Source organism: Moschus berezovskii, chromosome 19, assembly GCF_049115385.1.
Source record: "Moschus berezovskii isolate FMDL1 chromosome 19, NW_MosBer_1.0, whole genome shotgun sequence".
Taxonomy (NCBI): Eukaryota; Metazoa; Chordata; class Mammalia; order Artiodactyla; family Moschidae; genus Moschus; species Moschus berezovskii.
In genome coordinates this window covers 60,019,349-60,080,296 of record NC_142478.1, presented here as the reverse complement: position 1 = coordinate 60,080,296, position 60,948 = coordinate 60,019,349, and the positions used below count along the sequence as shown (strand labels likewise).

Sequence of the window (60,948 nt, the reverse complement as noted above, 5' to 3'; positions counted from 1 at the left end):
GAGGAGCTGGGCTCCATTTCTTCCGGATGATCACGCAGACTGTAAATGTCTAGGTTTCCCGACCTATAAACGGAATGGTTCATGCCATTCACCTGTTTAATTTAGAGACCACCTCCACCTACGTAGTAGAGCCCTGGGAACCCTTTGCCTCCCAAGTCCCTAAAAAAGCATCTCTGGTTTTGGCTCCAGGCGCCGCCTGGTGGCTGTTTCCGTAAGTGCCTCTGAGCTTCAGGGTCCTAGCCGCGGTCGGGCCTGCCCAAGAATTTGCCTAACTCGAGAGCCTGTCTGTGCCCCTCCCCTCTACCCGTCGAGGATTTTAAAGACGGCGATGAAGGAGATGGCGTTAAGACGAAGAAGGCGACCGGCGGCCTCGCCACTCCTTCTAGGATGGCGGAGTCAGGCGGTCGTCAGGCAGCTCGCGACCCGGAAGTTGCCGCAGGCGCGAGGCCCCCGTTGCCGAGAGCGGGCGCGCGGGGCGGAGCTTGGCGAAGACGGGGAAGGGGTCGCCGGCGCTCCGGCTCCTGGAGTCGGCGGCTCCCTCAGGCGCGGCGACGCGGCCGTAGAGCCTGGAGGGCGGGTGGCCGTGGTTCCCGGGGGGCACGCTCAGCTTCGGGCGGAGGCGACATGAGTGCTGCGGGGCTTTTGGCGCCTGCCCCGGCCCCGGCGGGAGCGCCGCCGGCCCCGGAGTACTACCCGGAGGAGGACGAAGAACTGGAGAGCGCCGAGGACGACGAGCGCAGCTGCCGGGGCCGCGAGTCGGACGAAGGTCCGTCTTCCCGCCGGCTGGGCAGCCCCGGGCGGGGGTGGGACGGCTGCGGGAAGGGGCGGGGCTGCCTGGGGCCGGGGCGGGGCGACTCCTGGGGCTTGGGGGTCGGCTGGAGGGGCCGCTCGGAGGAGCGCGGCGCCCGGAAGTTCCCCCGACCTGTGCTGGGGAAGGGGCAACCCCTGAGGACTTGGTTGCCGACAGTTAGCGGGGAGAAGGGCCTTAAGGAGCTGTTGTCAGAGCTCGTAGGTCCCTTTAAGGTTCTGCTCGTCTCCTCCCAGCTGTCTCCGTTTGAACTTCAGCTCTTCATGGGTTGGAATGAGAAAGCCGCCATTCATTGGGTCTACTGAGCACTCCTCGCTTTTTAGTTCCTGAGAGGATCTGAGCAAAAACCCAGTTTAGCTTCCTAGTTACCAAGGTGTCCCCCGGCGCCCCACCCCACCGCCCACCGGCACCCCGGAAAAAGCTTAAGTCACCCCTCCTTTGGGCAGTGCCGGACAGGTTGGTTAAAAGAAGGAGACCTGGGATGGTCCAGATCGAATTAGATCTAAATTTGGCTCAGTGAACTCAGCTTAATGATATTAGGCAATTTACTTAAGCTTCAGTTTCTCTAACAGCAGTGGGGCTGGCAGTAGTACCTGCTTCCTAGCCTAGGTGCCAGGATTAAATGAGCTTCAGGCCTAAAGCAGATCTTCCCAAGTGGCTCAGTTGTAAAGAATCCGCCAGCCAATACAGGAGACACGGGTTCGATCCCTGCGTGGGGTTGATCCCTTGGAGAAGGAAATGGCAACCTGCTCCATTTTGCTTGCCTGGGAAATACCATGGACAGAGGAGCCTGGTGGGCTACAGTCCGTGGGGTCGCAAAAAGAGCCAGCAAGGACTTAGCAACTGAGCACACACACTGGCTTAACGCATGTGAACTGGTGCTTGATAAAAATACTCAGTGTTCACCATTGGAGAAACACGCTCAGGGAGCAGGAGGTAGGGATTTGCTTAATGATGCTCAGTTGTTATTTTTTGAGTTCCACAGTCTTTATATTGTCATTACTGAAGTTTGGCAAGTGTGAGGAACACTTTTTGAGGAACTGAGGAAGGAGCTGGCCGCAGGAGGAGAAAGGTGAAGAAGTTTTGAAAGGACAAGAGAGAAGAAAGAAGAGAGATAAAGAGAAACATTTGGGTGGACTGGTCTGGCTCAAAATAGCGCGGTGGGGCAAAAAGCTCGATCAGCTGTCTGGAATCAGGAGCATGTTTTATTAATCATCTCACTGTGAGTGGCAGACAGGTGACCACTCAGGGTAGGCTCCTTCATTGAAGGAGAGAGGAAAGGTAGGATGGAGGATTGGATATGCAGCAGGCTTTAAAAAGGCAGCTGTGCGTGCAGATACAAAGTTGAAGGAACTTGCTACAATTCTGGTTGAACTACCTTTGAAGGCATGGCTTAACCAGAGAATTTGAAGGTGAATCACTTGTATTGCTTTTAATGCCCACAAGGGGGAGCAGTGAAGCAAAAATTGATTTTCGTTTCCCCCTCAAGTAGCACTGTTGAAATTAGGTAGACACTACAGCCATTTACTTATTCTAAAAACAGTGTTTAAAGTATTCTGAAACAGTTTCTGTTTAATATTCTTGTCCCCTTCATTCTCCCTTTGAAAATATTTCTGTAGTTAGAGTTCGTTTAGTTGGTTTGGATTCTCCTTTGTATATGTCCTTGCTCAGTTGTGTCTGATTCTTTACAGCCCCATGGACTGTAGTCCACCAGGCTCCTCTGTCCATGGGATTTTCCAGGTAACAATATTGGAGTGGATTCTCCAGGGGATCTTCCTGATCTAGGGATTGAACCTCCGTCTCTTGAGTCTTCTGCATTGGCAGACAAATTCTTTACCACTGCACCACCTGGAATATATGATGTAAAATGTCATAGGGATTCAAATTGGGCGTATACCAAAAGAGGATGCATGTATTAGGTTGTTTGGAGGAGGAGCAAAGCTTGCTGCCTATAGTTTTCCAGTCTTAACACCCACATCTCCTTTTCCTGAACTGCCAGTGTTGTTTCTGCCAAAGTAACAGCCTTGACTGACCAACTGTGTCTGATGCACCCTGTTCTCTGGCTGCTCTTCAGATAAAGGCAGGCTCTTTGGATAAGTCTGGCTGTATACAAGTTGGAAATGGCGCTTTCTTGTTTCATTGATGGCTTTACGCAGGTCTGCATTGAGTAGAAATTCATTTTTCAGAAGTCTGTCAAGTGTCACTGTATCAAGTGATACCAACTCTGTGAATTATGATTTTAACAAACCCTTATTCCTTAATTTTGCTCAGACACTGAGGATGCTAGTGAAACTGACCTGGCAAAGCATGATGAAGAAGACTATGTAGAAATGAAGGAACAGTGAGTATGATTTTTTACATATCTTCTTTGGAATACAGAAGTGACAAGGGCATCTTTAATGGTGGCCTGGTGTGTATGGTTTTCACATAGTGCTTCCAAAGACCATGCATGTGGGTGCAATTTCCCGCCTTTAAATTTGTTACATTTAGCCAGTCTTCCTGTGGTAAGAATCTTTTGAGGCTTAGGCTGGAAAGAGCCTGGAGGAAACTGTCCCAGAGGAAGCAGACCGTGGAGGAGGCGGGGGACCCATTGGTCCCGCCCGCTCTCTAAGTGAAAGCCGTTGCTTGGAGGGGAGATGATGTTTCAGCCCCTTGGCTCTCAGGTGGCTGTGACCACACCGAGCACGGACCACGGCAGGGTTGCGTGTGGACGCCAGGAGAGCTCGGGGAGACCAGGCTTGGAGAGCAAGGCTGTGCCCCTGACTCCTGCTCCAGTGACCCTTCCACTCACCCTGCATCCACACCCAAGCCTCAGCAGAGCCACACCTCAGAGCAACTAAAAGCACTCCCTCTTATCAAACACTCAAGGGAGCATAACACAGATCTGATAAGTATTTGTGGAATGTATTTTGAGAATCTTGCCTTGGCTTTTCAAATTCTTTGAAGTGAAGTGAAAGTTGCTCAGTGTTCTCTCTTTGACTTCTTGTGACTGCATAGACTAAACAGTCCATGGAATTCTCAAGGCCAGAATGCTGGAGTGGGTAACCTTTCCCTTCTCCAGGGGATCTTCCCAACCCATGGATCGAACCCAGGTCTCCTGCATTGCAGACAGATTCTTTACCAGCTGAGCCACCAGGGAAGCCCAAGAATACTGGAGCGTATAGGCTATCCCTTCTCCAGGGGATCTTCCTGACCCAGGAATCGAACTGGAATCTCCTGCATTGCATGCAGATTCTTTACCAACTGAGCCATCAGGGAAGCCCTCAAATCCTTTACCTTTACACTAGATGATCCACATTCTTTTCCTTATGGAATGTTTTTGTATGCAAATATTTTGTGACCATCCTCTGCTTCCTGTTACCCTTTTCAAGCTTTGGAATGTAAAGGAGAAACTCAGCTAAATCTGTCCAGGGCCGAATGGAGGATTGCTTTAATAATTGATGTGATTTTTCTCAAACTTTAGCCGTGAAACTGTTCGGCTGGCTTTTTCTTTCACTTGCCCTCTCTCCAAGCTTCTTACTGACTTACCTGGACCTATTTGAGATGTATTTTTCCATACCTGTTTTCTTCCCTAATCTGAATTTTCTTAATGTTTACTTCTTGAATCTATTAATATTCTCTTTTAAAGACAGTCTAAGGATTCAAAGGGATTGTCTGTCACACTCTGTGGTGGACAGTTCAAAACACTGGATTCCAAATACTGGCTTTTTGTCTGCAGTTTACCTGTCTCCTCCCTCTTCTGTACTTGGCATGTTTAAGTGAACATACCTCAGAATATTTGATGATGGAGAAAGTAATTTTAATTAAAATTGAATGGCCTCTGTGATTCAAGGTGAGCACTGAAAGTACATCAGACTTCTCCCTAAAAGAATCTGGACTTGCGTGTAATTCTCAGATTCTTATTCTTCCTCAGCCTATAGACAGATGGATTGTATTTGCATCTCTTACTTGAGCAATCGTAAGGCTGTCCTTCCTGTTACCTGTTGGACGGTGTTGTTTTGGGTTGCAAGTCTTTTTCGTCCTCGTGGAATTGTGTTTTTCAGGTAGAAGCAAATGTATGGCTGAAATGTAACTTATGTGTGGCATTCACAGTTCGAGCAGATTTACCAGGGGGCACAGTTGCCTATGATCCATTCAGTGCAAGGGGGAAAGTAACACGCCGAGCTCTTTTGCTTCACGTGTGCTGTGTTCTTACCCTTCTAGGGCTGAAAATAAATCCTGCATTTTTGCTTTTGTCACTGAATTGCTGTTATTTCTTGGATCATAAAAGAGTAGTGTTTTTAAAAATGGCATGAAGGTTTATTAACTTAGTGCTTACACAGCTGTGCTATCTAATCAGAAAAATGTGGTTGAAGGCATAATCTTACTCCTTTCAGTTTATAATCTAATTTCAGAGTTGATATAAGAGCCATGTTTAATGCTTTCTATGTTTTTGTTTGTATGTTATCCTTCTGAATCTTGAAGGAAATGGCATTACGCTTTCAATTTTTCTTTATATTCTTGCCTAACACATTATTATTGTCATTTATTTATTAAAATTTGTGTGTCTTCATATTTGTGGATTTTAGACTGATTCTCTAAAGATGAGAGAACACAGGAGTACCTGCCTTTCAAGAACATAGAAGCCTTATCTCTTTCTGATCACTTTAGCTGTGGGCATATTTTAAAGCACCAGCAGGCTTTCATTTTCTCTCTCACTGAAGGACATTAATGACATTCCCATAAAAACCCAGGCAGTTTCTGTGTGCAGATTATTGTGGACTTGGGTATTGGATGTTTTTGTCTCTGAGTGTGGTTTTTATTTTTTTTTAAACAGGATGTATCAGGATAAACTGGCTTCTCTCAAGAGACAGTTGCAACAACTGCAGGAAGGTTGGTGTGGGATTTAATCCTTTTCTAAACATCCTTCCTAATATTCCGTTCCATCGCTTAGTCGTGTCCAACTCTATGTGACCCCGTGGACTGTAGCTTACCAGGCTTCTCCGTCCATGGGATTCTCCAGGCAAGAATACTGGAGTGGGTTACCGTTTCCTTCTCCAGGGGATCTTCCCGACCCAGGGATCGAACCTGGGTCTCCCGCATTGGAGGCAGACGCTTTAACCTCTGAGTCACCAGGGAAGCCCCAAAACATCCTTCGTAATATTACACACCTTTGAAATCTGTGTATTTCACTTCTCAGCAGGTGTGATTTAAAATTTGGTCTGGTTGATCTTAGCTGTCATTAAAGTGGCCATTTTCAGACTGTTTTGAAATCTCACTGAAGGCCTTCTGCAGAGCAAGAACTGAAACCACCTTGCCAAAAGCTGGCTGATTTTAGGAGAGATGCTTATACCAAGAATAAATATAATTGTACTGTTCTTTCTAAACTAGATGCTAATGAGTTGTGGGTCATCCCGTGTTTGCTCTCTTTGTTTCATAAATGACAGGTGGGTTATGCCTTCTTGAAGGCTGTTTGCTGCTGGAGGCAGTTCAGCACTGGGCGAAAAGCACAGGCTCTCAAGTCCTGTCATGAGTTTGAATCCCACCTTCACTACTTTCTAGAAATTTGACCTTGGGCACATCACTGTCTCCTCTTTAATTTATCTTCTGTTCTGTGAAATGAAGAAAATGGAGGCAATTGAGATTATGTGTGAGGGGCAAACAGCACGTCCGGGCGCCCTGTGATAGCTCAGGGCTGGTGGTTGCCAACCTTGATTTCCCCTGCAGAGTGAAACATACTCCTGTGACTTGCAATCACATATCTCTGTTTTAGTTTTCCTTCCAGTGGAAAAGGAGGTATTGCCAAAGAAAGAAATACAGCCCCCTCTAGCAGGTCTGTAAGGTGTGTTGGCAGGGTTGAGGGAGGAATTTTGAAAAAGGTGCCATTAACGTATCCCACTGAAGCAGTCATCAGAAAGCAACTTCCCACATGAATTGGGACCCTCATCATTAGCTGCTTCAGGGAAGAGCAACTTGATCAGGCTCTGTGCTGGAGTGTCACTAGCCATGTGTGGCTGCCTACATTTAACTAGATAAAATTAATAATTCAGCTCTTTGCTGGCACTAGCTCCATGTTCAACTGCCGCATGTGGCTAGTGGTTCAACATAGCCTGTTTCCCCCATTGCACAACAAGTTCTGCTGGACGGCCTTGACCTATAACTTACTGTGGGGGAAGGAGCTTCTTCAGCAGAGGGAGGCCCATGGGCCAAAGCTGCAGCATCGAATGATGAGGGTCCCTGGTGGGTGGCTGGTCCTTTCTTCAACTTCTCACTTGCTCGAGAATCTTAAAACCACAGTTGGGGTGATTTCTGCTGTGCGCCTTGGCCAGGAACCGAGATGGTTCTGCTTGTGGGTGTCTATTCACAGTGTGTGTTTTCCTCTAATGTTGTTTAAAACATTCACTGTCAGTGCCAGAAAATAATTTTAGGAATCAAAGTGTAGAGCAGTTTTATCTTCACGGTAACTATTTTGTGAATCTCCATCAGGTACGTTACAAGAATATCAGAAGAGGATGAAGAAATTAGATCAGCAGTACAAAGAGAGGATACGAAATGCAGGTGAGGCTCTCTTAACTGGAAGTAAACCCAGTTAATCTAGATTTTCAGCAGTTGGGACGTACTGTGTCCAGAAGAGCCATTCTCCAAAATGTGTCTCAAACATCCCATCGTGGGGCGAGTTTTGGGAGACTCCAAAGCCGCACTTACGTAGAACTGTCTTACGCTGAACTGTTCTTTGCCAGCGAGTGGCCTGTAGTCGAGGTGGTTTTCGGAGGTGCCTTGTGGTCAAGCTCCCTCCGTGATGCCCCCTGAGTAGTCGTGCATGGTTTTTCATACATCTGTGTAGTTGGCTTAGCAGATGACAGAGGAGCTGATGTGGAAAAGGGTTGTTGGCCGCTTCACTCCATTTTTAAGTTTTCCTCTGGTCTTTTCTTCCAAGAAGACAGGGTGCCCTCATGTCATTCCCCTCAAGTATGGTATCAGAAGCATTTAAAGGGAAAGATCGTGCACCTTTGTTTTGGTCTGTTGTGCATAGGAACTGTATTCCTTCAACACGCGTATTGAGCCTGTGCTCCACCACTGCTCTTTGAGGACTTACAGCCGTGAAATGCCTCGTCCTTGACTTTAGGAGACTCACCATCTCTTTCATAGAAGATCTTCAAAAACATATCCAGGTTAAGGAACAGCGTGACGCAGAGTCACACAAAAAGTAAGATGTGATCAATGTTGAAATAGTGTGTAAACACAGATCCCTGTGCTTAGACTGTAAATGGTGAATCTTGAAGCTCCTTGGCCAGCCTTTTCCGGGCCAGTACGGTGCTTGTTCCTGCAGAGGTGAAACTCGTGCTTGGTTTCAAAAGGAGGTCTGGACCCCGCTCCTCGAGTTGCTGTTCTCTCACTGTCTGAGCCATTGACTTTCCAGCTTTCTATGGATGGAGGCCTTCTTTCCTTCAGTCAGCAGGTGTCCATGTCCACCAAGGCACAGCAAAGGAGCTGCAGGGTGTGGGGGATGCAGGGAAAGCGGGGAATAGAGCCTCCGTGGTGACCTAGCTCCCCTCCCACTCCACTGCCACCCCTTCATTCTAAATTCCTGAGGCATCTCAGAGCATTTTTCCTCGAGCCTTCTTCCTGGAGTCCCCTTTTAGTGGGGAAAGGAAGTGGCATGGCAGAGGCCGAGGTCCGAGGTTGAGGGCTTCCTCCTAGCTCTTAAGGGCCTAAACCTCTAAGCAGATGTTTGCCTTGGAGCCTCCGTTTCCCCATCTGGAGAGAGGAATACTAACATCTCATGGAATTGATTTGAGATGCAAGGAGGGAAAGGAAATTGATGTGAGCCACTTCTCTTAAGTGAGGACTCTAGGCTGAGTGTTGATTTGTTTCTCTTTTTCTTTAGGTTACTAGTTTAAAGTTTTTACTTTGTTTGTATTTGTATTTCTCTCTCTTTTTTTTGGCTGCACTGGGTCTTTTTGCTCTGCCCGGGCTTGCTGCAGTCGCTGTGAGTCGGAGCGGCTCTTCAGTGTGGCGGTCGGGCCTCTCACTGCGGTGGCTTCTCTCGCTGTGGAGCACAGGCTCTAAGGTGCACGGGCTTCAGTAGTTGCAGCACTCAGGCTCGCTAGTTGTGGCGTACGGGCTTAGTTGCTCCATGGCATGTGGCGTCTTCCTGTACCAGGGACTGAGCCCATGTCCCCTGCCTTGGCAGGCATGTTATTACTCACTGCCACCAAGGAAGTTCTACTTAATTCTCCTCGCAATCTTCTGTCTTCTTTCATAAGCACCCTCCCACCTCACACCCATCCCCAGGTAAAAATGTAGAAGGGCTCCTGAATCAGTCGCATCTTGAGCTTTAAAAAGCACATTTCCTGCCGCGCTAATCCACCTGTTCTTGTTGTGTCTGGCTGCTTTGAAACGTCCACCACCAGCTCTGAGTGCTAATTGTCACTTGTTGGTGCAGGTGTGATGTCTCAGAATGGCGCAGACCTCACACGTCTGTCCCGTTCACTCGGCGCGAGTGCAGCAGTCATAGGAGTGAGTATGTGGGGCCGGGTGCACTCGGGCGCGTGTGCGCCGTGCTTCCCAGTGCCACTGGGATGGCAGCTTCTGAGGGTTAGAATATTGCAAGTGGCTTGTCTGTTTCCTCAGCTAATTTTCTCAGTCAGCAATTACTGGTTGACGTTGGAGTCTTCATCTCAAGTTTCTGAAACTGTCAGTTTTGTGTGACTGTGCACATGTGCTCCTCTCTGGGTGGATGGATCGCTGGGACTGATTGGGGTTGCTCAGGAGACCCTGTCAAATGGGATCAGCATCCCCTGGAGTTGTTACTCCCCCAACTATCTTTGTGGACCATTTGCAGCAGCTCTGCTGTCACCCAGAAAAGATGAGAAGCCATGGACCTATTTTGTTCCAGGTGCTGGATTTGCAGAGGCCTTGTAGTCTAGGGGTAGGGGAGCTGCTGGGTTAACAGGCACTACTCTCCTGGCACACAGTGGGTGCTAAATAGCTGGTGATCCTGTGAGTGCATGCTCTGAAGTGTCAGAGAGGGGCTTGGTGGGTGACGGGGCCTCAGAAAAGGCCTTGCTGAGGAGGCTGCAGTAGATCTAAAACTTGGAGTTGTGGTCAGAGCCTGGAGGGTGATGTGGGTGGTGGCCTGTGACCAGAGCCCCAGGAGGGCTGGGGGCTTCTACCCTCTGTCTGCTTGGGGAATGTCCTTCCTCACCACAGAGAGCCCTGTGCCTGAAGCTTTGAAAACATTCACATTGCCTCTGCTTCTGCAGTAACTGAGTTGTTTCTTCTGTCCTTTAGGACTGTTGAGGGTGTGTGCTCAGTGAAAGAAGGGCTAACTTTACTTTTATTTTGCCAGGATAGCTTGGTTCCTGCTGCCCCCTTTCGCCCTTGGGCAGAGCCGCCAGAGCGGATTCTGTTCGGGGCCAGATTTTAACGAGGCCTGCCTCTTCACGGAGCCACACTTCACTGATGGAGATGTTTGCTCTGTAACCATGCTCTCAGAGAGCAGTTACTGCTTCTAAATGAATCCTAACGCCACTGTCTAGAAAGGTGGCACAGCTTCGAGAATCTAATTGCGTGTTTTCTCTCTTTCAGAACTCTTCCTCCAGCTGGAAGTAAGTACCATGGGTCTTCTGGGCTTGCAGGATCTTTGTCAGGGCGGGATCTTACTCACCCAACCCGGTGGCCTTTCCTTCTTCACCACATAGACATAGGGAATCCCCGCTGGAAGCTTCTATTAGGGTTCTGTTTGACTAAAGGACATTTGGTCTCAGCTCAGAAATTCTGTTTGTTGGCCGGGCAGCCTGTGCTTATCCCAGGGGCTTGGCGGATGGATACTCACCCCTCACTGCTTTCTTGTTGACTCTCATCTCACATTACAGCTGTTTGGAGGTACATGGTAAAGAACTCACTTGCCGATGCAGGAGACATATAAGATGCTGATTTGATCCCTGGGTCAGGAAGCTCCCCTGGAGAAGGGCATGACAACCCAATCCAGTATTCTTGCCTGGAGAATCCCATGGACAGAAGCCTGGTGGGCTATGGTCCATGGGGTCATAAAGAGTCGGACATGGATGAAGCAAATTAGCACACATGCACGCCCTCAATTATAATGGCCTAATAGTTGTTTATATTGGTCCTAAAGCAACCAGGTCTCTGAATCAGCTCGGTTTCATCCCTTTGAAACTCTGGATGGGAGGGAAAGAGTGATTAAGATCTTTGACTCAGCACATGTCTGCGTGCTGGTTCTGTGTGAGGTGCAGAGCTCCAGGCAGTGATGAGGGTCAAATCTTGGGTGATGTGCTTGCTCCTAGGGGGCCAGTGTGTGTGGCATAGTGGAGGGTGGGGGACGGTCATGGTTTCTCAGAGCTTCATTATTGGAGACTGAAGTCAGCACAGGCGCACACAGTCATGGCCCAGAGGGTCACACGATCCACAGCCATACCCACCAGGAGTCCCCTTGTTCTTCACTTCAGGCAGTGATGAGATTTGGAAAATGGATGCTTGCATAGTATAATTTCAGTGTTTGAGTGTCTCTCGGGGCTCAGGACCTAATAAGTGATCTTGTCCTCTTGTTGGTCTTTATCTTACTGTTAGATCTTACCTTACTGTAAGCATCAAAAAGTAGGGTAGCTCAGGCTGTCTTGACTTGATATCTTATAACTCGTCTCGAATATAGGTATTTCATCCAGAATATACTGTTTGCTTTGAAGTTGTGTCTTCAAAAGGGTTTATTTACTGTTTTTGAGAAACTTATGTTTTGTTTCCACATACAAGCCACAAAGTATAAGATGTAGAAGAGAGGAAATACCTGATTACAAGTGAGGGATTCGCATAAAAACCAGAAGTTGTGTGGTTCAGTTTCATGCATGCGTTGGAAAGCTTGCTCCCAGACACCCTGTTACTGCACGTTGGTGTGTGACGGCTGCTGTCTCTCTTATTTCTAGAAAAGGTATTTTCTTTGTGCTTGTGCACAGAACAAGGCTTTGTGTTCAGACCCTGGCTCCCAGGGTTATATAGCCACAATCTGTGTTTCTCTTTTGCTCAGACTGAACAAGTGGAAAGAAATTACATCAAAGAAAAGAAGGCGGCAGTGAAAGAATTTGAAGACAAGAAGGTTGAGTTGAAGGAGAACTTAATTGCTGAGCTAGAGGAGAAGAAGAAAATGATTGAAAATGAAAAGCTAACGATGGAACTGACTGGAGGTACGAAAGCACCATGGAACAGGGTCCAGGGAGATTTGAGGGGGTCTTTGAGGTGGGGAGGCACTCCAGTGCTGACTCCTGTCAGTTCCTTGTCATCAGAACAGAGTGAGCTGAAAGGGGGGTGGAGGGGCGGTCTTTGACATAGCAGGTCAGAGTTATAGCTCTGTCTTGCATTGGCTGTGTGACTTTAGGCAAGCCACTTAACCTGTCTGAGCCTCTTTTCCCGTCTATAAAATGAAGCTGATCATACCTTATCCCACAGAACTGATTAGAAATATGAGTGCCTAGTACAGGGCCCTGTATATAACAGGTGTTGGGTAAGTTAAATGGTAGACCTTTAACAGTGACTGCAGCATCAGGCTTCTGCTTTATTTAACAAAATTCCTGGGTCAGCTGTCATTCTAGTCTTGTTTATCTTCACGAGTTACTCGGTCAAGTTCCTCTGTGCTGGTGGGAATCCCTCTGGGTTTTTTTTGGGGGGTGGGGTGGGTCTACCTTCGTTATGGAAAAGGGATCGTCTTAACTTTGACCTGACTGTGAGAACAGAGGCTTTGGCTATATCATCTGTGCTGTTAGATCCCTTCGCCCCAGGTGTTACTGTGAACATTTCAGCAGGGGTAGCTAAACTGAACTGTTCTCCTGTGAAGCTAGTAAAGTTACGTTAGACTTGGAGCCAATTGCTCCCTGGCCTTCTAGTATTCAGTTGTCTGCATATGGGAACTCAGCAGGTTTGAGGGAGAAGCAATATGGGCTGCTTCTTCTGTTGCCGTATGTAGACCAGTGACTCTGAGAAGGATACAGGATGGGAATTGGCTTGAACTAGCTGTTTTGGAACTTGGCGTAATTTCCATCAGCAAATACTGAAGGCACATCAGTGGTGAGTTTGTCACTTGTATATGTAAATGGCATGCCTTCTGCACACCCCCAGATTTACTCTTACAATCATGTTCAGAAGGTCCTGGGGCTCTGGCATGTTTCATTTTTGTCGGGTGCTCTAGAAAGACCTTGTTTTTATGTAAGTCCTCGGGGCTGACTTTGAAGCTAAAAGTAACAGTTTAGAGCTTTATTTCCCCTTTGGTATTTCTAGTGCTGTTAGCCAACACGGCCCTCCCCCTGACATAGACTTCTAGCGCCAGTCCCCACGACACACCAATGATATTGTGGTTGTGTCTAAAGTAGGGGTCTTGCTCTTGAAAACTCTCTCTTTGGATACCTTCCTAATTGAAAGACTTGGCAAAAGGAATGAATTCCTTGAAGACCACTGACTGCAACTCAGAAATATGTCTTGGTGAGAATGGATGCTCTATAAAACAGCATCTTCAGAACAGCACTGTCTTGTTCTCGTTGAGGCGCTTTTTTGATTGAACTGAGAGCACAGTGGTGCCTTGTCCGGTCCCAGTCTGCGTGGCTGTGTTCTGACCTGCACACCCTCTTCTCCGACGTGGCTCTGGCGGCATTGACGCCTCATCGATCCCTGCTAGAGCCACCAGATGCTCGGAGCCTTCATTAGGCGGGTGGGAAACATTATCAGTTTACAGCCGCTCCCTTTCCATCTGTGGGGAAGGCTGTCAGCCCCTCACCTGTGATTTGGCATCCTGAATATTGACAGGCAGTAGTCATTGTTGAGCCAGGCTGTTTTACAGCCGGAATTTTAACAGGGACAGGAGGCATCCTCGGTGACTTAAGAGGCCGAGCCTGCCAGGGTAGAAAAGACAAATATGTGCAGGGAAATCATTTGTGACGCAGTAAAATAGACTACAGGAGTGCTTAAAGCCTGCCATGGGCATTAAAGGTACTGATGTCCTTCCTCAAGCCGTTTGGTACCCTTGGCATGGAAAGCGCTGCCAAGGTAATGATGGAGTGTCTGAAGAGAAGGCACTGGAGCTAGAAGGGTAATGAGCGTTTCCACAGATGGTGCTGCCATGGTGTTGGCTTAAAGGCCCGGCTGCCTTCCTCTTGCTGAGTGACTGATTTCACCTTTGTGGATTGATGCCCAGCATCAGTGCTGCCTGGCTCTGTCCAGAAAAGACGCTTCTTAACATTTCCTTTTCTGGTTCAACATGAAGATCTCTTGAAAAACAAAATGGAGTGTGGGTCTGATGAGAAACTCGAACCAAATAACCTGTTGGAAAACGGGTGTTCCCGCTGAAGTGCTCTATCTGGGCAGGACTGCAGCCTTTGCAGCCCTCCATGGGAAATGGTGGGACACTCTCTAGGCTCTGTGAACCACTGGTGGAGACCTCGGGACAGCTGGCTGTTCAGGCAGGAAAGCGTACTGTTGTAAAGAAACTGGGATGTGAGCAGTGATTCCCTCACCTTGAGTGTGGGTGTGAGTCACCTGTGGTCTCGATAAAATGCAGATTCTGATTCGGGTTCTGGGGTGGAGCCAGTGATCTGCATTTCTGACCACCTCTTCAGGGTCTGTGATGCTGTTGGTCAGACCACACTTGGAGGAGAGAGATTATAGATAGAATCACCCAAGTGTGAGTTTTCTCTGCGGTTAAGACCAAAGTTATAAGTAACCGCGATAATTAATGAGACCTTCATGAGCTTGAAAACGTGTGGGGGCTTTATCTTTCTTCGTTTGTGTGTCCCCTTCCTCCCTTAGGCCAGCCGTCTTTTCTCCTGCCTGCTGACAGCCCACTAACCACCACTTCATCTTCTTTTTTAAGTGCGTGCCTCACCAGGGGCGTCTTCCAGCCAAGCTGCAGGCCCCTGTGGAAGCTATTCATGACCTCAGTAAAGCCTGTGCGGTTCCTTAGAGGATACTGGATTCCTGGCGAGAGCCCTGAGTAATGATAACATCCAGTAGGAGCTCTGAGTACTTACCTCGAGCTCGGTGTTCCATGAATATATGAGAGCTGCCGCTGAAGGCTGACAGGAGTGGACAAACCCCAGCCCTGCCTTGGACTTGCTTCTGTGGTGGGGTTTTGTTGTTTGGCAGGGAGTTGATAGAACCCACTGTGGAGGTCTGATGTGGAGATGGTGCGATGTGCCCCTGGGGGGCTGGCACACAGAGCAGGCACTGAGGGCCAGTGAAGCTGGAACCTCATTCAGCCCCTGCAACTCCTTCGACTTGACTTAGCAGGGCAGGCGCATGGGAACGGAGCCCTTTGCTCCAAGCGTCCCAGTGAGGTGATGCTTCGACTCCAGGCGTGTTCTGTTAACCACCACATGATACTGACTCCGGAAACCCTCCGAACTCCCGTGGCACTGAGTGCTTCACAGAATGAGCTGCCCAGAAGGTCTGTGTCCTCAAGGAGCCTGTGTTCTCATAGTTAGAAGACCGACATGGTTTCCGTGCCTTCCTCAGTGTGAGGTGGCTCTGATGGAGGAGTGTCCTAAACAAGTGAGGGTAAAGATGGGCTGGTTTCTCTTGGCAGGGAAACTTTGCAAGACACGTGTGGTTGTGGTGATGCAGGAGGGGGTTCACCCAACACAGACCAGATGCCAGTGAGCAGAAGAGGCTCCAAACAAGCAGCATGGGAGAGAGGATGGAAGAGCATGGGATTTGGGGTGGGGTGGGCTTGTCCCCCAGACGTTCTTTTCTGATGCTGCCATTGTGGAATCCAAGCATTGTGGGGGCTTGATCGGTTCACCTTTGAAATATGACCTCTGCATTGTGGGCTGCTGGCCTGATGGAGATCAGTCCCTTCATTCCTACCCAGTTTGACTACAGAAGACCTGACCTTGATTTTCATGCCCCACCGCCTGTCTCTTACAGGCACCCATTTATAGTCACCATGCAGCCTTGGTTTGTGACGTTGCCGGTAGAAAGGGGTGCCTGGGGTTTGCCCTGGGCCTTCAGTCCAGCCCCTGATTTGGGGGTAACTGCCCGTCTGCCACAGTGTTGACCCTGCTGTGGCTCTTCTGTCGGAGACGATGCTGTTTCCTGATCGAGTGTCTTCTCCAGGGTGGCTACACTTTGAGGTCTGAGTTTCAGTCCCTGAAGTTTGTCTTTTGTCAGAGCCCTTGGGACCCCTGGTTAAACCCAGGAGACTGATGTAAACCCAGCCTGTCGATTCTGGTGAGAAATAGAATTTCTAGATCAGCTCAGACCCAGATGGTCAGCACCTCTCATCTTTCTGTGAAAAATCGTCTGTGGAAGCCAACCCTGCAAACCTTGCTGGGACTGGAGCAAAACGAGTTAAGTAAACAGTCTTACTGTGTCATTTGGGACTGTAATGCTTACATACGTTGCCCTTCCCCTTGAGTTACATCCTCCACCTGGACCCTGGGCCAGGATTACTTCCTGCTCACTCACTCTCCTAGACAGTGGTGGGGACATGGTAATTAATTTTAGAGATTTCCTCGGAGCACCTTCCTTATGCTGAAGTAGTCTTTGAGGTAAATTGATTAGGCTAATACCATGACTAGGCCAGTGAAATGGATTGATTTTCACCATTGCAGAGGAGAATTCAATTATGTTTTCTTATCTGTGAATGATTGGGTGCAGTTATTTTTTTCTGAGTTTTTGGTCTTTGAATGAACCAGCTTATTCCCAGATCTTCTCAGCTTTCCCGCTCCCTGCTTGTTTCCATCATGTATCTCCTACCCCTGATGGGCAGGGCACACTTGGCTGGGGTCTTGGTGCCTTATCTCTGATATTTTTTCATCTTCCAAATTAGGTCTAAATGTTGGAAAGCCTCACAGTTGACAGCAGTTGCCTTCAAGTTTGTAACTTCTATTGCAGCTGTTTGTGCCATGACTTTTCAGAAAGATCTTTGTATGGTTTTTTTCCTGGCTGAGAGCTCGATGATAAAAACTGGCATTGACTAAACTCTAGTTACGCCAGGCACCATGTTGAGGGCTTTATACCTGTCATCATAAAATCTTCACAGCACCCTGTGAGGGAAGTGTTACTGGTATTTACGTTTTATAGATGAGGAAACTTGAGATGCAAGAGTATTTACTCAGCCTGACTGACAACGTCACACACTGCCACGGGGATTCCCACCCACCCAACCAGTGAGAAACTGGGGAGGGTGGCATTTCAGCACAGGGTAAGAGATGTCTTTTAGGGAGATGGCCCCTCACTCTCCCCCATTATATCCTCTTGGGCCTTGTGCATTGCCGTGGTGGACAGGCCACCTCGAATTCTGTCAGGCTATTCTTTCAGCAGTCCATGTAGGTGACAGTCACAAATGAACTGGCCCTCAACATCAGGCTTGACTTCATCTAGTTATTCTATGGGAAATCGTGTGCAGCCAGCCCTTGCTGTGTGCCAGAAGTGTGCTCGGCCCTGGGGTGGAGTTGGTGTGTCTACTGGGGGAGCAACCAGGAGCTTGGTGGAAGGGCTCCTACAGATGCTCTGGTTGCTGGGACAAAGGCAGGACTTCTCAGAAGCCGTAACAGCAGAGGGAGTGTTGAGCTGGCTCTTGGAGGTTGTCATGTGTAGGAGTTTCCTGGCAGAAAAGAGGAGGCTGGGCAAGGGACAGCACACAGAGGCTGAAGGCATAAACGGTAAGGTGCCTGTGGGTGACCGAAGAGTTGAAAAGCTCCCAGAGACTCTGTGCAGGGAGGAGAAGGGACGGAGACCAGAAGGGAGAAGCGAAGTGAAGTTGCTCAGTCATGTCCGACTCTTTATGACCCCATGGCCTGTAGCCTCCCAGGCCCCTCAGTCCATGGAATTTTTCAGGTAAGAGTACTGGAGTAGATTGCCATTTCCTTCTCCAGGGGATCTTCCCGACCCAGGGATCAAATCCAGGTCTCTTGCATTGCAGGCAGACACTTTACTGTCTGAGCCACCAGGGAAGCTGGTATGGCCTTTATTCTGTAGCCAAAGCAAGGCATTGATATGTTTCCTGAGAAAAGTGACGTGATGAATGATCTGATTTGTGTCTGAGGAAGAGCCTTTGACAGAGGCGAGGGTATGATGAGAGGATGGAGTTGAGAGGTAGTGAAAAGGCAGCATGCATGAGTGCTAAGTTGCTTTAGTTGTGTCCGACTCGTTGCGACCCCACGGACTTTAGCCTGCCAGGTGGCTCTGTCCATGGGATTCTCCAGGCAAGAATAGTGGAGTGGGTTGCCACACCCTCCTCCAGGGGATCTTCCCAACCTAGGGATTGAACCCGCATCTCTTATGTCTCCTGCATTCACAGGTGGATTCTTTACCACTAGTGCCCCCTGGGAAGCCCAGTGAAAGGGCAGAACTGCCATTATATGATGGATCTGATGTGTGGGTGAAGAAAGTCACAGATGATAGTTGGCTCTGACTGGGGAGGGTGGGTGGTGGAGGAGATGGTCTCAGAGGTGAATCACAGGAAAGAAGTGGTTTCCTCGGAACCTGGAGAAGAACGTGTGGCGGTGTAGGGTGCTGTGCGACAGGGTGGGTGGAGCTGGAGTGAGAACTGACAAGACCTCAGAGCTCACCTGCATCTAAGGAGCAGGCCAGCAAAACGGAGCCCAACAATGGAAACCAGGAGCGAAGGAGGGACCTCGGGGAGAGGTTGTATGTAGGGGAGGTGGCCACGGTGACACCCAGTCGGGAGAAATCAAGGAGGAGGAAACGAGACCTTTACCAGGAGCCTCCAGGGTATCAGTCTGGGTAGTTGAGTAGTTTAAAAAGGTTGTAAAATAATAAGAGTTCAGGCTTGTAAATCTCATGTAAAACTGTTGAGACTGAGGCCAGAGGCCTCTGAAGAGCCTATTACACCACTGGGCTTTGGTTCACTCACTGTTGGTGGGAAGGGCGGGAATTCGCTGAGACAACCCAGAAGTTCCTTCCAATCCTAAGTGCCTGCTGCTCTGTGGCCTCTTGATTTGAGAAAGGAGGAAGAGGGAAAATGGCTAGTTTCCAGGGAGTCGGAGCGAAGCCGCAACAGCTGCAGTGGGAAGCTGCAGGGGGGCTGCCGTTTCTGAGGGGGATGTGCGCTTGGGTCAGCTTTCAGAGTCTCCTGAGGAAGTCATTCGGCGTCTGACTCAGGTCATGCGTGGACGGGACATCCCCCATAAAACAACTCTGATAGGGTGGCTCTGGGGCTGATAGTCCTACTGTAGGTTCTTGCTGACTTCAGGTGGCAGTTGGATAGCTTGACCCTTTACATTCTTGCCACAGACTCCATGGAAGTGAAACCCATCATGACCAGAAAGTTGCGGAGGCGACCGAATGATCCTGTCCCCATCCCAGACAAGAGGAGGAAACCTGCTCCTGATATCCACTCGCAGCAAGCCTTCATCACGCCCTTTCCTTTAGACCACTGAATCCTTTGCTTTTCCTTTTGATAGACTGAACATGTCCATTGTGCTACAGGAATTGTCATATTAGGTTGGAAAGCACATATATTAGACCATGAGATAGAAGGTGTTGGAGTCCTCAGTCGTTTATGCTTTGAGTGGGAGGGAGTTGCAGAGAGCGGTCATTTGGAAAGGGACTCTGAGCTCCTTTTACACTCACTTGGAGGTTCAGGACAGCTGAAAATTTCACGTGCCCTTGATTTTTCCACTAAGCAAATGAGGACTGTAACTGCCTCTTGTACTTCCGTTCCGTTCCGTCACTCAGTCGTGTCCGACTCTTTGCGACCCTGTGGACTGTGGCCTACCAGGCTTCTCCATCCATGGGATTCTCCAGGCAAGAATACTGGAGTGGGTTACCGTTTCCTTCTCCAGGGGATCTTCCCGACCCAGGGATCGAACCCAGGTCTCCCACATTGGAGGCAGATGCTTTAACCTCTGAGCCACAGCTATATCCCCCAAACAGTGGATTGCAAACTGCTGTTCAGTTGAAACAAAAAAGAGTTTAGTTAGACGTCAAGAAACCCTTCTCATCATAAGAATGGAAAGGGGACATGTCGGGAGGCGGGGGTGTTTATCTTCTCGAGGAGATAATAAAAAGCCATTTGTACAGAATGGTTTTCTTATTTATCTGCTAGGAGGACAGGGCATGACTTCCGGTCCCTTCATCTTCCCAACCGAGAATTGAAGCTGCTAGGCAAGATTATATATGTGTGTGGAAGTCTCAGATCTTAGGGACAAAAGCACTTCACAAGTGGCAGATGAAGTTTTTTCCTGTGTCCTGGGCTGTCACTGTTACTGTAGTTACCTGTGGAGTCTCATTTCACCTTCTTGACCATCAACATTTGTAACATGGGGAACGTGGATTCTTTTAAATACCTGACTCCACCATGTTGAGTAGGAGGATCAGAAAGTTCCGAGAGGCAAACTGTAGGAACATGGTAGAACTTCCTCTCACTTGGTAGATTCTCAAATGCTGGCACCATCTTGTTGAATTCTGTTTGCTTGGAAACTGTCCTTTTTAGACACATTCCTTTAACTCTCAACACCCCAGCTCAACTATTTGTTAACAGATGAGCAGATCATGGAGGATCTGAGAACGTTAAATAAGGTACATTGTGATTTTTTTTTTTTTATTTATTTGAAAGCTCGAGCTTTATTTTGTTCACATGTTGCTTGTGAAATCACTGTGATACCTTTGACACCTTAAGTTGCATCTGAAATGATTTTCTCTAAGATTTTTTTGTTGTTCTTCCTACAGCTGAAGTCACCCAAGAGACCAGGTAAGTGCACGATGTTGCAGGCATTTGTGCAGCCTTTTTATTGTATTATTGGAAAATCATGTGAAAGCCTGACAAGGAGTTGTCATGGTTTTCAAAAATAAAACATTCATCATTTACCTAAGAGCAGTCATCGTGAAAACCAAAGGGGACCTTTAAGCTCATCCTACCCTGATTTTTATGTTTCACCCTGCTATGTTAAAGGTGCCTTTGTCTTTTCCTTAGGATTTATTGTAAAAAAGACATATGATCCTTTCCTTTCCTTTGTAGGCATTAGGCATAAGATGTCAGCACAGATCCGTTTCTGAAAATGAAATCAGGATGTTTCAGTGTTAGTCGCTTGGTAGAGTTCAGCACGAGGTGTGCTTATCCAGTGGCTTTTCACAGGCTGGTTCTCCTAAGGGCCTTTCGGGGTACCCCAGTCCCAACTTACAGAAGAGACAGGCCCAGTGTTCAGGGTGCTTCATTCAGAGCACACTTAAGGGTCTTTGCTAGGCTGCAAAATAGAACTCTGGACTGGCAAGGCATTTTTGTTGTTGTTTTTAAACATGCTGATTACTTACGCATCCCTCCATGAGGCAAGTCTTGTGAAAGGAAACAAGATTCTTCCCACTCTAAATAATTCCCTCCTGAAAGCCACCATGGTCTGGAGAGAGGTCCTGAGTGTCTGAAGGCCTGGTGGGGTGGATTTTTGAGTAAGTGTGTGAATTTAGATGATTTGAACCCATTTTAGTTATCAGCGCTATTAGCTTGACTCGATACATACCCCCAATAACCTGCTCTATCTCTTAATAAATATTTCTAGGCATGGTTTAATTTTTATAAATTTAAACAGATTTTTCTAGTTCTTGCCCATTGGAGCTTCTGATCGTCAGTGGTGTTTTAGTCCTACCCTCAGTCACCTTGGGCACATCCTTAGCCTGCCTGAGCTCAGGTTTCAGTTTCTCTTCCGTGGGGAGGTTAATCTTTGCCTTGCCTGCTCACAGAGTTGCTTTGAAGATGTGATGTACAAGAATTTTGTTGAATTTCCACTTATTACAACGATAAGAACTTGAGGATCGTGACTGTTACCCCCTTTTAAATAGCATTTCACTTAAAGCATGTTAGTGGATGGACTTGCATGCTTGTGACACACTTAGTCATGGGAATATCTCTTTGGTTCCTCCAGCATCCCCGTCCTCTCCCGAACACTTGCCCACCACCCCTGCAGAGTCTCCAGCCCAGAGATTTGAAGCTCGGATAGAAGATGGCAAACTGTACTATGATAAAAGATGGTAAGTTCTGTGTGAACATAAGTTACTCATTAGTATCTCGAAAGAACCATTTGGAAAGAACCATGGCTGTCTCTAGTTATTATTTCAGAGCATGGCTGCTGCTTAACTAAAGGTTGAGGGACATTAAGAAGTGTGTCAGAAGTCTTGGATTGATGCTGCTTGTTAGATCTCTGAAGGCAGTGTTCTCCAAAACATGTTCTTCTGATCATGCTGCTGCCACCATACTAGAACCTGCAGGCTTACATCTTTTGTGGTGCCCCTGTAGACGGGTGAGGGTTTATGTCCCCTTCTGCCTCCCCTTAACTGTGCCCTCTGCATGCTGAAATTAATAGGGGTTCTGTGGTCAGGTGAGTGTGGGCAGTGGCTGGGTTACCTAAGATCAGTGGGTTTTGTCATTGTAGCACTCAGGCTCTTCTGATATGCTAGTGTACACTGTGAATTTCTGAGATGTTACTCAGTACTGTTTATCTGACCAAGGTACCCTTTTACACAGGCTGTCCTGGTGGCTCAGTGGTAAAGAATCTGCCTGCCAGTGCAGGAGATGGGGTTCAATCCCTGGGTTGGGAAGATACCCTGGAGCAGGAAATGGTGACCCACTCTAGTATTCTTGCCTGGGAAATCCTATGGACAGAGGAGCCTGGTGGGGTCGCAAAGAGTAGGACATGAGTGAGTGACTGAGCATGCGTGCACCCTTTTACACACCACATCCTGCAGCACAAGTGTTCCAGGGAAGGTTCCTGGGAGAGGTGTGGCATTACTAGTAAAACATTACTAATTTAGATTGAAGACGGTTTGAAATCTTCAGGCCACCACTCTGGTTATTGGGAAGGAAATAGCAAAACAATATGAAAAAACCTTATTCATGCATTTGCTCTTTTTGTAAAGGTTTCCTCCTGTCTGCTCTGTAACTGGGCATCTGCTAGGTGTCAAGTTACCTGGACCCTGCCACCTTTTCTTTAGATTCCCAATTCCTCCTTTTAGTCATTGCTCACGTGTCGGCATGCTGTTGCTCAGGTTAAGTCATGGTGGACACGTTTCTGTGCTGCCTTTCTACTTGTTTGTATGGAGAATGTTTCTCTGGGTTATTGTAGGGTCTCTGTAATTGCCATTTATAATGGTTAGATAATGTTTTGAGTTTCAGGATTTAAACCAAAATTCTAAAATTAGTTATGATTATTGTGAATGTTTTGAGGTTTCTTAAAAAAAAAAGCCCCAATGTTAAATGTCTGAAGTTGGTAAAAATGCTCAGAGACCTAGTGGTGCCTGAAGTAAATCAGTTCCACCCGTGAGGTTACAGTGAGTTAATAACCCAGTAGAGGATGAAGGCTGGATCTGTCTGTTAGCCTGATCTTGGTGACTTCTGCCCTGTCATTTGATTCTTCGGTGTCCTTCTAAAAGGCCAGTTGTGTTGTTTTCTAGGGTTGCTTGTCAGAACATAGCACCACTAGATGGCAGGCCCCGACAACTCAACACATGAAGGGGCAAAATAAGATGAAAAATGTTTCTAATAATGAAAACCAAATAACCTTTAAAGATAAAGCCCACACATAAGAACCGTCTTCAAAGATGATGAAATTTATCACTAACATCTTTACTAATCTTTGAGTCCTAAAGCCCTGTGATATTTCAGCTGATGTTCATTTTGTCATTGCATCACTTTATGTCTTCCTTCTCCTAAGGCTTAGTCCTCAGATTTACGAGATATGAAAAGGCAGTAAAATAAAATTCTTTGTTTTTCTAAAGAAAGGATCCACATTGACGGTGTTTCACAGTGTAGACCGTGGTCAGGTGGGATGTGTCCAACCACCTAACCTTTTGGAAGGAATCACTGTCTTTCTCCCAGTGGCAGCAGAGATCTTTCAAGTGTCTGGGAGCATCTGATAATTTCAGTGACTTTCAGGTTGCTTACTCTGTTGTTAAGTATGATGACTGTTGCTTTCTGCATTATTTGTGTTCCTCTTCTGTGGCCTTGCCCGTCAGAATTCATGTCACATCTGCTGAGAGAGGGGCCCTCCCTTTCCGCTGGATCTGGAAAGTGTGTTTGCCGGAATCCTGGCTGGTACACTCCCAGTGCAGGACTGGCCTCTCACGTCTCTCCAGGCTCCTGGTGTTTGGCTCTGTGTCCTTGTCCATTTGGAGGCTCTCATTCTTCCTTCTTTCTCAGTAGTCCTGGCCTGTGGCTGAGAGGTCAGCTGAACTGCTTTCTGCTCTTGCCGGTGGCGTGAAGTATTTTGGTGAAACAGTATTTCTGGCAAAACACATTTCATTGAGTTTTAAATGACTTCAGCACAATGAGTGTGATTTGGGCTGCCTATCTTGGCCTGAACGCTTATTTATCAGGCTACGTTTCACTTGGGAAGATGAGCATCTGCCCTTGCCTCTGGGTACACTGCTTTTAAGATATTTTATGTCCTGCTGGAGGTTTTCCTCACGTTTTGATTTGTACTAATGACCCTCCTTAGAAAGCACTGTGAAAGTAGCTGAGATTTTAAGGTGGCTCATTGATGGTGCCTGTGCCGGTGGACTGTATTTTCTCTCCTTACTTTAAATCTGGGGCTGCTAAAGTGAATCCAGTGAAATCACCCACTTGCACGGGTGGATTTAACCCTCCGGCCTAGTTGTTATTAATAACTCAGAGCAGTGACTCCTTTTTTATTTTTAATTGGAGGATAATTGCTTTACAGTGTTGTGTTGATTTCCGCTGTACAGCACCTTGTATCAGCTATAAGTGGATGTATATCCCCTCCCTCTTGAGCCTCCCACCCACCCCCACCTTCCCAGCCGTGACTCTTTACAGCTGGAATTGGGACTCCTTGCAGTCCTGTGGTTATAACATGGCATTCGTTTTTTGGGGGAAATAAAACATTATCAGGATTCCCAGGAGGACACAAAATTAAATTAATTCTACCCCTTCTCTGCCCCACTTTTTGACCCACCTTCTAAAGAAATTGGTTTCCTCAATAATAGCAGTGGTGGTTCTAGTTCATTGGGTTTAGCAATAGAGGCAAAACTTTAAGGACTTAATTGTAGGGATTCCCCCAGGTCAGAATTTCCATTAGTAATAAAGTCAATTTGACATTTGGGGCTTGTTCTCTGAGGCTATTTAAAATATTTTTTCAGCAAAGATGAGTTGTAGCTTATCAAACAAGTTAATTGGTTTAAAAAAAAAAAGGATACATTTTTACTAATTTAACTCAATTTTTTTTGCTTTTTTTTTTTTTAAACATTCTTTGAACATATTTTGAATTTTCCACTATTTTTTTAATTAATATTTAGAATTAGCAAGTAAATTTGTATGGTAAGGTTGCCATATGCTTTCTGGTTTCATCTTGAAAACTTACCCCTGCCATCACTCACTATGTATGAGCACTTTAATTTCTGAGGACTTGTTTTTTTCCCAGAGAATTTGGATAATTAGTAGATTTGATATCCAGGGATAATGGTTCCCCAGGACCACTTGGTGATGCGAGAGAACCCCCTGGAGGTCCCAGAGCCTCTGCTGCAGAAGGACTTGGGAGTCAGCTTGTTTGGGAAACAGTGCTGGCCAGCTCTCCTGTGGAGCACGCAGCAGGCACAGGAGCGTGTGAGCAGCGGTGGGCATTCGAGCCACCACGATTCAGTGACCCCGGAGCAGGCAGGTTTGAGAGCTGGCCAGTTATGCAAGTCTTAGACCGCTTGCCAGGCTTCCCAGACCAGATTGCATCTACTCCTGATATCTACTTTAAAGCCAGGCTGGTGTGTTGGCATTTGGATGCTGAGTGTATCAGAAGGAAGATACTATGCATTCCAGGACAGCTGTTCTGTCTCCCAGAATTGTCTTTAACAGATATTAAGACATAATTTGTGACATTAAGTTTTCTTCTCACCATTTTTTGGTGACTTTGGTATTTTCCAGTATTGTGGCTTATAAGAAAGTACAGTATACCTTTTATTACAAGTAATGGGGCTTCCCTGGTGGTTCAGACAGTAAAGAGTCTGCCTGCAATGCAAGAGACTCAGGTTTGATACCCCCATCTGGAAGATCCCCTGGAGAAGGAAATGGCAGTCCACTCTAGTATTCTTGCTTGGAGAATTCCATGGACAGAGGAGCCTGGTGGGCTACAGTCCATGGGGTTGCAAAGAGTTGGATATGACTGAATGACTAATGCTTTCACACTTTTGTACCTATTTATTCTGAAAAGAAGAAAACCATGCAATGAAAGAAATATCATTCTTTTCTGAGGTTTTTATTTTATATTTTGGTGACATTTTAATATATATTTAATAGACATTTTAATATATAAGCTTACCTGGTTTTTTTCTGTGTGTATGATACACACGGAACACACATTATGTTGTATCATGCGCCCAGGGACATAATGGAGGTAGCTTTTTTCTTGACTTGGCAGTATATTGAGCACATTTCACACTAGTTATATACTTCTGTACCACACCCACCCATGACCTTTCTTTATTAAAGTATTTAGAAAGTAGTATCAGGGTGACTCGAGGCTAGTTGCATGTTATTTTGTGTTGTTTATCTCTTTAATAACTCATAATCCCCATAGAGTAGCTGTGAATAGTCTCCCCTTCTGTTTTTATTCTAACCATTACTCAAAACTTTACCATTTACACAGGATGGTTGGCTTAGATGTGAGAGGGAAACTCAAGTTTGAGTTTTGCCATGAACCAGTTCACCCTTTCCTCATGTGCTGTAATGTTAACATATTTAGCATTATGGAGGTCCCCTGACCCAGTTTACCAACTAATCCCTGGCCAAAAGCAACTTTAAAGCTGAGTCTCAACCAGTGTTGCTGTTCTAATTGAATCTATGATTCTATTTTTTTTCATAGTGTTCTCAGGAAATAAACTGACTTGGAAATTTGAGTTTTCAGCTCCTAAGTAGCACGTTAAAGAGTGCTTAGAACCTTGATTGAACCCATTTGGGCGTGAAGTGAAAGTGAAAGTCATTCAGTTGTGTCCAACTCTTGCAACCCCATGGACTATATGGTCCATGGAATTCTCTAGGCCAGAATACTGGAGTGGGTAGCTGTTCCCTTCTCCAAGGGATCGTCCCAACCCAGGGATCGAACCCAGGTCTCCCACATTGCAGGTAGATTCTTTACCAGCTGAGCCACAGAGAAACCCTTGTGGGCGTGAAGTGCATCCTTAACTGTGATTTCTTAGCAGTGGATTATTTCACTGTACCAGCAGAACAGAGTCTGTCTTCTTCCCCAACAGAAATCGTGGTAAGATGGCAATGTTTGCCAGGAGATGCATTTTGGTGGAAGCTACATGAGTTGGTGGATCTGTTAAGTCAACTCTGTGAAGCCAGAATGAATCAAAGGTTACGTTCTTGACTGTACTGGACTGGCCCAGGCCAGAGTTGCCAGCAGCACCTCTGCTGATGTTTCCAGCTCTGGTCACACAGCAGCTACTCCTTCCCCTTGTGACAGCTGTTACTGGCTCATTTGTGCTTTGGCCTTGGCCTTCTCCCTGAACTTGTAGAAGAAAGTGAAGATGGTCCTGCACTACAGGCCAAGAGGATAGATGCAGAGACTGAAAGGGGAAGAGTCTTGTCTTACCCTGGTCAGTTCTCCCAACTGACCAGGGCAAAGTTAGGTACCTTTTGGTCCAAGTCTAATGCTCAGAATTTCACCTAGTTAGACTTGGCAAGTATGAGTATTTAATAGTCACTGCCATTATATTCAAAGCTCCTGATAGGAGAGACCTTATGGCCTTGTTGGCTGTCTGCCTCCACCCTCTAGGGTGGCCAGTGATACAGTGAGTGGCTAATGAGCCTTTGTTGAATGAGCAATCAGAATAAGGGCTGAATTTGTCCTGTTGTCTTGTTGAAAAAGGCCGGCCAAATTTACTTATTTTCAATTTGTTATCTGAACAAATAGAAAATAATGGAACAGTATGTTCAAGCCTGTCTGTTCATTTTGCCCACCCTCCTGCCTCAGTGTTTTGGGGGTGGAGATAGACAGTGGGGACATAGGTTTTACTTGAAAAATTATAATTTACTTTCTGAACTGGGTCAGTTCAGTTCAGTCACTCAGTCGTGTCCGACTCTTTACGACCCCATGAACTGCAGCACACCAATCCTCCCTGTCCATTACCAACTCCCGGAGCCTACCCAAACTCATGTCCATTGAGTCGGTGATGCTGTCCAACAATCTCGTCCTGTCATCCCCTTCTCCTCCTGCCCTCAATCTTTCCCAGCATCAGGGTCTTTTCAAATGAGTCAACTCGTCGCATGAGGTGGCCAAAGTATTGGAGTTTCAGCTTCAATATCAGTCCTTCCAATGAACAACCAGGGCTGATCTCCTCTAGGATGGACTGGTTGGATCTCCTTGCAGTCCAAGGGACTCTCTAGAGTCTTCTCCAACACCACAGTTCAAAAGCATCAATTCTTCAGTGCTCAGCTTTCTTCACAGTCCAACTTTCACATCCATACCTGACCACTGGAAAAACCATAGCCTTAACTAGACAGACCTTTGTTGACAAAGTAATGTCTCTGCTTTTTAATATGCTGTCTAGGTTGGTCATAGCTTTCCTTCTGAGGAGTAAGCGTCTTTTAATTTCATGGCTGCAATCAGCATCTGCAGTGATTTTGGAGCCCAGAAAAATAAAGTCAGCCACTGTTTCCACTGTTTCCCCATCTATTTCTCGTGAAGTGATGGGACCGGATGCCATGATCTTAGTTTTCTGAATGTTGAGCTTTAAGCCAACTTTTTCACTCTCCTCTTTCACTTTCATCAAGAGGCTCTGCATATCTGAGGTTATTGATATTTCTCCCGGCAATCTTGATTCCAGCTTGTGCTTCCTCCAGCCCAGCATTTCTCATGATGTACTCTACATATAAGTTAAATAAGCAGGGTGACAATATACAGCCTTGACGTACTCCTTTTCCTATTTGGAACCAGTCCGTTGTTCCATGTCCAGTTCTAACTGTTGCTTCCTGACCTGCATACAGGTTTCTCAAGAGGCAGGTCAGGTGGTCTGGTATTCTCAACTCTTTCAGAATTTTCCGCAGTTTATTGTGATACACACAGCCAAAGGCTTTGGCATAGTCAATAAAGCAGAAATAGTTATTTTTCTGGAACTCGCTTGCTTTTTCGATGATCCAGCAGATGTTGGCAATTTGATCTCTGGTTCCTCTGCCTTTTCTAAATCCAGCTTGAACATCTGGAAATTCACGGTTCACGTATTGCTGAAGCCTGGCTTAGAGAATTTTGAGCACGACTTTACTCGCGTGTGAGATGAGTGCAGTTGTGTGGTAGTTTGAACATTCTTTGGCATTTCCTTTCTTTGGGATTGGAATGAAAACTGACCTTTTCCAGTCCTGTGGCCACTGCTGAGTTTTCCAAATTTGCTGCCGTATTGAGTGCAGCACTTTCACAGCAGCATCTTTTAGGATTTGAAATAGCTCAGCTGGAATTCCATCAGCTCCACTAGTGAACTGGGTCACATAGTCTTAAGTAAAAAACTAAATACAGAGTTGGTTTTCCAGCCCTTTCCTTGGCCCCCTTTTCCACTCTGCAGTGAGACCAAGAATGTAGATTTTAGACTTAGAAGAGTAGGAGGTTGTCTAATCCAAGGAAGGAAGCATTGAAATTAAACCTGAAATCCAGGCTGTTCCTCAAATATAAATTAAGACTCCTTTAATTATGTTTTTGTTGTGGTGGTATTTTTTTTCTTCCCTCCTTTTCTTCATTTCTTTATTGCGTTCTTAAATTTGTGCCAGTACTTACATACTTAAAATTTTTAAGAGGGTAAAGTGAAAGTGAAGTGAAAGTTGCTCAGTCATGTCTGACTCTTTGCAATCCCATGAACTATACAGTCCATGGAATTCTCCAGCTCAGAATACTGGAGTGAGTAGCCTTTCCCTTCTCCAGGGGATTTTCCCAACCCAGGGATCAAACCCAGGTCTCCCACATTGCAGGTAGATTCTTTATCAGCTGAGCCACAAGGGAAGCCCTTATGTTAAATATTCTTACCAAAAAAGAAAAAAAGCTACAAAACTATAGTTATAATAAAGAGGGTGGGAGGAGACTTTGGGAGGGGACAGATGTTTATGACTTGTGGTGATGATTTCATGGGTATGTACTTATCCTCAAACTCACTGATTTGTGTACATTAAATATGTACCACATTTCACATGTCAATCATATCTCAAAAAAGTGGTTAAAAAAATAAGCGTATGTCTTGTTTCTGGCAGGTACCATAAGAGCCAAGCCATCTATCTGGAGTCGAAGGACAACCAGAAACTGAGCTGTGTGATCAGCTCTGTCGGAGCCAACGAAGTAAGGACTGAGCTCCCTCACCCTTTAGGAATGCAAAATGGGACAAACCTGCACTGCAAGTACCACCAAGAAAGTACAGTGGAATCACTGTGTTGCATGTGGGTTAGATTCGACAGATAGCACTTTCAGGCAGAAATTGCACATATTGCTCTGGAGAATCTCTTCCTTTGCATGACTGCAGTATATGCCGGTTTGTACATTCCTTGTGCTTGTGAACTCCCTACAGAGTAGTTGAGTTGGGCACCACTGAGATAGACTGCAGGAAGGAACACAAGGCAAGTCAGCTTGCTGTCTGCACGTTCAAACCATGCCGCTTTTTAAGGAAACAGTCCACCGAGGGTGGGACTTGCCTGTGGAGCCAGCTCGTCTTTCTGTCATGGGTACACAGATTTGTTTCTCGCTCTGAGGATCTAGCAAGGCACCTGGCACACAGTGAGTGCTCAGTAAATGGGTGGTGGTCTCACCTGACCCACACGCCACTCCTCGCCTGCTATCTCTCTAATCCTGCATGTCCTGTTGTGCTTCTGAGCAAGGAGATGCTAGGCTCATGTCTTTAGGGACTAGTCTCCTCCAGTTACTCTTGTAGGATGGGGGCTGGTTGAAAGTCAGCTCAGAGGGTCGTACTCAAAGGACGATGGGACTGGCCTGTGAGTTCTGCTGGCCCTTCATTGGCAGGCTGTCAGCAGTGTGTAACTGGGTATTGTTAGTAGTCAAAAAACAGTTTAAAACTTTAATAGCTGGTTTGGCTTGATCTTTTATCAGTCCACAAATGTCTATAAAGAAATCGATTTTTACCAACTTATTCGTGCCAGTGCACAGTAAATTTAATGAAGCTGGATTATAAAATAACTTAAGCCTATTCTATTCTTCCAGCTTCCTGAATTGAAAATGCCCTCCAATGTGACTAGTTTGCAGAATGATTATTTACTTAGTAGTTATGGAGAGCCTACCAGATAAATGAATGTGATTTTTCTGTAGGCTTGGGATCTGTGTGTCATCCCAAGCCAAGTCAGAACAGGGCATCTCAGAAGCCTGCTGTTCCCTGGCAGTAGGCTTTGCAATTTCACAGCAGAGCACATGTGCCTGGCCCTATGGGCCACTGTACAAGGCACATGTGGCTTCCTGGTACCTGAACCTAACTTGAGAACCTGTGCTGTGACACCTCAGGACTTTTCAGGAAAATACAAATGCAAGTTAGGTTTGTTTTTTTTTTTTTTTTTTTAAGATTGTCACCCTTTGACAGAGTATCAGCGAGATCTGACAAGGGAACAGTGAGACTGAGACATGTCTCCTGGAGGGGAGAAGCCTCAGTGCATCGGAGCCTTGCAACTCTGGCAACGGGGAAACTTTTCTCAATTCTTGGAACTATTTCAGCTCATTCTTTTAGGTCAAATCCTAAGCAACACTGAAGCTACTCGGCCGCTGCATAACTTGACCGTGGGCAGATTTGGTGCGTGGGTCATGGGTCTGAGCATGTTGGTGACTGCCTGCTGGTTCAGGCCTCCTTGAGTCATTTTCAGTTTAAAATGGTTCTTCAAGGTCCTTCAGAAGCTTGGCTTCGTGTGAGGTCTTTATGTTTAAACCAGAGTGCTTGACTAAAGTCTTTTTGTTGTTAAGCAGCCACAGTAAGGAAGTTGAGATGAAACTGAAAATAGTCTGTGTGTGTCCCCCCACTCCCTGCTGGGTCAGACAGTAAAGAATCTGTCTGCAGTGCAGGAGACCTGGGTTCGATCCCTGGATCAGGAAGATCCCCTGGAGAAGGGAATGGCTACCCACCCCAGTATTATTGCCTGGAAAATTCCATGGAATGAGGAGCCTGGCCGGCTACAGTCTGTAGGCTTGCAAGGAGTCAGATGTGACTGAGCGACTTTTTTGAATAAGCTTTTCTAAAACCTGAAAAATGAATGGGGGAAAGAGGAGAGAGATCTGTGAACTTGCAGTTGCATATATGGTGAGATGCAGATCTTTAAAAGACTTACATTAAACTTTTGTCTCCATCTGATTGCATGTTAGGTACATGGTTGAGAGAACAGGTGAGAACAAGAGTCAGACGCTGTGGTTTAGTGAGGAAGAGCAAAGGGGCCTTGATGTCGTGTGCCAGGGTTTCCATTAGACAAGTAGACGCAGCCCTGCTCTTCTGTAACACGGGGATGATGCCAGTACTTACTTCTGAGGGTTTTTCTGAGAATGAAGGAGCTCAGCTTGGTCATCACAGTGCCTGGCCCCCAGGAATTCTTCCCTCAGGTGGGGTGGGCGATGGAGCCCTCCTTCTGCTCCCTGGCTGCAGGATGCTGTGCACTGAGTGCCCCTGGGAGCTCTGGCAGGCCCCCTGCTGGAAGAGTTTTCTCAGTTCTGTGGAAGAATATACCTGCCCTATCCAGTGCCAGATGTCTGATCACATCTGTGGGAGAATGATACGGTCAGGAGGGAAGGACTGTCTTAAGCTAAGTTTGCCTTCTCAGCATCCTAATTGGACTTTCACTCACTCACAGGCATTTTTTTGTTGTTAATTTTTCTATCCTTTCTTGTTATGACCGTTAGCCTTAATTGCCAGGAAACTAGAGTTCTGGAAGGCTGTACCATGAAAGTCCCTTGGGGCAAGGAAAATATTTTCCTGTTTGATTGGAAGTTTGTTTATCCATATGTGTGTCTTAATGTTGCTAATGCTATAATTAAACCAAACCAGAAAGAGTCCTTAAGATGGAGGCAGAAATGAAAAAGAAACTCATGATCACTGTACTTTCCTTTTTGGTACTCAAAGTTGTAAAAGAGATGTCTGGAAGAAATGAGTTCAAGGGCGGATGCCTGCTGTCTGCAGTGGAGGCCAGAGGTCAAGGAGGTGCCTATGAAGGCCTCTTGGGTTGACAGGAAGAGGTTGCCAGCTCTTTGCTGGCACCTAGTTCATGCAGACATCCCCGTGCTCTGAAACATGTGTCCCTCAGTACTGGCCTCTCATCTTGTTCCTTTTCCTTCTCCCCCACAGATCTGGGTGAGGAAGACAAGCGACAGCACCAAAATGAGGATTTACTTGGGCCAGCTTCAGCGTGGGCTCTTTGTGATCCGCCGGAGGTCAGCTGCTTGATGTTCTCCAGTATTCTTCCTTCGACCCCTTTTCTGGAATGGTTTTTGGTTTTGTTTTGTTTTCTTAATAGAAAATTTTTAACTTGGGAATGGCTCCTTGGCCTTGGCAGATGGAGAACACTGTGGTGGATTCTGCAAGGCACCCTCGTGGCGAACCCCGTCCCGCCTTGCATCTTTCTTTGCCTGCGCCGACTTCTGCCAGTCGTCCGTCACCCCAAGACTGTTGTACTCCCCGGAGCATTGGGAGTTTGCTTTACCGAATTTTTTTTTTTTTTTGCTTATGCTTTGTCTTTTTTATTTTTTTCTCTTTTAAAGCCTCCTCTGAGTTTGAAGAGACAACTCTCTCTATTATCTGTAGGTCTTCCTTCCATGGCGAGGAGCAGGAAGGGGTACCCTCTGTAATGCATTTTCACCTTTTGAATCAAATCAGTGGATCATGTAGGTCCCTTCCTTGTCAAGCACAGTTCGCTGCTTCCCCAGAAGCTTGGGGCAGAGGTCCTAGCAGAAGGAGAGTCATTCTCCGGACTCTAAGCCGCCTTGGAGAAACGAATGTCTTGTGTTACGTCTGGTGTGTGCCATCCCTTCCACCAGCTGAAAGACAGAAAACTTCGCGTGGGAGACAGCTTGCACTGCAGTAAACGGGGCTGGGGCAGGGAGAGTGTTTCACGTTCATAAAGTGCTGAAAATCCATATTTCAAATGTTGTTTAAGACAGGTGGTTTATTCACACAGAGTTATTCTAGCTCAGTCTGGAACACGAAGTGATCATTTCAGAAATTTTAGTGTGTAGTTAACTGCTGTCTCCTGCTCCCAAGTAGAAGAGGTGGTCCCTGCTGCCAGCTGATGATCTGGGTTGTCTGTGGTCTGTGGGGAGGTGAGACGGATGGTGGAGTCGTCAGTGATCTGTATACTCTAACTCGGATCACACTCTTGTTGCTGATGGCCAGTGTTTCACCTTGGCCATTCCAAACCCATGAAACCTTGTCAGCTCCCAGGAGCTCTGGCCCAGGTTGGAGACAAAGAAGGCCATGACCACCATTAATCTCACACTCTCCCTAAATGAATCCTGATGAAACAGTCTGCCCTGCTCACGTTCCTTCACTCTCCAAATTGGACAGATGACTTACTGGCTGACTGTTTGCTTTAATATTCTTGTTGCCATCTTAAGATGTTAAAGTATTTGGGTCAAGTGTTTGTATCTCTGAGCAATCAGCAGTCGTTATGTGTCCTAGGAAACCTTTGTAAGCAATTCCCTTGGTCTCAAGTGATTGTCTTCGTGTTATCTCTTGATACACATGTCCCAAAGTAGGTTGTGGAGCTGTGAGGACAAGTAGATTACCTTCTCCAGAGTCCTGGCTTCAACAGAGACCAAACCTTAGTGACCTAGAGTAAAGGCTTGTACAGGTACATTTGAGTTTTAATTTGTAATCCAGTTTTTCCTCTCATTTTCTTCTGGTGTTTGAGTCTCATTTAGAAAATGGGATAAATGATGTCATATCAGAAGTTGCCTGGGTGTTGTGAGTTTCTTTACTGCCTTCCAGTCTCCCACGGTGATGATTTTTACAATAGTGAACCAGATCTGCACTAAACAGGGCCTTCACCTTTTATTTTTTGTTGGCAGCCTTTGCTGTAAGGGCGGCCCTCTCTTGGCTGAATTTTCACCGTGGTGTGTGTCACCTCCCATAATATCAGGGAGCTCTTTGTTATCCCCTTGCACGCTGTGCTGGAAATTTATTTAGATGTATTTTGTGTGTGTTGCCATCAAAGATGGTTTAAAAAAAAATTTTTTTTTTTTAACGATTGTCTTGTCTTCCTACCACTGCTCTAGAGTTTCTTTGGGGGAGTGGTGGTGGTAAGAATTGTATTGATAACAACTTTTCAGCATTGAAGCAGCAGCAACTCAACTTGTTTTCTGGCCTTGCCTGGTGGTTCCTTTGTGCTTTCATGAAAAGATTAGTGATTTGAAGACCAGGCACTTTAGCCTTTTCTCTTCTGTAAATTGGAGGACGTTTGAGGCCACGCTTCAGCATGGACTCCGCCACACCACTGCCTTCTCCTCAGTATCCTCACAACCTTAACAGTCATGATGTAGTGAGAATGGGGGAAACCACGTGGTCTCCTTGAGACATGGCACAGTAAATTATATTCCTGATCCTGGTAGATTTTCTTTTTGTTGAGTCACTCCAGAGATGAAGAGTCAGCAGTTCTGCTCCTCAGATAGACCCCTGCAGTTGGTGACCAGGGAGGGAAGAGCCCCCTTGTTAGGAGATAGAGGTGCTTTTATGATGGGCAAAGTCAAACAAGACAAGGAAGAAACAGATTCTGATCTTCCTAGAATAAGAGGGGCCTGGCTTTAACCCAGGTGGTTATTCTTCCAAAAGGCCTTTATCTCATCAGGGCACCAGATAAATTCCCAGATTCAAACTATTTCCTGCAAGTGATACTTGGATAAAGTTTGGTCCAGACAATTCCAATCAATAACCTATACATATGTTAATCTGATCAAGAACCTGTATGTGTGTTATTCTGTTCAAGAAGCTGTATGTGTGTGATCCTGATCAAGAACCTGTACACGTGTTTTGTTCGAGGCATCGGCCTCAAGTGTTACTGCAGTGTTTGCTGCGGGTGTGTCCTAATATTTATTTTACCTCCACCTAGGAGTTGTGTGTCTCCCTCTCCTCCCTCTCTAAGCCAGTGTCCTCTTGAACAGTTTCCAGATTTCTGTAGCCATACCAAAGCCAGGATATTTTCCTTGATTTGGATACCAGTATTTATAGAAGTCTAACTACCTAACTTTTAAGTTTTTTTTTTTTTTTGAAGAAATTCTAACTGGGGCCAGTAGAAGATCCCAGAAGCTGATCTGCAAATCAAGCTACTTGTATTGGTGTGTGAGACCCTGTGTTTAGGATTGGGTGACTTTTCTAAGAGAAATACGGGGGGTGGGATGGAATGGGTTTGATTGCAATGTTTTGTTTTGTTTTTTTTTAACCTAACTTGACTGGGTGGGGGGTGGGGAGGGGGATCGTATTTTTTACAATATTTTTGTTTTTTATTTTCTATTAACATTTCCTTTTACCCTTGAATTTTTACTAAAATTCCTCCTAATAAAAAAATCTTGTTTCTAATCTGGGAATTTGAAACCTCGGTACTTAATGTTATACCATTTTTTCCAAAGAGTTTAATACCAGAACATGACAAAAAATAACTTACAGCCATTTCAAGCAGTTGGTGGGCTTTTTTTTTATACAATAACATCATTAACTGGTACATTAAATGTTCTGAGAGGTGAATGTAACAAGTAGAGGGTTTTATTTTTTTTCTTTAAATGACAATAAACTTTCAAAGAGAAAACCAGCACGAAATCTGTGTGACATCCATTGATTGCCTAAATGATTAAAATTTATTTTAGGTTTTCCCTTCAGTGGTCATGGGGGAAGGAAGTTGGAGAAGAGGGAGGGACCTCCTAGACATTAGCTTGCTGTGAAGAGTGAGGTATGCGTGATGTCCAAGATGAACTCCCAGGTCTGTAAAGAGCCAGCCTACGGTTGTCGACCCTTAAGTGTAGCCAGCTAAGCTGTTTTCTGGTCAGAAAGGATAGAAGAACCTGATTAAAAATGTAGTAAATACAGTTGACCTAAGGTCTGATGAGGATGCTGTTCATTGAGAACTCGAGAGCAGTACTTGCCAGTCTCACCAAAAAACATGGTGTTTCTACAGCTCCCCAGGGCGGTAAAGTGGTGAGGCTGCTTTCTGCCCCCGGGGGCCAACGGCATCTTGTGCTCACAGCCCAGTTGTGCTTGTAACACCCAATGGGAAGGGCTGCTCACACTTTGGATAATGGAGAAGGGCAGTCACAATCTGGATAATTTTTTATTGTTATCGTAACAACTCATTGGAAGCGAGTTATTTATTGTTACTCGTACAACTCATTGAAAACGACCCCGATGCTGGGAAAGATTGAAGGCTAAGGGAGAAGGGGGCAGCAGAGGAAGAGATGGTTAGATAGCATCACCGACTCAGTGGCCATGAATTGGAGCAAACCCCAAGTGATAGTAGAGCACAGAGAAACCTGACATGCTGCAGTCCATGGGGACGCAGAGTCAGACATGGCTTAGCAACTGAACCACCACAACTGTCATACAGAAAAGTGCACAAATCTTAATTGTACAAGTTGTTTTCTCAGTGTGAGCTCGAACATGTAACCAGCATCTTGACCAACAGACAGCGTCCATGAGCTCTGTAGACTTTCAGTTATCACTCCTTGCTCTGGTATCTGCTCACCCAACAAGTTTCCTCTGTTCTAATCACCTTAGCCTTCGAGCTTTTCAGGTCTATGGGTGGGTCCATAGTTGTAGAAGAGCCAAGTTTCTGGCGTAGACTAGGGGCTGTGGACCGGGGATGTGAGAGCTGGCAGCATAGGGTGTGGTTCAGACTCAGGTCAACCAGCCCACTTCTATTTTGTTACCAAGGCAAACGTGGCTTGCTGTGGATGTTAGTATCTGCCTTTTAGCTGAGTACTCTATGTATCGGGCACTAGACTAAACCCTCTGTAGGAGGTGTTTTCTCACTTAGTCGTGGCAGTAATCTGCTGAAGAGCACTGATACAAAATCAATCCAAGGCTGGCTTCTTTGAAACCCAGAGATCAGCACCATACCTGGTAAGTGCTCCGTGAACGGTAGCTGTCTAGCAGTGTTAGTGTAAAATGATAGGTAGAGTGAGGCAGACTGGTCAGTAAGCATGGCTCCAGCTCCCGGCGCTGTGCCCTTCACCTGCATCCTCTCGTTGAAGCCTTGTAACAGTCTTGGAGGAAGCACATCATTGTTATCACCAGTTTATGGAGGAGGAAGCAGGTTCCGTTAGTCACAGAAAATGGTTCAGTAACTTCTCCAAGGTCACATACTGAGGGGCTGAGTCCAGATCTTTTGGATTCTAAGCCAGCTTTCCTACCTACTCCCTTTTGCTGTCCTTTCCTGACCTCTTCTGTTAAAATCAGATTCGGCATTCTCACCTTTCTTCTTCAGTGCTTCCCTGGCTGTTTATCTGCTCTCACCTCTTGGACACACATCCAGAGCAAATTTTAGAGGTGAAAACACTTACTTGGTTGGACCCTTCCCCTTCCCAGATGACTGGCATTCTCCCTTGGTAGGAGAGCAGAGAGCTAAGCTGGCCAGGAGGTTGCCTGCCTTTGAAAAGGCATGAGTTTTGCGCCAGTTCTGCAAAAGAAGGAACCATTGAGAACACAAAGAGTCTTCCATTTGGATGGAGCTGACTTGATCTCATGAGCAGTGAGAGCAGGGCTTGCAGAGGGAAACACGGATCTGTTTTTCCAACCCACTTTCTTCCTGCCTTTCCTGTGTATAAAGTAAGGAGGAGGGTTAGGAGCCATTGACATGGTTCTGAAATGGCGGCAGAGAGCTAAACATCTGACATGGTGCTGTACTCTGCACATCACATCCTGTGGAGTCACCAGCTGGAAGAGCTACATGGTTCCGCGTCACTTGCTGCAAGCTCAGCACCCACCGGCAACCTGGGCAGAAGCAGGAACAGAACCAATTTCTGGTCTCTCACTAGTGTTCGAGACTCCTCAAGCTCCATCTTTGGGTAAGCACTTTCCCAGCAAGGCACATTGGGACTTCCTTGGCAGTCCAGTGGTTAAGACATTGCACTTCATTGCAGGGGGTATGGGTTTGATTCCTAGTCAGGGAACTAAGATTCTGTGAGCTGCACGGCTTGCCGTGCCCGCCCCCCCCAAGCACTAGATGGAATGAACTAGAAATATGACACCATCAGCTCACCCTGTTGGACATAATAGCATGGCCAGAAATACATTAGCTGTAGCAACTTTTTTAGTGCTAACTGAAATTGATGTTTTTGTGAATAGGTGTGATTATTAAGACAAAGAGATGTATGTTTAGGAGGCTCCGCAGGGGAGTGAGGTAGATAAGACAACATAGTTACCTATGTGCTTAATCCCTTTAACCCATTTTATCTAATCTGTGTCTGCTCAATTCCCCAAAAGACAGAGATCTATAAAATGGCAGAATTCACTTGACAGATTGGGGAGGACCAATAATCAAAATGGTAAAGCTTCTCTCCCCCGTTTCCCAGGAGCTGGAGACTCATCAGTCTGGGTTCTGGTTTTCTGTAGGCTGATGCTCAGATCTGTTGGCATCAGTGCTCCCTTTGTCAGTGGTGTAGATGGGCCAGGGGTAAAAGCAGGGGGTACTCCAGAGCCAGCCAGGAGAGAACAAGCAGGTGCTGGGCTGGGGGGGTGGGGGGCGTGCAGCCCTAGGAATCCAGGCAAGGCCCTGCCGACAGTCAAGAATCACTTGTTTCACCATCTAGTGTTTACAGAGATGCAGTGTGGCAGAGCAAAGCTTAGAAATCAGCCTTTGAATCCGGCTTTGCTGCTTAACTAGCCGTGTGACCTTGGGCAACGTAATCCCTCTGAACCTCAGTTCCCTCATCTGTTAAATAATAATATCCACCTTGGAGGGTGATTTTGAGGATTCTAATAATACTAACACATCTACTGCTTACTGTGTGCTAGGCATTTTACATATATTAACTAATTGAATCCTTACAATCCTATGAGGTCGGTAGTCTTCTAATCCTTATTATGTAGTTGAGGAAATGGAGAATCAGCTTAGGTAACTTGCCCAAGGTCACCCTGCTTGTATATAGTGAGTGAGCCAGGATGCCAAGGCCAGGTGGTCTCTCCTGAGTCCCTGCCCTTGTCCATGGTGCTGTACCACGGTGGTGTCCATAATACAGGGCTGAACAGGGAGTGCCCAGTCTAGAGTCTGTCCCTTCCATTGTCATCCTGCAGCCATCTGTCTGCTGTCTTTGTCAGTCTGAGAGCCAAATCCTAAGAGACCAGAGTGACTCCTGGGAAGATGATTGGTTGAGTGTCAATAGATGATGAAGATGAAGATGTTGGCTTAGGAAATCATGCTAAAAATCAGCTGCAAATGGGTTGTGAATACCCACTCTGTTGGATTGAGAAGGATTCTGTGGCCCAAGTTTGGGTGGAGTGGTAAAGAGGAGTCTAGTCATTTACTTTCACCTACCGTGGGCAGAGGGAGCCTGTTATTTGCCATCCCTGAGTTAGTCAGACCCCTTCCTTCATCTTGAAGGTGAAAACATCTGAGGCCCAGGGATGATAACAATTTGCCTGAGAGTCACATGGCTAGCTCTGGGCAGTGCATGGCTAGAACATGATTGGGCCAGTCATTTGAATACGTACTCGTGTCAGACTCTGTGCTGGGAAGCCCGGTGGAGAGTCCACTTTATGACCTGGCTAATTTGTTGCCTCAGTGGATTCATTTTTGCCTTTGTGTCTGCAGTAGAGGTGATGGGGGTCCTGGGTTTGTCATCCTGGGTTGGCCACTCATTGACCTTGGGGCATTTGCATAACATCTGTGTGCTTCAGTGTGAGGCACTCACCCCAGTGTGTCTGGGACTTTTCTGGGTTTTGCACTGAAAATCTTACATTCCAGGAACCCCCTCAGATCCTGGCAAACCAGGATGGCTGGTCATTCTTAAGTTTCCTCCTCTGTGAAACGGTGGTGAGAATTGCCCCTTTTCCATGGAGTTTTTTTGAGGATTAGCAGATTTATTTGGGGTAAAGCACTTAGAAATAGTAAGTGCTTGTTTAGGATGTAGTAAGACCACAATGAAATTAAAAGACGCTTACTCCTTGGAAGGAAAGTTATGACCAACCTTGATAGTATATTAAAAAGCAGAGACATTACTTTGCCAACAAAGGTCCGTCTAGTCAAGGCTATGGTTTTTCCCGTGGTCATGTATGGATGTGAGAGTTAGACTGTGAAGAAAGCTGATCGCCAAAGAATTGATGCTTTTGAACTGTGGTGTTGGAGAAGACTCTTGAGAGTCCCTTGTACCGCAAGGAGATCCAACCAGTCCATTCTAAGGGAAATCGATCCTGGGTGTTCATTGGAAGGACTGATGCTAACGCTGAAACTGCAATACTTTGGCCACCTCATGCGACGAGTTGACTCACTAGAAAAGACTCTGATGCTGGGAAAGGTTGGGGGCGGGAGGAGAAGGGGATGACCGAGAATGAGATGGCTGGATGGCATCACCGACTCTGTGGACATGAGTTTGAGTGAACTCCGGGAGTTGGTGATGGACAGGGAGGCCTGGCGTGCTGTGATTCATGGGGTCGCGGAGAGTCGGACACGACTGAGCGACTGAACTGAACTGAACTGAAGACCACAGTACCTGTTGGTTGTTTCTTGTTCTTATTATTATGGGAGCTGACGTGTCTCTGCCACAGAATGGTTTCTTGGAGAGCCTAACTCTCATCCCAGACAAGATCGGGAACCTACCCATGGTCATCTGGTCACCTGTACCAATTGCTTGGGATCTTTTTTCTTCTTGAAACAGCCCATAATCAGAGACTGTGATAGTCATTGCATTCGATTCACATGATATTTATGCCACATCTGTTGTACGTTATGTAGTAGATGAGGCTCTTTTTGAGGATTTAGAGATAAAAGCATGGTTCCATGGTTGTCAGTAATTCTGGCTCAGTGTAATAGGTGTAGAGGAAGTGGGACTGGAATGTGGGTGATTGAGAAAATAATAGCAGCTGACATTTATCGAGCAGATGGTTTAGCCTTTGTGTACATTATCATTTATTATTTATTGTAACCCTATGAGGTTGTGACTACAGATCTACATTTCACAGATTGGAAAGCTAAGGTTTCTAGAGGTGAAGAAACTTGCCTCAAGTTCAACCAAACTCAATTCCAAAGCAGGTCTTGCTGACCCAGAGTCTGTATTCTTATTAACCATGGGACGTTTTATAATTTCTCCTGAAAGAAAATAAAATTTGAGCTTGGCCTGAAAGCTCGGCCAGTTTCGAGCAGTGTCTGTAGCCGGGAATGGGAAATCACATGGAGGAAACAGCTGGAGTGAAAGCACGGAGGTGGGAGAGTCGGGGGCATGTTGAAAAAGTCAAAAAAGTGTGTGTTCAGCCATCAACCTGCATGAACGTGCTTTGAACTTCAAAGCCAGTTTGCTCCCAGCCCTGTGTCTTTTTGTCCTCCCATGCCTTCTGGGGCCACCTTCTGCCTTTCCCGCCTCTCTCCTTTACTCGCGCGCCCCGCCCACCGCGTCCCCCGCCCTCCTCCCCTTTTACATTGCCAGTGCAGCGGCTCGTGGCGGTCCTGCAGTGACGCTTTCCAATTTCACACTTACATGCTCCTGAAAGTATTCGTAAACTAACTCGCATGTAAAACCAATAAAGGGCAACAGCACACATCCCTGTTAGACAGTAATTCTGTTTGACTCCCTTTTCTTCTGCTTTGATCCCCTTTCTTCCCACAAGCATGGTGCACTGCCCTTACCAGAAGTAGGAGATTTCAGAACTCCAAGTGTAGGAGAACCCTGTAAGCATACGAGGACTAGGAAGGAATAAGGGCTCGTGTTAATTGAGCACTTACTCTGTGTCCAGGCGACCACTAAGAACTTTTCCATACATCGTCTTATCTAATGCACTCAACAGCATGAGAGATGTGTCTTAATGATTCCCTAAGTTTCCAGAAGGGGGCTTCCCTGGTGGCTTAGTGGTAAAGAATCTGCCTACAGTGCAGGAGACACAGGTTTGATCCCCTGGAGAAGGAAATGGCAATCCACTCCGGTATTCTTTTTTTTAAATTTATTTATTTTTGGTTGTGCTGGGTCTTCGTTGCTGCTGGGGCTTCCTCTAGTTGCGGTGAGCAGGGCTAACCTCCAGTTAGGGTGCAGAGGCTTCTCACTGCGGTGGCTTCTCGCTGTGGAGCACGGGTTCTAGGCATGCACAAGCTTCAGTGGTTGCTGCTCCCAGATCCTGTCCTTCAGAAACAAGGTAAGAGAATAAATGTTTGTTATAAGTTTTCTGTGTGGTTGAGGTGATTAAAAAAAAGTTTATGTATATATTTACTGACTGCACCAGGTCTTCATTATTGCATGGGTTTTTCTCTAGTTTTGCAGAGTTGGGGCTCCTCTCCAGTTGTGGGTCGTGGGCTGCTCATGGCAGTGGCTTATCTTGTTGCAGAGCGCAGGCTCAGTAGCTGTGTTGCACAGGTTTACTTGCCCCGTGGCATGTGGGATCTTTCCGAACCAGGGATCGAACCCATGTCTCCTGGATTGACAGGCAGATTCTCCACCACTGAGCCACCAGGGAAGCCCTGGGGTGACTTCTCTTATGCAGCGATAGATATATTATATAATGTATGGTTTCCTCCCCTCCATTTTTTCTATTCTTTCATTCAAGGATTCCTATTAGATAGTAGACTTCCTATAGCAGTCTTTAAATTTTCATTTATTTCCTATTTTTCTTTGTCTTTTTCCTTTGTGTTCTGGGTGATTTTCTTAATTTTATTTTCTAAACTTTCCATGGAGTTTAACTTTTGCTCTTTCATTAAAACAATTAAAAAAATTTTTTTTATTCTGTAAGTTTTCATTTTCTCTCTTTAAAAAAAAAAAATGTAGGCCCCAGTTCTGGAGTCCTTTAGTCCAGAGATCTTTAGTTTTACCTTCTCTAGAGGAGAAATCTCCAGTCTCTATCCAGGTTGAATCTTGGCAGTCTTGCTACAGGAAATAGGGAAGCAGATCTGGGGATCTGTTTTTCATCTACATTCAGCTTCTACAGTTTTTTTTTTTTTTTCTCTGCCTATTCTCTCCACTCTGATGGGTGTAAAACCTAAAACAACAACAAAAACAAAACACTTTATGTATACTTAGCCAACCCTTCATGCCTTACCTGTCCCCATCTCTCTCTGGGACCTTCTGTGACTCACTGAACCTCTTCCTCATCAACACCAATAAGAGGGTATTGGCTTTCTCACTGTCACAGTGGTTCTGAGGTCACAGCAAATGAATAACTGCAGTGGGAGCACTCACAAGTCGTTTCTGAATAATGAGTCCATCCATACTAAGCACACCTGCTGATTCATGCCTGAAGACACATCAGTGGCCTCGACCTACAGACTTTGACTTCGGAGCCGAGTGTCAAAATTTAAGAGGAGGAATTTACATACACACACCTTGGAGGTCCGAGTGTGTGTATGTAAAACAATGCCAGTGGGTTTATATGCATATATATATACATACACACATCTCAAAAATGAGCTTCCTTGCCAAACAAAACCCACCTTTGGACTGTGGGTGAAATGAGAAGCGTGAAAAATGTTTAGCCTAAAGTGCATTTAAATATTCATGACATCTTCAAAGCAAAGCTGTTGGGAAGACTAAGCCACCCAGAACACAGCTGGGATAATACAATGAGGCGTCTTGAAAAATCAGAGTCCTGTGCAGGGCTGAGAAGAATATTCAGAGGTGACCTAGCCGGGCCCCCTATTGCCTGCTGTAATAAAAACTATTTTGGATAAGTCATGTTCATTATTAGCAAGATAAGATTAATATTTAGAAAGTATAATACTATTTTGCCAGTTTGAAGAAAGTTATATTTTGGGTTATATAACTTATTTGGGATAGCAAATTCCATTTGTTGACTCCCTGTCCTTCCCCATGTGGTATGGTTTTAAATATGGCAGTTATGTGGCACACTCATCGGTATTCTCCTTTATACCCTTGACAGACATTACTAATCAATCATGGCCCTCATTCTCAGTCCTCATGTGGTGTCTCATGATCCTTTTCCATGCAGTGGCCACCAGCAGCAGTTTAGGGGTGGGGTGGAGTCGGGTGGCAGGCACACCCACCAGATGAAAGATAAAGCCTTTTCTGGTTGAGTCTTTTTATCACTAATCTCAGTTGAACATGCTTCTATTCACGTTACTTTATCCAGAACTGATCTAGGCATGGTCCATACTGAACATCATACTAGGGTAGAATTTTGGCTTTTTGCGGCCTAAAATCACTTTAGCAATTTTGTTTTTGATATCTCATCTCCCATGATTACCCTGGATTTTGATTTAAATTCCAGGGGTTTAAGTGTTTATGCAGTCACTTCTTGAACTGAATAGTATGCTTTATCCTATTACACATCTGTTTTTTCTTTTTGGCTGTGCCACACAGCATGTGGGATCATAGTTCCCAAGGAACTGTGCCCCGTGCAGGCAGGGGAACAGACCTGTGCCCCTTGCATTAGAAGTATGGAGTCCCAACCACTGAACCACTAGGGAAGTCCACATCATCATATTCTTATTCTGAACCAGGGGTCAGCAAACCACGACCCACAGAACAAATTCAGCCTGTGACCTGCTTTGGTGGTTGTCTTATTGGAACACAGCCACACCCATAAATTTGCACATTGTCCATGATTGCTTTCACACTAAAAGGGCAGAGCTGAGTAGTTATGAAAAAGACTGTCTGGCCCACAAAGTCAAAAATACTTGGCAGAAACACTCATTGGTATCTCTGCAGTTGTAAGCTAAAATTAGCAGTGGACATGGGGCTGACTCCTTCAGGGTGGTGGCTGGGCCCTGGAGGTGCTGGCTCCTGTCAGTTACTCTAAGATATTTTCTACCTCAATTTTTCCATCTTTGAAATGGGGAAGAAAATATGTTTTTACATCTTCCAATCTTTTACATATGTGAGATTTCAAGTAAGATAACCAGCCTTGAACAGATTGCAAAGCGGAAGCCTGTAAGATCCAACCCACAGGTGTTCTCTTTGGCTTACACAATGAACGGTAAATTGAATTAACTAGACTTTTTTTTTTAATTGAGAGATTTTTGAACATCTCCTGAAAAACTAGCTAACTTAGTAAGACTGAGTTTATTGTCTTACATGAACACAATGTCTGGTGTTGAGTAGAGGCATCACCCTTTAGACAGCACACACTTTCCTGGTAACCAGTCCCACCATGCTAGTTATCTCCCCAACTTGGAAGCCATGTCAGTTACTATTTAAATGCCCCATTTCAGTTATTTACTTTGCCCTGGTGGCTCAGTGGTAAAGAACCTGCCTAACAATGCAGGAAACACAGGTTGGATCTCTGAGCTGGGAAGATCCCTTCGAGAAGGAAATGGCAACCCACTGCGGTATACTTGCCGGGGAAATCCCATGGACAGAGGAGCCTGATGGGCTATAGTCCATGGAGTTGAAAGAGTCAGATACAACTTCGCAACTAAATAACAACTGATCTTGTAGACAGTTGAATCTGCAACTTCCACATCTAAGCAGGAGAGATTTTCAACTGGGTCTAAGGAAGAATATCATCTATAAGATGAAGTGCACTTTACAACCATTTGAACTGAATTGATAGAAAAACTTCCTAATTCTTTGCATTTTAATGGAACTTATCTTTCAATGGGGACAGGACATTTAAAGTAACAATACACGAAAGTGGGACTTCCTGGTGGTCCAGTGGTTAAGACGCTTTCCTTCCAAAGCAGGGGGCATGGGTTCAGTCCTTGGTTGAGGAACTAAGATTCCACATGCCATGCAAGTGCAGCCAAAAAATAAATAATAATAAAAAACTGAGATAGTGCAACAGAAATTGAGATAAAAGCAGAAACCAATGAATCAGAAAGCAGAAAAACATTAAAAAATACATGAAAGAAAAGTTGTTTTTGGTACACACACATAATTGTATATTGTGATGCTCATTTACATATCGAGGGCAAAATGTTACCTCTGAAAAGTTACAGGGAAAGTTTACGTTCAAATCCCAGCTAGGCTCATGGAGTTGCCAACTGGTACCTTGGACAGCAGCGCCCCCCCACCCCCCCCGCCGCACCTCCCCCAATTCAGTGTGAGTTTGTTCTGCTGCAGGAGAAACACTGTATCTACCACTCTTAAAATTCCAGCTAAGTCTGGACTCATTTTTTAAATGGTTGTAACTCCTATACCCGTACTCTTGCCTGGAAAATCCCATGGACGGAGGAGCCTGGTAGGCTGCAGTCCATGGGGTCGCTATGAGTCAGACATGACTGAGCGACTTCACTTTCACTTTTCACTTTCACACATTGGAGAAGGAAATGGCAACCCACTCCAGTGTTCTTGCCTGGAGAATCCCAGGGATGGCGGAGCCTGGTGGGCTGCCGTCAGTGGGGTCACACAGAGTCGGACACGACTGAAGTGACTTAGCAGCAGCAGCAGCAGCAACTCCTATAAAGGAGAACAGCAAATAAGAGAATGGGTAGCTACCCAAATATCTAGTCTTCACAACATTTTAATTATTTCCTTTTTGTACTTTTAGGGTGTTTGTCTAACTGCTATTTTAAGGCCTAATTGGTGGCAGGGGTTTATTTCTTCTTCCTGAAAGCTACAAAGCATTTGCTTTTTGCTTTCTTCACTGCTCTTTCAACAGTGTCTGGTACACAGTGAACAGTCAATAATGCTCATGGAGTGAAAACTTGCCCCTCCTCCAGTAACACTTATATTTGCTCATCTCGGTGGCGAAAAGCAAGGTGCTAATGGGGAAGGGTTAGAACATTTGATCCTTTTCTGGAAAGTGTGTTTTGTTTGGGCTTTCTGTAATAGACTACATCCCCTTGACAACTTTGTTCACAAGGGGAGTGAGTGAAATAAGAGAATCAGATCCAGCACTCTCCCTGAGCCCCAATATACACATACTCATGCATACACAATGCATTTCAAAGTGAACTCTCCACAAAACACAGCACATTGCCATCAGCACTGAATTCATTCCGAGTCTAGGTCCTTTCACAACCCATTCTTGGCAGCAAACCGGACAGCACTTAGCTCTTTTGCAGCCAAGAAGAAATTTCCTTCCTCATCACACTATTCCATATTAATATCGTTTCTCCTTCAGGCTCTTAGCACTCCTCTCTGTACTCCTCGCTCGGCAGGTCGTCATGCACATCTCTTGTTCTGTTATTTAAATCTGGTGTTTAACGTTTCCTGTGTTGGTTTCTTTATCTCTGCCTGGTTATATGCAAACTGGATATAAGGAAAGGTAGAGATTAGCGCAGTTCCCTGTACCAAGACAAGTACAAGCCACATGTGTGATTTAAAGTTTTCTAGTAGCCACATAAAGAGGAACAGCTGAACATTAACATATTTCATTTAACCTATTATCTCTCTCTCTGCTTTTTTGGCCTCACTGTGTGGGATCTTGGTTCACCGACCAGGGATCAAACCTGTGCCTCTTGCAGTGAGAGCACAGAGTCCTAACCACTGGACTGCCAGGGAAGTCCCAAACCGAATGTATCTAACATATCACTTCAGTATATAAAAATTATGTGTTGACTGATTAAAAATCTCTATATTCCTGCCACACAAGCCTTTTCTCCCTGAATTTGGTGTCAGCACTAAGGACTGGCTTGTGTGATTCCACAGGTTGAGCACTGCCTTACCTTAGGGGGGCAACACTCACCCAGGCTTCCATAGCCAGCAGTGTACCTGGTGCCCCTTAAGTTGTGCAGTGCCCAACCTGCACAATGCCTCACATGAGGGCTGTCAGCCTCTAACCTCTTGATTATGGCTATGCTTATCCCTTTGAAGAAAGAATAAAGGTTTGTTAGAGCAGGCATATTCACTTGGGCTCAGCTACAATATTCTGTCTTTTAAGGGTCACTAAACATTTCAGTGTTCTTGCCTGGAGAATCCCAGGGACAGAGGAGCCTGGTGGGCTGACGTCTATAGGGTCGCACAGAGCCGGACACGACTGAAGCGACTTAGCAGCAGCAGCAGCAAACATTTCAGTGTTCTTGCCTGGAGAGTCCCAGGGACGGCAGAGCCTGGTGGGCTGACGTCTATGGGGTCGCACAGAGTCGGACACGACTGAAGCGACTTAGCAGCAGCAGCAAACATTTCAAGCACCTGACATCATTTCCCTGCAAGCCAGCATCATGAGTAATAGGCAGAAGACCGCACCCCCAGGGCCCTGCAATCACTCTGAAGGAGTCAGCTTTACTCCCACTGCTAATTTTAGTTTGCAATCTGCAGAGGGTACTGATGAGTCTTTTTTTTTTACCAAGCTCCCTTAATAGATGTGGCCTGGAAGTGGTTTATCCAGGCTGGGGCTGGAAGCCGGGAAAGAGCACCATCTGTGGCTCAAAGCTGCCTCCCCGGGGCTAGGCTTCGCTGCTCCCTCTTGCCCAGACCCCTCTTGCTCTACTGGGCTTCCTCACCTCAGTCACCCATAAGGTGGCTCACTGGCTGCAAGACCAGTGAACTCTGGATGCCTAAGGTCAGTCTCTCAGTCATAGTTGATTGAGTTGATTTGTTCCTCTGTGGTGGCAACAAGCCATGCAAGTAGAATGGAACTGGCCTGACGGATAGCATCTAGGAAAAAGAAAAAGATTCAATGCAGTTTCCAGGGAGGTAGTGATGGAATTAATTGAGTACAGAATTGGAAATCAACTCAGAAATCAAGCACTCCAAGGACTTCCCTGGTGGTCCAGTGGTTAAAAGACTCTGTGATCCCAATGCAGGGGCCTGGGTTCCATCCCTGGTCAGGGAACTAGATTCTGCACGTTGCAACTAAAAGATCTTGTATGCCGCAGCTAAAGATCCTGTGTGTCACAAAAATAAATATTAAAGAAAAGAAATTAAGCACTTCAGCCATTTCTTGTTACACATCATGTATAGGAGAATGGGAGAGGTTGAGGACTCATTCAAGCTTATACAGTGGCCTAGTGGTAGAGGGTTAGATTCTTTGTGGAAGAGACCTTGTTTTATTTACCTCTCCAGTGCACTGTTTCTGGTACACAGCGTTCAGTGGATGTTTGTGGAATGAATTGATGCATTTTTATAATATCTGGATTACCTACAGGCCAAAAGTATATACATATCCACTCTGTATGTGGAATGCATGTGTATTGATTTTGCAAACCCAGCATCCATTACCCTTCCTACTTGTGATGCTTCCTTCCCCAGTGCTGCTGGGAGTCACGTGATCCAAGGATGGCCAATCAGATTATTCCATTTCCCTAACCACAGTGAACACGTGGTTCAAGCCTGACCAATCACAGCTTATGCAGACACAGTTCTGAGGCTTTGTTTTGCTCATGCTCTCACCAGCAGGGGAGAGACAGCCTGAGAATGAAGCCAACACAGAAGGAAGCAGAACTAAGACCTGGAGAAAGCACTGCTGAGTTTTGGTGATGGCTTTTGACCACCAATATCCCTTTGTATCCCAGGGATGGGGGAGCCTGATGGGCTGCCGTCTATGGGGTCACACAGAGTCGGACACGACTGAAGTGACTTAGCAGCAGCAGCAGCAGCATCCCTGTGTATACACAGTCAAGGTCTTTCCCTGGACTTTTCGATTATATGAACTGGATAATCCCTTCTTTAAAAAAAAAAAAAATCAAGTATTTTTTATTTGCATCTGAAACCAAATGACAGGTAAACTAGTTTAAAACACCAATGAAACAATCTACAGATTAGTACCTCCAACAACTCCTATTGTTTGCATTTTCACCTTCCCCCTAAGCCCAGCCTTAGGGGGTAAACTTACACAGCCTAGACTTTAAGTAGTGATTTTAGTCTCATTGCCAATGATTGCTTTAGGCAAATGTGGTGAAGAGAGGGCAATTTCTTGCCTGAATTCTGGGATAGATTTTCCTCTTGGGTTGCTGTTGTTTTAGTTGTTGGGTCGTGTCCGACTCTTTTGTGACCCCATAGACTGTAGCCCACCAGGCTGCTCTGTCCATGGGATTTCCCAGGCAGAATGCTGAAGTGGATTGCCATTTCCTTCTCCAGGGGATCTTCCTGAGCCAGGTATTGAACTAACATCTCCTCCCCTTTCCTGACTTTGTACATAGCTGAACTGAACTGAATGTGAGGATGTGATGGCTGGATCTGCAGCAATCAGCTTGAGGCCATGAGGAGACAAGTCAGAGGATGGGAACCAGAGTGTTAAGGGTGGCAAAGCAGGGAAGTGGAAAAAGCCTGTGTCGTCGGTGGTATCACTCAAGTACTGGCAGCCAAAAGCAACTTGATTGGAATAATGGTTTTTTTTTTTTTATTAATTAATTATTTTTTACCATGTCTTATGCCTTGCAGAGGTTTAGTTCCCCAACCAGGAATCAAACCTGGGGCCACAGCAGTGAAAGGTCCAAGTCCCAACCACTGGACCACCAGGGAAATCCCAGAATAACTGGTTTTAAAATATATTTTTAAATAGAAAAGAGAAGTGAACACTTTGAGTGGAATCTCACAGGAAGACCATTATGTAAAATAATTATATGAGAAGTTGCCCTAGAAGAAGTGGGGAGGGAGTACTGAAGCCTTCATCATTTGGACCCCGATATTTTCCCTTATGACAGGTCCCATTTATCCTCTGGAATCCTGGGCCTCTTGTTTGAAGACTGGCCTATTGTCTAACTGTTAAACTAGAACAACATTTCTCAACCTTGGACCTGTTGATACAGTTCTTTGTTACGGGGGCTGTCCTGTCCATCTAGCATGTTTTAACAGCATCCCAGGACTCTACCCACCAGATGCCAGTAACACCCTGTTCCCGATCGTGACAGCTAACAATGTTTCCAGACATTGTCAGAGGTTCCTTAAGTGGGAAATATCGTCCCTTGGTGAGAATACTAAAGTAGAGTTATTCACGTCTCAGTTATTTTAGAACAATAAGTTTGCTGTTTTGTGAGACAGCTGAGGTATTATTTTAAACATATGAACTACAGAAAAATGACACAAGAGATGAGGATGTGGAGAAATTGGACCCCTGTGCACTTCTGCTGGGAATGTAAAATGGTGTCGTGGAAAACAATTTGGTGTCTCTTTAAAAAGGTGAGTATAGAATTATCATATGATCCAGCAATCTTGTTACTAGATGTATATCCCAAAGAACTGAAAGCAGGGACTCAAGCAGATATTTGTACACTAATGTTCACAATAACTAAAAGATGGGAGCAACTCAAGTGTTCACCGGAAGATGAATGGATAAGTAAAATGTGGTCTCTACATACAGTGGAATGTTATTCAGCTATAAAAAGAATGAAATTCTGGTACGTGCTGCAATATGGGTGAACTTTTACAGCATTATGCTAAGTAAGTGAAGTAAGCTAGACACAGAAGGACAAATGTTATGTGATTCCACTTATATGAAATACCTAGAATATGAAAATTCATACAGACAGAAAATAGAGTAGAGGTGACCAGGGGCTGGGAGAGGGGAGAGTAAAGAGTTACTGCTTAATGTATACAGAGTTTCCATTGTGATGAAAATTATGGAACTTGATACGAGTGATTGTTGTATAACATTGTAAATGTAACTAATGCCATTGAGTTGCAGCTTAAACCTGGTCAAAGTAGCAAATTTTACATTATGGACACATTTTTTACTGAAGTAAAAAAGTAAACAATAGACTTCAAATAAAATAAAGATCCAGGTTCCATCCCTGGGTCGGGAAGATCCCCTGGAGAAAGAATGACAACCCATTCCAGTACTCTTGCCTGGAAAATCCCATGGATGGAAAAGTGTGGTAGGTTACAGTCCACGGGGTCAAAAAGAGTAGGATATGACTTCACTTTCACTTTCAAGTTAAAGTTGTGGACTTTTGCCAAGTCCTGTAGTGCTTGGTGCAATGCATGACCAAGATGCTGTGGCCTATGATGAAACACCTGAGGGGAGGGAGTAGATGCAATCTGAGGACTCTGTTCTGACCCCACTACGAAGTGGCTGTGGAGTTCTAAGACATCCCTGTTAGAGGTTTAGGTTCTATCGCGTACTTACCAGGTACTAAGCTGAGGTCTTCACACAAGTCACCTCATAAAACACCCCCAGGTGGGTCTTCCCTGGTAGCTCAGTGGTAAAGAATTCACCTGCCAGTGCAGGAGACATAGGTTCAATCCCTGATCCAGGAAGATCCCACATGCCATGGAGCAAATAATCCCATGCACCACAACTATTGAGCCTGTGCTCTAGAACCCAGGCTGCAACTACTGAAGCCCTCAAGCCCTAGAGCCTGTGCTCCGCAACAAGAGAAGCCACCACAATAAGAAGCCCGAGTATGAAGACCCAGAACAGGAAAAATATCTAAAATAAAATTATAAAAAAACAATAACTCTTCCCTGAAAGCCATTGGGAAGTTTGTCTTTAAAAAAACAAAACCAACCCCAGGAAACAACCTGGGTGCTCCTATTGACCCTTATATTAAAAAAAATTTTTTTTCACCACACCATGCAGCTTGCAGGATCTTAGTTCCCCGACCAGGGATCATACCCACGCCCCCTGCATTAGAAGCGCAGAGTCTTAACCACTGGAGTGCTGGGGAAGTCCCTGTCTCTAATATTTGTGATTGAACTGAGCTCAGAGACAGGGCCACCATCTAACTCATCTACCATTCACCTCATCTAACTCAAAACACCCCCAGGTGGGTCTTCCCTGGTAGCTCAGTGGTAAAGAATCCACCTGCCAGTGCAGGAAACATAGGTTCAATCCCTGATCCAGAAAGATCCCACATGCCATGTAGTCGGGTTCCATTCAGGCCCCATGCTTGACCATTGTACTCTCTTTTGCTGAGCTTTGGGGCCAAAATGCTTACTGTTGGATTACAAAGACTTTTTGAGTATTTACTTAGTCAAACAGTAATAAGGAGAAGTGAAATCATTAGTGGTTCCCAAGCGGCTCTAGTCATTCTGACTGTACAGTTTTTGTTATTTTTTAAAGTCTCATTCCACAGAAGATATGTTTTTCTCTGAACAATGTCAGTTAGATCAGAGAAGCACTTTTCCCAGGAGGGAGAGTGAAGCACATGGGCATTTCCATGGGCCAGGACGCTCCTGATTTGTGAATTTACAGTTTCTTGCTGGGGGCTTAGATGGCTATATCCAAATTTTCTTGTCTATCTTTCTACCTTTATTGGGGAGTGGATTATGGCACTTGATGATTTAATCTGTGTAATCTCTAGACAAAACATGGCTCCACTTTGCTGCCAGGAAAATGTTAATTTATTCAGCTTTTGAATCTCGATAGGAAAATGAAATGATCGACAAAGCAGTGTGTGTGTGTGTGTGTCTGTGCGCGCGTGCATACTCTTGTGCTTGCACATGTGTGCTGATACACAAATATCTGCACAAAGAGCAGCAAACATGGCTTAAAGGCAGGGGTTTCAGATGGCAAGGTCTTCAGGCTCCTTTCAAGGAATGCAATCTCCCCTTCCCCAAAATTGTATGCACATCTGTTTGTCTATGGCATGATTATTTTTTCGGAGGGCACACAATACTGTGTTCATCAGAATCTCAAAAGGATCTTAGGGATTATCAGTCTGTAATTTGATGATGCCTGTTACCTGGCACGTCTTTCACTTTGAAGAGCCACAATCATCTTAGGTATGAGAGGTCCTTGATATTTGAGAAGCATCTTTCTCTAGGTAAGGCGCTGAGCTGCAGGAACTGTTATTATTTCGAGCTTGTTAAGCTTGAAGCTTGAGAAACTCCAGCCAGATTGAAATAAACTTTGGCAGGATGAATCTGAGCATGCCTGTCTGTGCCTCCAGCAGGCTGTCCCTTCTCCTTCCAGCTCCTTCCCCTCCTTCTGTTCAGCTGCTTGAGCTTCTGCCCACCTTCTGTTTTCCAGGCCTGGAACCACCACGAGGAATGGAAAGACCACAGTTTCACTTGATTTAATATGTCTGACACATAGTAGGAATTAAAAAAAAAAGGTAGCTTAAAAAAGCACATCCATCCAGATCTCTGGGAAATGGTAATTGGTTCCAGATGTGGAACAAGGAAATTTCCATTCTTTTCCTAGGCAGAACCAGAGACAAGCTTGGGTTTTATACATTCATGGCAAATGGGGGGCCATCTGAATGTGAGTTTCTTTACTTGAAAAAAAAAGAAAAAAAGCATAATTAGCGGAGTATTCAGCTCATGCCATGCTCTGTCTTCGATCATTCATGTGCAACAGCTCCATCAGTCATCACAGCGGTCGGGGAGGTTGGCACTCTCACAACTGCGTTAGAGACGAGGAAATGGAGGTGTGCAGAGGTGAAGCAATTTGTCCACGGTCAAATCGACAGCGCGCATCAAGAGTCAGGCTTTGAAAGCCCTGTTTCCATGATGCTGAGCTATTTATGTGAACCTCACGTTTTCTCATTTGATCAGGAAGGACTTCTTGTATGAGAAGGACCACGACCTGAAGGTTAACAAACGATGTATTCCATGAACGTGTCTGTCTGTAATTCTCTTGGGATTAAGTAGTTTTTCTCAAACTTTACTGCATATACAAATCACCTGGGAATCTTATGAATGCAGATTCTGATTCAGCAGGTGGGTGAAGCCTGGAGTGGGGCCCGAGATGCACATTACTAACAAACTTCCAAGTGAGGCTACTGCTACTGATCTATGAACATTTTGAGTTAGTCAGGGGATAGATACAGTGTTTACAAAGGACTGGCTCATATATGATCTCGTTTGATCCTCACCCAACCCCTGTGAGGTTACCATTATTATTTCTACCTTAGAGATGAGGACACTGAGAGTCTGATTAGAAATGGCTACCATTTTCAAGTGTCAGGTATTTCTGGAAATAAGATGTAGGCATTTACTGTACTATTCTTACAACTTCATCTTCTATAGAAAAATTTCAGTCAAATGTTGAAGAGAAGAGAGAGAGAAGAGAGGTATGCTGCTGCTGCTGCTAAGTCACTTCAGTCGTGTCCAACTCTGTGTGACCCCATAGACGGCAGCCCACCAGGCTCCGCCGTCCCTGGGATTCTCCAGGCAAGAACACTGGAGTGGGTGAAGAGAAGTATCAGTTCAGTTCAGTTCAGTTCAGTTGCTCAGTCGTGTCCGACTCTCCGCGACCCCATGAATCACAACACGCCAGGTATACACAGTATCAAATTCTGTGGTGAAGTCAGGTCAAGATAAAAGTCAAAAGAGTTCATTGGATTTAGCGACGTGGATTTAGCCTTGAATTCATTGCCCCTACATTCTAGTTCAGTTCAGTTCAGTTCAGTCGCTCAGTCGTGTCCGACTCTCCGCGACCCCATGAATCACAGCACGCCAGGCCTCCCTGTCCATCACCAACTCCCGGAGTACACTCAAACTCATGTCCACAGAGTCAGTGATGCCATCCAGCCATCTCATTCTCCGTCGTCCCCTTCTCCTCCCGCCCCCAACCTTTCCTAGCATCAGAGTCTTTTCCAGTGAGTCAACTCGTCGCATGAGGTGGCCAAAGTATTGCAGTTTCAGCTTTAGCATCAGTCCCTCCAATGAACACCCAGGATTGATCTCCTTTAGAATGGACTGGTTGGATCTCCTTGCAGTATAAGGGACTCTCAAGAGTCTTCTCCAACACCACAGTTCAAAAGCATCGATTCTTCGGCGATTAGCTTTCTTCACAGTCCAACTCTCACGTCCATACATGACCACGGGAAAAACCATTGCCTTGACTAGACGGACCTTGGTTGGCAAAGTAATGTCTCTGCTTTTTAATATACTATCAAGGTTGGTCATAACTTTCCTTCCAAGGAGCAAGCGTCTTTTAATTTCATGGCTGCAATCAGCATCTGCAGTGATTTTGGAGTAGGAAACTTATAAATGAATACATAATTTCTTCTTTTTTTTGGGCTGTGCTGTTTTACTTCCTATTCCTGTATTCTTGTATATAGCACTTTTTCACCTCCAAATCCTTTTCCATTTTGTAATTACATATTCATCTATGGGTCTACACGTAGAATTTAAGTGACATGAATTCAAGGACCATATCTTCTCTTGTCACTGTCATATCCCCACCATCAAGCGCATTTCTTGACCCACAGTAAGCAGTGAATGCAAACTGTTGAGTGAATAGATTAATGAAAAGTTCAGACACTGCACAGAACCTAGCAACTTTACATCTAGGAAAACCAAACTAAAACCACTGAAAGGAGAGATGATTCTTACCTGTGTTTAAAGATCTGCAGAACAAATAATTTCACACTGAACATCAGTACTCCCATTGCAGTCTTTTGGCATGAAATGTGCAAACTGTGACTGGAAATTGATTCAAGCTCAGGGGTAGGCAGCTGGGGAGAACACGTTTAAAAAATTATTGCTGATGTGTGCTGTGACATAGCCCAGCATGGCCCCAGAGGCCAGTGTATGACCAAAACTAATGACATTGGGCTTTTGGCTTAAAAGATAAGAAAGTTCAGCTGTACGTCAGGACTCAGAACAAATTTCATTCCCATTCATTTGTTTTAGATGTTTGGATTTGACTTGATTTGAACTGGTTTTCTAGGTGGAGCCATTTACAGAATCTAATATTTGGCTTTTGTTAAGGTTGTGTGCATCGGTGCAGTTTTACTCTAGCTTCTGGTTCATAGACAGTCTCTATAGACCACTGTGGTTCTCAGTGATTCCCAGGCAAGATCATCAGTTCTAAGAATTCTTTTGCTGGAAGGTCCTGGAGTATTATTTTGTCCTGTCTCCTGCCTGCAAAGGGTCATTTGATTTGTCCAAGGCAGATTGTTCACTTGTTTTTATTTATTTAGCAAACATTTACTGAGTGTTTACTATCTCATCATGGCTAAAAAAGAAGACTAAGATATAATATATCAAATCTCAAGGTCACTCCTTGAAGACAAAGGCCATGTCTCAAGCTTGTTTTCTCTTTACACAGTGCCTGGTCCAGTTGTTGCAGCAGGTGTGGTGGCATTTGTCACTTTTTGGTGCCCAGTGTTAGACTCTTCATCCAATCTTTGGAAATTTTCCCATTATATGAGTCTTAGAGAGAGGTAGGGCCCTCCTGGTGCTTCAAGAGCTTCAAAGATAAAGCAATTGCCTTCCCAGGGTATTTGCAGCTCAGGTGTGAGCCGGTGACCTAGACTTGACCAATTAGATGCACGTGTATGAGAGTTTTACCAGGGAGCCACATTATGCAGAAGCCAGGGCTGAGAAGGATGTGTTTTGGAGATGGCATGAGCCGCAGTAGGCTTCTGGAGGCCAGTGGTGGTACTAAAGGCAGCACCCATGCCCAGGCCCAGCAGAGGCGGAGGTCTGAGCTGTGGCACACCTTGGTTCACCGGCTGCTGCACTCTCGTCCTCTCTGAGCTCTTCTTGTCACCTGAATTTGGCCGTGGCCTTTATGCCTGCCCACTTGCCAGGCCTGGCTCTCCAACCTTCCAGGTGGTTCTGTGAGCTCCTCAAGCCCCAGAATGCTTCAAGGAGCCAGAGCTATTTTCTGTTGCTTGCACCTGGGACACCTGATTTGTGTAAACTCTTGGTTCACTAACCCCAGAATAACAGTACCTTTCTTACTTTTCCATAATTAAATTTAATTTAGACTCTGGTGTGGTGTTTTTTTTTTTTTTTTTTGCTGCACCACCCTGGCTTGTGGGATCCTAGTTCCCTGACCAGAAATGAACCAGCTCCCTTGGCAGTGAGAATGCAGAGTCCCAACCACTGGGCCACCAGGGAATTTCCTTTTAATTTATATTCTGAACTCCCATTATGTTGGGTGGTAGATACTTCATCTCAGTCAACTCAGGATCTTGTTCTCCTCACCAGTCTTTTTTTAAACTAACATCTAAAATTAATTTTTAATGTTACAAAAACACAGAAGAGTGAGAAATAGAGAAAAACGCCATAGATAATCCCACCATTCTAATGTAACAACTGTTATTTGCACCTTCTTTATCTTTTTCATGTGTATAAGATTTTACAAATTTATGGATACACTTAAACACATTTTAAACTAGTATTATTGGATCGATATTTTCCTTGTGATTTCTGGGCATTCATAATACAGTTATGAATTTTATTATAAAATTTTATTTTAGAAGTTTATATATTATTGAAAAATTAAAATCTGTGAGAGTTGAAACACTACTATAGTGAACACCTATATGCCGCCCCTTCTATATTAGTTCTTAATGACTTTCTGGATTTGCTTTCTCTCTCTCCTGAATGTACTTGTATGTTTCCCCCACTGACTTATTTGAAAATAAGTTGCAGAAGTTATGGTATTTTAATCTCTTAACAGTTCAGTGTGATTTTCCTAAGTAAAAGGCTTTCTGCTACATAATTGCAATACCATTACCACAGTTAAGAAAATTCACAATAATTTCATAATATCATCTAAAATCTAGTACATATTCAAAATTCCCCAATTGTTCCCAAATCATCTCTCATAGCTAGATTCTGAGAGCCTCTTTTTTAAGTTCCTGGAGGCTTAAATAACATCAGTGTTGGGAGGTGGGGTGAGAGTGAGGCGTGTAGTCCTTTATGGGAGGAAGTCTGGAAGACTGCTTCACCATGCCTGGATCCTATTTCCTCTCTTGGGTCTTCTTGCCAGATTTCTGGCTAGCTTCTTGGTCAGACTGCTCAGAGCACAGATTTCCAGCATTCAGATTCCAGTCGAGTGTTTCTGTTGATAGCGCCCCCTGGTGGGGGTTGGGGACAAGTACACCCCAATACCCGAGTTCTTTCAGCTTCCTTTCCCAGGTTTTCTCATTCTGAAGGCCAGAACTCCCTGATCTGCTTCTTTGTTTTCCTTTGGCATGAGTCCCTTCAAGGTTCAATCTTTTGAAACTTAAAAGCCTTTTTAATGCTTTCATGATCGAGCCATGGTCTGACCCCTTAAGAAGAGAACGGCCATGGGATAGAAGGACATACTGGTGGTATAGGAAAAGAACATCAGTTAATCTTTCTAAATATTATCCCGGCTTATTTGTTCTGTGCCGACATTAGCACATGTATTTAGCTGTTATGCCTCAGGATGGCCATGCTGGTTGTTTAAATATTAAAATACTTATGAACTAGACTGCTAATCCTGTTATCCTAAAAGATAACTTTGGCTGGTGTTTGTTTTCTTCATCTTTCTCATATGTGTATTTTTAGATATTTATGAATACAATTAATGCAGTGGTAAATTAACACTATATAGTGACAAAAAGCCACTGTCCTGAGTCCCCTGTCCCCAGGAAGTCCAGCCTCTCCCCCAGGACACTTCAGATCTCCAAGAGGCCAATGGGTAAATGCCGACAAGAGCAGGGTGCCTCCAGGAAACTCTAAATCCATTCTGATGGGTGGTGCCAAGACTCACAGCCCATTCTGAATATCCTCGTAGAGCAAATGTAAATCAGATCTCATCACCCTCTTGCTTAAAAGCCTTCATTGCCTTGGCTTCCTGTTTCACTCAGAATTAAATTCCAGCTGCCTCACAGAGAACCCTGGGCCTTATAAGGTCTGGCGCTTGCATCCCTCATTAGCTTCTCTGACTATCTCCCCACCTGCTTCCATCAGGCCTTCTACTACCCATATCCTGGCTGAGCTAAACTTCTTTGTTCCTTATGAATCCTGTGCTCTCTTTGGACTCTGGGTCTTCTCAGAGTTATCCCCTTTGCTGGGAGTTGCCTTGCTAATTGCTGCCGACATTCAGGTCTTAGGTTGAACGTCATTTCTACTGATCTGGGCTCAGGCTTCCTGTAGCTCTTTGAACTTCTTTTATAGTGGAACTCGTCATAACCATTTCCTGTGGTTGCTGCTGTCTTCCCATTAGGACTCTGAGCACCAGAAGGCTAGTGTTCATACTTATCTTGCTCATCATTTCACCCCAAGTGTCTAGCGTTGTATTAAACGTTCACTGGAAGAAGTGATGAAATTTACACATTCATAAATGCATATGTGTGTGTCTGTTTACTCACATACACACATGAGAGAGTCAATAGATGGGACTCAGAAAAGGGGGATAATCTGGAACGTGGCTAAAAATGGAATGGTGTGAGGTCAAGCGTCCACATGGGATTACTGGTGTTTGTGGGTAGGAAGAGATAGCCTGAAATCTAGTAGCCTGGTGAAAGGAAATTAGTTGAAGTGATGCAGATTGGTACAGGAGACTGTTTTGCAGATGATTATACATGCCTTATCATGGCATCTTAAGATCTCTTAGAGATATAAGTTTAGAGAAAAACT

General features: G+C 45.4%; 1 protein-coding gene and 1 long non-coding RNA gene across 3 annotated transcripts; one reads left to right on the top strand and one right to left on the bottom strand.

Moving 5' to 3' along the window:
- The first annotated feature begins 373 nt into the window (after positions 1-373).
- SUDS3 (SIN3A corepressor complex component SDS3) lies at positions 374-36,395 on the top strand. Of its 2 annotated transcripts, XM_088828204.1 has the most exons (13): positions 374-766; positions 3,080-3,149; positions 5,625-5,680; positions 7,274-7,345; positions 10,379-10,398; positions 11,832-11,988; positions 19,046-19,129; positions 20,259-20,332; positions 20,483-20,504; positions 21,670-21,775; positions 29,979-30,063; positions 33,047-33,132; positions 35,964-36,395. In XM_088828204.1, the coding sequence occupies exons 1-13, from the start codon at positions 388-390 to the stop codon at positions 35,983-35,985; spliced, it is 1,233 nt and encodes a 410-aa protein (XP_088684330.1). In that variant the 5' UTR covers positions 374-387; the 3' UTR covers positions 35,986-36,395. The 2 variants fall into 2 exon arrangements, with proteins under 2 accessions (XP_088684330.1, XP_055260819.1); XM_055404844.2 differs by having other exon boundaries at positions 377-766; positions 19,046-19,141; positions 20,271-20,332; positions 33,047-36,395.
- Positions 36,396-42,820: 6,425 nt separating this feature from the next.
- Positions 42,821-49,326, bottom strand: LOC148774886 (uncharacterized). The gene is made up of 3 exons (XR_016035285.1): positions 49,218-49,326; positions 43,689-43,855; positions 42,821-43,005 (listed from the first exon to the last, which is right to left on the bottom strand). It is a non-coding gene; the product is annotated as an uncharacterized LOC148774886 (long non-coding RNA).
- Positions 49,327-60,948: the final 11,622 nt, after the last annotated feature.

What these genes read in the sequence shown, in the direction of transcription:
- SUDS3 (XM_088828204.1), top strand. Translation starts at nt 388, where the DNA reads ATGGCGGAGTCAGGCGGTCGTCAGGCAGCTCGCGACCCGGAAGTTGCC. An exon ending in TATGTAGAAATGAAGGAACA is followed by an intron (nt 3,150 to 5,624) that starts GTGAGTATGATT and finishes TTTTTTAAACAG; the next exon opens with GATGTATCAGGATAAACTGG. An exon ending in ATCTGAGAACGTTAAATAAG is followed by an intron (nt 20,333 to 20,482) that starts GTACATTGTGAT and finishes TTCTTCCTACAG; the next exon opens with CTGAAGTCACCCAAGAGACC.